Source organism: Pipra filicauda, unplaced genomic scaffold, assembly GCF_003945595.2.
Source record: "Pipra filicauda isolate LSUMZ 115617 unplaced genomic scaffold, ASM394559v2 scaffold219_size1829416_pilon, whole genome shotgun sequence".
NCBI lineage: Eukaryota > Metazoa > Chordata > Aves > Passeriformes > Pipridae > Pipra > Pipra filicauda.
Genome location: NW_024104331.1, coordinates 1,096,435 through 1,166,780, shown reverse-complemented (window position 1 = coordinate 1,166,780; position 70,346 = coordinate 1,096,435). Strand labels below are relative to the sequence as shown.

The window sequence follows — 70,346 nt, the reverse complement described above, 5'->3', positions numbered from 1 at the left end:
GGAATGTGCCCAGCACTGGACATGGATGGTGCCCTCCAGGGCCATTTTGTGGGGGACACAAGCTCTGTTTAGGACAGTGGGAAGGTCCTTGCCTTGCTGTCCCCTCTGGCAGAGGTTGCTGCTGATCCCTTTGCTCTGGCCCCAGCAGTGATTTGGGATACTGGGTTTTCCTCTCGGGCACGTAGGAAATTCCCGTGGTGAAGTTCAGGAGTTTCCCTGGAGCTGAGCACTTCGGGTGTTATCAAAGCAATAATCCTTCCCATTTCCCAGGGAGTCAAGCAGGGAGTGTGGATGCTGCTGGTGACACAGCAGATGCTCCTGGGCCCTGCTGCTCCCTGCCTGGGTAACTGTCCTCCCTGGTGCTCCCCACGCTCCGTCCCAGCCGGGAACACACGGGGAAGGTGGATTCCTGTTTTAGACGAGCTCATATTCTTTGCTATTAGCAGGTTTCTGTAGATGCCACAGAAAGCATGTTATTAAGCAGATGAAAGGCCAAGGAACGAGTTTGCTGTGCTTGTGCATGCCCACGGGCTGAGCTTTCTGCCCCTCCCCAGTTTTTTTGCTGTATCCATCCTGCATCAAAGTCCCTCCGAGGAGCCAGGGAGCTCCCAAGCAGGGCCTGTGATGGTGGGGATGGAGTGAAACCACAGAGTGTTTTACTGCCTGGCAAATGCCCAGCTGATGCCAGGCTGAGCCAAGTGACAGGTTCATGTTTTTCTTCCCTCAGCCTCTTGTTGTACCAAAAAAAAAGGGGCAGCTCCCTCCTTCTGGAGACTCCTCCACCTGCCCCGCTCCTTTGCTGACTTGTGCACTCTCCCTTCCATGTTTTATAAAGACTGATGGCCCCAGCTGGAGCTTGGTGGGACTGGGCAAGGAGTGACATCCCTGTGTTGATGTGGCTGCTTTGGGCTAAGGAATGATGGGGGTTTTGGGCTGGACCCCCCCCAGTCCATGTGAGGGCAAACTTCTGGAGCTCGGCTGCTCCTTGTCCTGGCACAAAGGGAAATGACCCCCTGGCAGGAGGGAGGGATTGCTCTTTGCAGGATCCACAGCTCCCTGCTGCTGCTGCAGATCCCAAGGTTTTGCTCTGGGGAACAGAAGGGCAGCCTGAGCTGGGGAACAGGGGTTGGAGCAGGTTTGGAGATGAAGGTGACTCTGCTCCCTGCCTCGGGAATGGGGAAGTGTTGCTGTGCCGTGGGGCAGCACTGGCTGATTTTGGGTGGCAGATAAAGCAGCATCTCTGTAGGACAGTGGGGGGCCATGGTGGGACCATGCTCAAGGGTCTCTGCTGTGCTGGGGGCTGGTTCTCTCTGCTGGTTTCCAGGGGCTCTGGAGGAGGCTCTGCCTCTGTGCTCGCTCAGCATCACTCCCAGAGCTCTTGGGCACCTCAGATCCTGCAGAGCTTTTGGCTCCATGCCCTCTCTCCAGACCCAAACCAACCTTAGGATCACACTGGATCTTCCTCCAGCTCCATCCATTAGGATCTCCAGCCCCGAAGAGAGGAATGTGGCTCCTGCCTTGTCCAGCTCATGGGTAAGGGAGTCTCTTCCCATGCCTTTCCCCAGCACAGGAAGAGGCTGGAGAGGCTTTGCCAGAGCTGCAGGAGGGCAGAGGTTTCCCCCAGGGTTCTCCTGCCTCGTGCTGTCCTGTGTGTCTGCCCTGAGAGGGGCAGTCAGGGCTGGAGGCCACAGGGTCAAACCTCAGAGGTGAGTGACTACTCCTGGAATTTCCTAGGAGAGAGGAGAGACTGGGAACCTGGAGCAGGACAAAGGAAAGGAGAGGGAGCATCATCTAGAGAAACAAGGCAAGGATCTCCGTGAGGGGAACTGCTGTCCAGGGAGAGGAAAACCAGAGGTGCAGATCCAGGCTGGATGTCAGGAAAAATCTCCAGCTGCCCCCAGGGGGGTGAGGGACGTGTCAGAGCTCTCAGACACCTCTGTCCCTGTAAACACCGGCCTGCCTGGGGCAAGGGAACAGGTTTGGTGACTCCCTGGGCTCCAGCCCCGGCTTTCTGGGATCTGTGTGCTCATCCTGGCTGGTGAGAGCCCTGTCCCCCCATAAACACCCTCCTGGGACCTGGAACAGAAGGATTATACAAATGAAGCTGTTGTAGGACTGTAATTTCAGAGGGTTTGTTTTGTTGGGGTTTTTTTTTCCCTTACCATTAGATATTTTTTTTTTCCTTTTCTTTCCCCTTTACTAAAAAAAAACCCCAAAACCCTTCTTTTGTGCACTTTGGACTGAGCTTGTCATATTTCTTAGAGTCTCCAGTGACTCCTTCATGCTACAGACTTTCTGGAGTCCTCCTTGTTAGACCCAGGACTACATGATTCATTGTGTGCTGGAGATTTAATACTGCACGTAAAACAGCCCCGGTTCAAATTTGTTTTCTTTCTTTCCCCCCCCCCTCCTCTCTCTTTTTTTTTTTTTTAATTTTTTTTTTTTATTTCTTGGCTTCTCACTTACATCCTGGAATTTCATTTTTTTCTTTTTCACGAGATATAAAATAAATACATTCCCAAATATGTCCAGGAGGGAATGATCCGGTTAGATTTTTCAGCTGCTGGTTTTTAAGGCCTTTTAAAACAATTTGGTGCCGTTCAGCTTTCTCAAGGGATGGGTTTGTGTGTTGGGAAGACCCTCTCCCACCTCTCCTGGGCCTCTGAAGATCCACATGGCTCCGTGAACAGCTGCATTTGGAGATGTGTCTTCCTGACTGGAGACTTTTGGGATTGCTTTCCCAATGGTGAGATGTAGATTTTTAATGCCAAAAGGGACCTTTTTGGTTATTCAACCTGCTGAATGCCATCCTTTAAGGTCACCAGCCCTGTGGTGACTTGTCCCATCCTGGTATTGATCAGCAGGTGGTTCACTGGGCCTGGTGTCACTCATGTACTCAGCAGTCACTCAAGAGCAGTGGCTGGGATTGGCATTTTCCGAGGATAAAGTGCTCTGAGGGGCAGTGCAGTGATGACCTGAACCCAGGAAGAATTATCTGAGCCCTTTAATTACAGGTTGCCCTCCTCCTGCCTGTGTGAGGTGCCTCTGTCCTGCCCGAGCTCCTCTTCATCTGCATTTGTTAAACACATGGTAATGAACTCCAGTCCCTCTTAGCCATGGCCTGAGAATCAGTTTTTTGAAGGAGCCCAAGGCTGGGTTTCCTGGGATTTGGTCCCGGTAACGAGCTCGGAGAGCAGCTCTTGGCCTTTCCCAAAGCACTCCAGGAGTTTGATTTCTAACAGGACCTCAGCACTGCAGCAGCAGGGTCAGCCTTGCTGCCCAAGGAGCCCATTCCCGGGATGCAGCATCCCTGGAGGAAGGTGGTGCTGCTCCCTGTGCTGCCTGAGGCCGTGCTGTGTCACAGCAGCTGGGCAGGGTTGGCTCCTGCAGCACATGGAGACACCCAGACTTCTTGCAGGCCGGGAAGTCTCCTTGTTTCCCAATGTCTTGCACTGCAGCTGAACCTCAGGATGCAAATCCTGTGACTCTCCTCGTTCACATGTGGATTTGGGCCCGTGGCAGAGCTGTTCTCTCTGTGCTCCAGTGACCTGAGCAGCTCCTGTGTGTGTGTGAAGATGTGCCAGGCAGTGTTCCTGCCCCCGTGCCCTGTGTAAACACCTCAGGGATCCAGTGCTATTCCTGGCTGCCATAATTCCTCTGCTCTGCTCAGGTAACTGCTTGGAAAGGGTGGGAGGGGGATAATGATATGGAGTTTGCTTTGCTGATGTGTGCTGGGCCAGGCTCAGCTTGGGAATGAGGGCTGTCCCAGCCAGCAGCTGGGTCATGGGAGATGCTGCTCTTTGTCCCACATCAGGCTCCATCCCTGGAGACTCCTGCAGCTGGCACCCAAAACCACCTTTGCAGAGTGGATGATTTTGGGAGCTCTGCTCCTGGCTCTCCCTTTCCAGGTGGCCCCAAACGAGGCCTTTGCAGCACCTCTGCCTCAGAGAAGCGGGTTTTCCATCCCTCTCTGAAGGACTTTAAGCCACCCTGTGTGATCCCTGACCACCCTCATGCTGGGAGCCCCAGCTCCTGGTCCCACACCAGGCTATGGACAACCAGAGAAGGGGGTTCCTGCCCCCAGTGCCACCCAAACCTGCAAAAGCTGGGGAAGGGAAGGTGGCGAGTGGGGATGTGGTTTGTACCAGCCCAGTGCTGGCCCAGAGGTTGTGGGTGCAGTTCCATTTCTTTTCCCTCGAGCTTTGCACAAGGTCTCAGCTTCTTGGCCGAGGAAAAAGCACTCTCAAGGCTGTGACCACCCTTTGGGTAGTCAAGAGGTCACCTCCAAGAGTGGTCCTTGTGCAGGTGCATCCACCACATCCCCCTCGGCCTCTCCCCTGCTCCTGCTCCTGCTCCCGCCGCCATCCCAATCATCCCCATCATCCCATTCATCCCCAATCATCCCAATCATCCAGCCATCGTGGCGGGGAGCCTGTGGATGCCGTGGCTGCCGGGCTGGCTCTGCACAGGCTCCCAGCCCTGCTTTCATTCCCAGCCTGTAAACACGGCGGCTCCGGCGTTGCTTCCATGTGGTTCAGCCATCGCGGCTGTGGGGGCTGCAGCTTCCCGGCCGGGGTGGGGCCGGCAGCTGGGGGCTGGAATTGCTTCAGCCACCCGGCTTTAATCCACCTCTGTGGGTGAGTCAGTGCCCCCGGGGGCTCAAGTTGAGAGCTTGGGCTCACTATATATAGTTGGTGGGGCTGCTCGGGAGCTGCCCCTCCCCGCCGGCTCCCCGGGTTCCACAGGCAGAGAGAAGTACCCCGAGATGGGGAGTTAAGCAAACCTGTTTTACCTAATGCTGGGCCCAGACAAGGAGCCCACCTGTGGTTGCCTGGTGCAGTTCATCCGTGGCTGAGGCAACTTCTCAAACCACTTGAATTCCCTCCTAAGACACGTCTGCCGGCGCTGTCTCGCGGCGCAGCCCTGGGAGCCAGAGTTCACCCTCCCACCCCACAGGGTCACCACACTCTGCTCCTAGTCTGGGGGGCTGCCTGTGTGTCCCCTGTGCCTGCAGCCAGGCGCTGCTTTGGGGGACCAGGTGTCCCCATCACCCCACAGCATCTCCCCCGGCATCGCGGCTGCTTTTCGTGGACCCGCTGCTCCCGCTTGCAGAGGGCAAATATTTGAGCTGCCCTGGCAGTTGTGCCTCAGGCAGAGCCATCCCTGCATGGGATGCAGGTGCCCTTTAGGGCTGAAGCTCCTGAGCATCAGCAGAGAGGACCCAAACCTCCCTGCCAGCGAGGTGATGGAGAAGATGACTTTAAATTTGGGCTCCCTTTGTGCCTGCTGAGCACACTTGGCTGGTGGCAGCGATGTAGCAACTCCCCAGCACACATGTTAGTGGTTTTGAGGGCTGAATTGGACCTTGAGAATTAGCAGCCTTGTAAGTCAATAACAACATGTCCTAATGAATGCAAGATGTCCCTAGGAAATGAAAGCTCCTCTGCTTGACTGGGAGCCTGTGACTGGGAGAGGACCAGTAAACAAGAAGGAATGTTTCGACTGGAGATGAGCAGGAGATACAAACTCGACGTCTAGAGATTACAAACACACCCCAAATGTGGGTGGTGGCGGCGGGGGGGAGCACGAGCCATTTGCAGTTGTGAAATGCAGTGGTGTCTGTCTCCTGGCCATCCCCTGAGTCTCCTGGCCATCCCCTGAGTCTCCTGGCCATCCCCTGGGTCTCCCTTTGGTGGGCTGGGCTCTGGAACACGGCTGGGAAACCCAGGAATGTCGCTCCTGCCCCTCACCATCACTGTGCAGGGTGGGATGACTCCAGCAGCCCCCTACCCCCTCCAGAGCCTGCCTTCCAAGATCCTGTGCCCACTGTCACCTGCAGCCTGGCTGCTTTCAGCCCCTTCCCACCCTCACTGCCAGTGCTGGTTTCACCATTTAACTTTTCCACATGGAAATTCCTCCCCTTCTCAGGCCTGCAGACATCCCAAGCATTAGCACTGCTCTGCATCTGGAGTTTTTATCCTCCCACTGCCTCAAAATGAGCAGTTTGATCATTCCCTAATTGCACCCGACACGGACACAGGGCTCTGCTGTGTCAGGAAGCATCAGGAGTGTCTGCCCAGGGCTCTGGGCCTTGAAGCCTTCGCTGGCTGCCACTGCCCCCCCCCCTCTAATGCCCCCCAAAGTGTCCTGTGCCATCCTGGCAGCCCAGTGATTGCTCCCAGGCAGGCAGCTCGCTCAGGTTAAACCCTGCAAACATGGGTGGTGCTCAGGGGTGACTCTGTGCCTCGAAGGAATGGGACTCTTCACCCCCCCACAGGGCAGCAGCAGTGGGATTTTGGGATGGGGGTGGCCCTGAGCTGCTCAGCATCACTGGGAGCACTGGAGTTCATGGTCTGCACGTGCAGCCGGGGCTGTGCTGCCTCTTTGCACATCACCCCGGGTCAACCACCCCGTCCTGCCCGGCCAGTTGGCGTGGTGGGGACGTGGGGCCCTGCTGGTAAAACCACTCCAGGACAAGATCTAGGAAAAGGCCAGCCTGGTTTCATGGCTGTCTCCTCCTCCTCGCTCTGAAGTCACTGCAGTTTCAGGTAAGTTTAACAGGTGATTTGTATTCACCACCATTAAGGGCAGTGCTCACCGCTCTGTCCTGCAGGCTGGCTGCACACCACAGGGAATTGCTCGTTGACCCCAAGCTTTCCTCTGCCCAATTATCCTGGTTAGCTTGCAGGCAGCCTCGGGAGCGGGGCAGGGAACAGGTCACACCGAGGGACTCGTCCTCCCGTGCCCCTGCCTGCCCTCAGGCTGGGGGTGCTGGGCAGGGGTGGCTCCTGGAGGGTGTCAGGTCACAGCAGCCTCAAAGCCAGTTGGGAAGAGGAAAGTTCCAGTCCTGGGACACCCCTTGAGCACCTGCTCTGGTGTGTGGCACACCCTGACCGGGCTGGTGCTGACCCAGAGCAGCTGGCACAGCCCTGATGTGGCTTGTGGAGCATCACCAGTGCCGTGTCCCCACAGGACGGGTGACATTCTCCTCACAGGACTTTCTCCTGTGGCCATTGGCACCCTGGGGTACCTGTGCTGAGTGGCCAGAGCAAGTGGCTGGACCTCAGGGTTGCCTCTGGCAGACGGGACCTCGTGGGTCTTGTCCCTCACACCAACTGTTTGCCCCAAACCTGCAGGAGCCCAACGCCTGCAAGACCTCAAGGGCCGGAGCTGTTCCAGTGCTGTGATTCCCATCCGGAAGCCCCAAAAGTGGACATGGGGGTGAAACTGGGAGACCTGAGACCCGCTGCCACCCACGAGCACGTGAGTCCTCGGCAGGAGCAGGGAGGGGGACATGGGAATGGCGGCGTTGCCCAATCCACGCGCATGGAAATGAACTGCTTTGTGCGCAAAAAAAGCCCTGGTCGTGCAGAGGCGCTGGGTGTGTGCTCGTGTGGGTGTTCAGACTCTGCAGGAGCGACCTGGGATGCCTGGAAAAAAAAAAAAAAATCTCCTTTGTGCATTTAATTAGCGGTAAACGCCATTTACATGCGAGATGCCTCTCGGTCTGAATCTGCTTGGTTGATTAGCAAACTGCAGCCCGGTTGTGTCGTGCACTTTGTTTGCCTCAGCCCGCAGCGGCGCTGCCCGAGCGCGGCAGAGCTCCCTGCCTTTGCATTTCAAAGCCGGGCAGGGGCCAGGGGTTGTTGCACAACCGGGACGGGTGCCCCGGGATTTTGGCCCCTGCTCCCTCTCATCCCCACTTTCCCTGTGAGTTGGGGGCAGTGCAGCCGCTCAGTGCGGGATCAGCTCCCGGCTCTGGCGGGAGGTGGGTCCGGCCAAGGAAAATGGGATTGTGCCAGGGCACGGACAGGGAGGGGACAGCTGGGGGACCGCGCTGCTCTCTGGCCGCTGTGCCAAGCAGACGTGGTGCTGCTCCAGCTCCCCCAGAACGCGCTGGTTTTGCTGCCAAACAAGGGGCTTCTCCAAGTGGAAAAAGTCCTGCAGAGTCTCGGTGAGGCAGAGAGGGGAGTAGGGGTGCTCCGTGGGCACCACTGGAACGGTGGTGCTGGGGTCGGTGCCTCCCTCCTGCCTTCCCACTGTGCATTTCCTTGGCAGTGCCACCCGTGCCACGTCCTCGGCCACGGCAGGGCTGTGACCCCACGGCTGTTGCCGTCCTGCCGGTGGCTGTGGCCCCGCAGAGTGGCCGGGACAGCTGCCCAGACCTGTGTGTTGCTTCCTGTGGTCACTGCAAACCATTCCCAGGAAACCAGGAGCGTGTGGGTTTTGGTTCAGGTCCCTTTTCAGCTCCTCTCTCCCCTCTGGTGCCTGGCTTCTCCCCATCCATGAGGGATGGGTGGTGGGATGGGTCCTGGGAGATGGGAAGGGGCAAAGCACGGTTGGTGCAGAGCAGGGTGCGAGTCCACAGGGTTGGGGCCCTAAAGGGAACTGTTCCTGCCCCCAGCTCCTTGTCCTGCTCCCTGACATGGCCAGAGAGGCTCTTCAACTGCTTCTCCACCCCTCAGAGATGGAGCGAGGAGGGGGACTGATGGGGAGAAAAGGAGCTCCCCTGTGTTGCCCAGATTTCCTCCCCCTGCTGCAGAGCCAGGGTTGAAATCAATTCTGCATTTCTACCCTCTTGGAGAGAAAACAGGGGCTTTGTGGGCATTCCCAGCGTGCAGAGAGTGGATGTGGAGTGTTGGGATGGTTGAGCCTGGAGGCTACTGTGTCAAGCTGGACTTGGAGCAGCTCAGCCTTGGCACAGGCCCCACGAGGCCCTGGGTGACAGCCCGTGCTCCCACTTGCCACCTAAACAAAGCAGGAGCCACGAGAGGAGCGTTTCACCCAGTTTTGCCAAGGCACAATGAGATGAAAGCAGTTGCCCGAGGTCATTCCATAAATCCAGGGCAGAGCTCAGATCCGAGGGAGCACCCTCCCTGTCCTCAGCCCAGCCCCACACAGCCCATCTGGGGCAGGTTTCTGTCTGCTCATCCTCTCCCTTTGTCTTGTCCATCACTTCCAAACGCTCTCAGGTGCTTTGATCTGCTCTCAGTGCCCAGGGCCAGCTTCTCCTCCGCTCCCAGGAGCTGGGCCGGCAGGCACGAGCCCTGCCCAGCCCCAAGGTCTCACCAGCTCCTTCCTAAGCTGAATCCCATGATGCTCTTCTGGCTTCTCCCACCCACTCCAAGTCCTTGTCCTCACAATTAAAGAGGTGCCTGAGGAGGGCAGGAGGCAGCCAAGGTCTTTTTGTTGAGCTGCAGAGGGACTGGGCTTGCTCTGGCCCTGATGCCCGGGTGCTTCAGGCCCTTTTTGAGGAAACAGGGGTGATCCAGGAGCCTTGTTTGGTTCCTGGCAATCACCTCTGCAGGGCTGGGGCAGGGCAAGGGTTCACTGGCAGCAGTGCCCCCTCTGCCCCAGCACGGAGGGGATGGGTGGGCACTGACAGGGAGATGTTGGATTCCCTGCATCCAGGCTCCCTGGGAAGGACCTGGCTTGGGCTCGTGCACGTGGCAAACCCTCTCCCTTCTCAGCAGAGCTCAGTTTGACAGCAGTGCTCCGCCAGCTCCCTCTGCATCTCCTCCTGCCTGACTCAGTGAGGTCCCAGCTGGCCTCTGAGAGGAAAAAATCTGTCCCTGGAGCCACAAACCCTGTGGAGATGAGTAATCCCCTCCCTCTCCAGCTGTCCTGGGGCTCTGCTCGCTGGGAAAGGGATTCCTTGTGTGGCTGCTGGCCCTGGAGTCACGGGGTCAAGGGGACCAGCAAAGCCACCGTGGTCCAGACAGGATCCCTGCTCCTGACCCTGCATCCCTGCCAGCTTCACTCACGCTCCTCTGGGAGGCCTGGATGCTCCTGCTCCCCTTGGAAGGCTGTTTGGAGCTCCATGACACGTCTGTCCCTCAGCAGTGTCCTGGCTGACAGATGCAGATGTCCAGGTCCTGTGGATGTTCCTGTCCCTGTGCTCAAGTGAGGCTGAGGCTCAGGGGAAAAAAAAAAAAAAAGGCAAAAAGGCTGGATGCAGCCCTGCCATCCCAGTGTGGATGTGTCCTTCCCACTCAGCCCAGCCTCTGCACAGCACATTTCTTACCAGTGACTTTCTGGGCACCTTTCAGCATCCTTCTGTGGTGGCAACTGGCATGGAGGGAGCTGGAATTTCCTCCTCCTGCTTGGTCCAGACCCAGAAGACCTCGCTGGAATTTTTAATTTGTTAAATTTTTTTTTTATTATGACTTTATTTGCATTCATTTGGCTTTCCAGACAGGCTTTGGCCAGTGAGGTCACTGGCATTTGTGGGAAATGAAGCTGGACTCCCCATGCCTGGGTTTTCCTGGCTGAACGTGGGCTCTGGCCAGTCCAGACTCACCCAGTGCCTCACCTGGGGCTTGGGGCTGTGGTTCCTTCCAGCCGCTCATTTTTCATCTCCAGGGCTGAACCTCTTAATACTTTTGTTGGCAAAAGCAGAAAAAAAAAAAAAAGAGGGAAAAAAATGAATCCAGTAAAAACAGCTGATTCAGATCCGCCGTATCTTGATGTGGCAGAAAGAAATTAGTCGTTGCACGTGGGCTGAGAGAGGTTGTTTGTCCAGGAGAACAGGAGAAGGGAACAGCTTCCTTTCCTTAATTCCTTTCTTTTTTTTTTTTTTTTTTTTTTTTTTTTTTTTTTTTTTAATTTTATTTAAATGAAATCTCTTTGCTTGCTGCATTTAGCAGCCAGAAATGCACTGGGACAATCGTGCCAGTGGCTCCTGCTCCCCCAAAGCATCATCTGCCCTAATTCCTCCCCTGCTCCATCCCCAGCAACCCTTGGGTGGGCTGGGGGGGTCCTCAACCCCTTCAGTCTGAGAGGGGACAGCAGCCAATAAAATCAACAGTTCCAGTGGTTTTGGAAGAGCTCTGGCAGCATCTGAGTGGTGGATGGAGAGGAAATAACTGGGAAATAATAGGATTATTTATAATATGTAAGATATTAATGCAGTGCAATGTAATATAATACAAATAATATAATATATACTACATACAATACATATAATATAACATAATATAATGTGTTATAATGTTTGAGCCTGACTTCCAGCTCTTTCCTTTAGGCCTAATTCCTATTTTCCTCCAAGCCCATCCCAAGTATCTCCCTGTGCTGCCAGAGCAGAGATTTGTTCTCCATCTGGGAATATTGGTGCCTTCTGGAGCAGCCCTGAACTCTCCATTAGACCAGTTGCTTTCTGATTCGGAGGGGAGCAAAGAGTTAAAATTTATTCCATCCACCTGTATATTTTCCCAAGCCTTCTGATAGCAATCAAGAATGCAGGAAATGGTGTATTTAAGGGGTCTGAATTTGCCAAAACTGTGCCACGAGTCAAACTTATAAAGCAAAGTTTATTTGTAAAGTTACAGAAGGCTGAAGTATCTCCTGTTGAAGGGGTAAGTCTCTTTAAACCTATCCCGGGATTTTTTTTTTCCACCTCTGCCTTTTAAAATGATTGGGCTTGGGAAGAGGGAGAGGATTCATGAAGAGGGGCTTGGTTTTAATCTAATAAGTGTTTTTTTCCCCTGTAGGCAAGTGCTGGAGCTCATCAAGGCACAGATCAGCCCTGCTGGGTTATAGAGGGACCTTTGACTGTTGACTGGGATCATTTCAGCTCGTTTGGAGCCCTGTGAGGGACCTGACAGGGCTCCCCAGCCCCAGGGGGCTCAGCACCACTGGAATTGGTGTCTATCTCTGCTGGATGGTGGGAGGCTGTGGCGGGGTGCTGGGATGTGCCCTCAGCCACACAAGGACCACGAGTTCTTGCCCATGAACCCAGCCCGCCCCTGTGTGCTGCTTCCCAGGGATCCTCGAATCCCTAAAGGCTCTGTGAGGATGTTTTATAAACTCTTCCCGTGCTGAAGTGGCAGCCACCTCGGTGGTCACTGCACCCCTAGTGCAAGGGCAGCACATCAAACTTCATTAGATATTAAAAAATTAATTGTGTTTGCATTCCTTGTGGGAGGTGGGAGCTGGTGTTTGGCTCCTTGTTGCTTGGGAGTCCCAGGGGTTTGGGAAGGGGCTCTCAGGACTCATGGCTTAAACCAGCCACATCTCCTGTTGGTGATGCCTTTGGCTCCTGGTCACTGCCCACCGTGCCAGGGGAATGTATCCCATCCTTTTCCACCCTGGAGAGGCAGCAGCACCTCCTGCCTACGTGAGCTCTGGCAGGCTCGTGCCAGAGCCTGCTCTTCCCAGCTCCTGCAGCTCTGGGACCTGGGGCAGGGAAATGGGATGGGCAGGGACTGTCACCTGCTGTGAGGGGCTGGGTGAGCCCAGGAACACCCTGGTGGGGGCAAGGCAAAGCCTTAACTCCATGTTGCTTCCCACCCCTTGGATACACTGCAGGCGGAATGGGCTCATCCCTGCCTGCGGAAGAGCCGGCAAGTGCAGCCCCGTGGCCAAGCTCCCATGGATGGAACCACATCCCACAGAACACCAGCCCCTTCAGGCCACTGCTGCTCGGACCCTGACACACGCAGGGACACCGGCTCGGGGAGTAGCTCCAAAACCAGCCAGTGGCTGCTCTTCCAAAGGCGCTGGGTCAGCACGGCAGGGCTGGAGCGACGGCAGCCGTGGGGTTTGGCTCCCCTTGTCTCTGTGCACAGCTCCCTTGGGTTAATCCAAATCCCTCTGGGAGGAATCGGTGATAAACCCAGGCTGGGAGCACTGCAGGTGCTGCCTTGGCACGGGGCAGGGGGGCCGGGCACCCACGGTGGCACCGGGCCACCACAGGCTGGGTGGCCCTTTCTTGGGTGGTGGCTAATGACTTGTAATTGAGATGAGGCTTTAACACCCAGCAGCAGGTGAGCTGGCACACTGGGGAGGGGGAGGGAGCCGAGATAGGGGCGAACACGGCGTGTCTGGGTGCCACGGGCACCGCTGAGCCGGCCCGACCGGTCCAACCAGCCCCTGCCGGGTCCGGATCCCGGCTGGGCTGACACCTCCTCCTGCCCGACACCCCACTGAGGTGCACAAAAGGGGGTTGGGGTGGTTTCTTTCCTGCCAGGAAAAAGCACAAAGCCACCCAAAACACCAGCTCGGCTGGGGTTTGCACGGGGAAGAAGAGCTGGCCCTCAGCAAGGCCTGGAGGGTGACACTGGGGTGTGACAGGGGCTGGCTTGGCCTCAGCTGGAAAGGCAGGAGAAGGAGGGAATAAAACTCTCTGCAGAGAACAGTGTGGATGGTCGGGTCCTGGAGACACCAGGCACGATGGGATGGGAGTGAACCCTGGCTCTGGAAGGGACACAGGGCTGTCCCAGACCATCACTGGAGCACCTCAAGGCTCCTTGGGCATTGCTGGCACCGAGCAGAGTTGGGTGCAGTGGGAAGGGGCATTTTCCCCCAGTTCTCTCTGTGTGAGTCCAGCCCTTTAAACATCACCTTCAAAAATGCAAAGGCCAGAAACCTGCTTTACACTCCCTAAAAAAATCAGATTAAAATACATTGAAAGGCGGATGCCATGTAAAAGGGGATTTAGAAAAGCACTCAGGAGCAGGGATGGAACACGGCAATAAAATCATCTCTTTGGGCAAAGACAGTGATCTCCACGAAGCCAGTGATGACTTAGAGGGTTGGCAATGCCTCTCAGCTCCCTGATAAAGGTACTCAGGGAGGTACGTGGGTGCCTGCATGTGCTGGGTGACCTGGCTTCCTCTCCATGGAATAAAATAAATCATTAAAAACCCCCTTTAAGAAAACTCCTGTAGCATTTTCCACACATTTCTTCCCCCCCCCCCCCCCCCCCCCCCGGGTTATCTCCTCTGGTTCCAAAGCCACAAGAAAATATCATCATATTTTTAAACCCAAACCTCAAGGTAAATAAAGGCAAGGGTTTGGATCTGCATCCAGCCCTCACCACTTCTATCAGGGAAAAAAACACCAGCACAGTTCTCCGCCGATATAAGACAGAAAGGTGGAGAACATTTTTTAAATGTTCTGAAAACATTCCATCATCTATAGCAATCAAAGCCCCATTGAAAGCTACAGAACCCCTCACATTCGAGGGTTTTAATGAAAACCAAATTTTTTTTTTTTTTTATTTTTTTTCAGGGCCTGTGTTTTTCTTTGCGAGGATTTCCAGGGGAATACAACCGGAGCGGGGGGCGGACACGGGGAGCTTGGCTGGAGTTCCTCCTGCCCCAGTAGGGCTTTCACTATGGGGGTTTTTAAAATGGTTTAAAGATAACGTGGCCTCGTAATTTTTGGGGCTTGCCAGAGTGCTCTCTCTTGCCCCGGATCAGCGCTGGGTCACTTTTCGCTGGGAGATGAAGGATGGGGCAGGAGCAGGAGGGGAGAGGGGGGGTCTTGGGTGCTTGCCATGAGGGGAGGGCTCCCAAGGTCGGGCTGCCAGGCTGAGGGCAGGAAAGCAAAAACCAAATTCGGGGCTTAACTTTTAACGGCGTGGAGCTGGGCAAAGTGCCTGCCTTCTGTACCAGGGGAAACATCCCACGTGCCACCAACTGCCCGGCCCTGGGAGCGGAAACCTCCACACACACCCTCCTCGGAAAGCAGCAGGGGTTATATCCCCCCCCCCCTAAAATACCCTGCATAAAACCCCCCAGTTTCTCTGGGTCAGCTGAAAGGCTGCTGTTAACAAATGTCTTTTAGGTTTGGTTCTCTTTTTCCCGGTTGCTTTTAGTCTAACTCCACATGGAAGTGAGTTGTCGCCGTGATGAGGACGCTGCTGAGGAGGGGTCGGCAGAGCTGTCCAGTGGCCCCATCCCACAGCAAGGACCTTCCCTCGGGTCTCTCCCTCAGCCATCAGTGCCTGAAATCCCCGGGAGCCACTCCCTGCCCAGCGGGGTCCCCCGTGGGGCACAGGGAAAGGGAGTGGGTGAAGTGCTGTTGCCCACCCACGCGGGGACGGTGGTGGCGTGGCCGGGGGCTGCGGGTGCTGGACCACACAGCTCCGAGGCAGCAGCAGGGAGGAGTTCAGGGAGCCCTAAAAGCACCCGGTGGCAGCAGGGGCAGCCTGGGGACCCCCAGGTTTCGCAGGAACATTTAATCCCCTCGTTAACGTCCCCCATTAGAACAATTCATTCTTTCACTCCGGCTTAAACACCCAACTTTACTTTACAGCTCATTTCATTTATGACTGAGAAATGAAATTACTGTATCGATTTCATGGCAGACAGTGAAAAAAACCTGGGTGTTCCTGGTCGTAATAAACCCACGGGCTGCAAAGACAAACAGCAAAACCTGCCAAGGGGGGGGGGGGAGGCTGGGCTGCAGCCACCGCAGGGACCCACTGGGAGCAGCACCGGGAGCAGCACCGGGACTGGCACCTCCGGGTCCTGCCTCTGGAGCCAAACCCAGATCTGCTGTGGTTGCTTTCCTCTCCGTCTTAAAAAATTCTCTGTATATGTTTGGAGGGACCTGGGGGCTTTGCAAATCGCTCAGATGGAAAGGAAATACGCTGCCTGGTAGCACTGGTGTGAAATATCCCTCCTGGAGCGCGGCCAGAGCCCGGGCGGGGGCTGGAGAAGGGGTTCACGGCATCACCGGAGGGGGATCCGCAGAGCGCTGTGCAGGGATGGAGAACCCGACCTGATCCCTGGCTGCCCACCCGATGGGCATGGCAGTGTGGGCAGAGCCAGGATTTGGGTGATCCAGCCCCAAAAGCTCGCTGGGGTTTCCTTGCCCTCCCGCTTTGCTGGCTGTGGCAGCGCCGTGCCAGGGGCAGGAGCTCAGGGCAGCGCCCTGGTGCTCCCACCACTCTCCCGACCACTTTGCTGCCCCGGTGCCATCCCAGGGATGGTTTGGTTGCCCAAAGAGACCCGCGGGATTTCCAGTGCAGTGTCGGGCTGGAGGTGCACGGCCTGCCAGGAGCCTGGATACCTCACCAAAAAAAGCAGCACCCGTATAAGCACCCTGCCTGACCCCCGGGGGCTGGAGCAGTGCGGGGGGAGGGGGGGACACTCCCAAACCGCTCCCGAGGCCAGATCCCTCCCCGCCAGGGCTGAGCATCCCCGGGGGAGCAGCGTGTCCCTGCGGGGACCCGGGAGGTGCCCGAGTGGGGTTGGCAGGAGGCGGTGGGTGCTGCCGGGTGCCTCCGGGTGACCCCGGGGACCGCGTCCCCCGCCACCCCGACGTGTCCCGTCACGCGTGAGCGCTGCCCACGCAGGCAGGTGCTCGCCCGGGGCGCTCACCTGGGGATGCGCCGAAACGGCACCGAGCGCGCACACACCACACACACACACACACGGGGGATGCACCCGCGTCTCCCCTGCCCGCCCCTCCCGCCCTAATTAAAGCCCGTTATCACCCCATCTCATGCAATTCCGAGGTTAATGAGGCCCCGCTCTCCGTCCCCCCCTGCCCCGGCCCTTTGAAGTGGAGCTGCTTTCCTGGCCCGGTGTCTGACAGCCCGGAGCGCGCCGGGATCCCGGCACCCTGTCGCTCGCATCATTTTTAGCCTCTGTGGGTTAGCCCAAGAATAAAGACTCACATGAGCCTATTTTAATTTAAACTCTTCTGATCTCCCGGCCCAACCCAACCTCTGTGCAAGAAAACACCTTCCCTGCATCCCAACCTGCTGCTGGCAGGAATTAACAGTTACACGGGGACACTTGGTCTGTGTGGATGAAGTAAAAATACTGCAGGTGATTAAACTGCAGAACGGCACATGAGGTGTTTCAGGGGCATTTTGAGCTGGAGTTCTCGGGGCAGCCAGCACTGGGGGTGTAGGTTTGGGTGCCACTGGGATGTGTGCCCAGAGACGTGGCCCCACTTGGGGGGTGGAGAGGGATTCAAGGAGGCTGAAGAGGGAACTCTGTTTAAATCTGGCACTGGGAAAGATTCCTGAGCTGGGCAAAAGTATTCGGGTGCCTAATTCCCACCAGCTTTTTTTGCCCGTTTTAACCCTAATCCCAAACTGGCTTGAAGGAGAGATTTCCAAGGTGGGCAGCTGGGATGGCATTGTAGAAGAGCCCCAAGCCACTAAAAATTAACCCAAATTGATCCAACTGGACCGTTGCCCACCCACGAGAGCCATGGTGCACCCCAAGGAAGGAATAAGCCCTTGGAGTCCTGGCTGCCCCCACAGCCTTGGCCTTGGTTGCCCCCTCCTCCCCAAAATCTGGTGTCCAAAGCCCAGGAAAGACATGCCTCACTCGTATGCCTGGGAAGGGGGTTGGGCTGGTCCAGCTGGGAACAAGCAGGCACCGGGGATGAGCTGAGCAGCAAGGATTTGTTTGTTGTTGGAATCCTATTTATGGGCAAACATAGCCTGATTTTTTTTAAATTTTTGAACTGGAGACAGTCCTCTGCAATACATGGAAGGATTTGGGGTTGATTTGAGCTGAAGGAGCCATGGCACAGGGCTGGATGGTGGTATTAGGGCAGGTTGAAGCTGGGGAGAAAACCCCAACATCCTGAACAAAACAGCTCCTGTGACCCTGGAATGTTGTTTTTATTGGGTTGGTTTTGTATTGCACCAAACTTGAGAAATTCTGAGTGATTAGGAATGAAGGATTGGCGTGTTTTTGGTTTTTTTTTACAGTTTGGGCACCGGACCAGCCCTCCACCCCTGCTCCTCTCCCAGCTCCCATCCTCGCCAAGCCTTTTGCCAGCCAGCACTGCAGGAACAGCCAGACAGGGATCCTGGCCAGCAGGTCCTGGATTGGTGGTGGATTTGCCCTTCACAGGCCTTGGGTTAAGAGCTCCTGCCTTTTCCAAAGGGTGGGAATGGCACTGGTGACCAGCATCAGGGGACAGAGCCCAGCGAGACCAGGTGAAAGGGGACAACAAGATTTGAAAAGCCTGTGAGAAGCAAAAGGTCTCCCTTTTGTTCCTGTCTGGGAATTAAATGGAGAGAAAAAAACCCCATGAAACTCCTATGTACAAAATATACATACAAATATATATAAATATATATCTCCCCCAAGGCGTGAGGTCCCGCTGAGCGAGTGGATGTGAATGACGTGTAACCAAACACTTTCCCAGACACCCTAATGAATTTTCCATGTTTTCCATCATTTAGCTTCTAAATAGGCAGCATTCACAAAAACACCCACCCCAACCCCAACAAACCCCCCATCCTTTCCAGCAGGAGGCCCTGCAGAAGGGTTAACCCCCCACAGATGCCCACGGAGATGATGCCAAAGTGGGAATCTCACGCTGGACCAGGAGATGGGTGTCCCTGTTTGTAAGTTTAGGGGGTCTCTGGGAGTGCAGGATGGGTGTTCTCCACCTCTCTTTGGCCCTATTTCAGAGGAACAGGATTGGGCCTTAGTGATGCTGATTGCTCATTTGTGCAGGGGTCGTTAAGGGCTTGATGAGGGCACGGGATGGTGTGGCCAAGGCAAGAGCCAGGATCCTTGTCCTGTATTCTGCGTAGCCTTCAAATCTTTGCAAGCTAAAAGATTACTTACTGAGGCAGTTTGGACACAACAGAGTCATTAAAATAGAGGCTGGGGTTTAGAGCTTGGTCTGGAATGAGAATGTAATAAGATTTTTGCTGAGATTTTGTTAGTTCTGATCTCAAAGGAAATAGTCTTCATTTTTCCTAGGAGATTTTTTTAGCCTGAACTCCAAGCAATTTAATATCTGAATGCTCAAAAAATAGTCTTCCAAGCTCCAGTGATTTTTTTTCCCCTCCTTTCAGTTTTCTGTTGCAAAAGAAAACCCAAACATTCCCGCTCTGGCTGCCCCAAGCTGTTGCTTCCAGTCCTGTTTTCCAGCATCCCCCTGGAACAGCAGGAGCTCTTGTGTACTCAGGAGCCTTTGGGAGAGGCTGGTGCACCCCACATCCCCACATTGCCATGCTGGGGTCCAGCTTTCCTATTTAAATTCATTAAATTGGTGCAAAACTTGTGTATAAGCAAGATGCAGTGGCAGCACGCTGGATGCTGTGCATGGTAGGTGGCCCACATAAAAATATCACCTATATAAAAACATCACCCATATAAAAACACCACCCATATAAAAATATCACCCATATAATAATAATAATAATAATGCCCATATAAAAAGAATGCCCATATAAAAATAATACCCATATAAAAATAACACCCATCTGGCTCTCAGGTGTTGGGTGTATTTAATACCATCACCTCCCTGGGCCTCCCAGCTGGATTTTAGCTGCTGCCATGTCCCCCCTTGCACTGCTTTGGTCCAGCATCTCCTGCTCCAACCACATCCTCACCCCCTCTGCCATCACCCCATGGGTACCAGCACCAAAACCACTTGGCAGAGGGCTGGCACCCCCTTGATTCCATGGATCCCATGGACGACCCAGTGCATATCACTACAACAAAGCCCTTGTTATTAATCCTCTTTTTCTTTTCCCTTTCCTTCCCTTTGCAGCTTTAAACGAGGCTGCAAGAAAAGCACAGCCCAACTTGGAACAGAAAGTTCCTGTAAATAACAGCTACACCTCGGGGTGTTTCCTCTCCCAGTAGCTGTGAAGAAAAAGGCAGCTATGTCTTGGGTTTGCCTTGGAACACATTTCCGCTGGCCAGGGCTGTGGAGCCAGGGCTGAGCATTTATTGTGGTTTGGTTTGGGCTTTTCCTAATTTCCACCCCCCCCCCCTTTTTTTTTTTTTTTTCCCCTTTTTCCATGCAAACACTGCTGAGGGCTTTGCCTACAGAGATGCTGCAAAGAGGAGGCAGAGCACTGGCTCCAGCACGTCCTCCCTGCTCTCGGGCACGGCGCTGGCATGGCCCCGGCGTTCCTTCCCCGGGATCATGAATAACTCTGGCGCTGAGTGACTCGGCTCCTCGGGAGCCCCAGCCTGCAGCGCCTTGGCATGGGATGCTATTGTAGGCTGGGATTCTTTCATTTTTGCCTTTTCAGTCATTTGGGTTCTGGAGGCGAGTGGTGAGTGCTAAAGGGTTTGGGCTTGGACCGCCTGGGAGTTTGGGTCCCGCCGAAGATTTGTGCTGGAGCTTTTGTGGCTCGGGAAGCGGCGCGGCGATGACAGGCGGAGGGCAGGGAGCGGGATGCTTGGCTGGGATGCAGGGATCACCTTGCCAGGTCTACCCCAGCGCAGGGTTAGTGGTCCAGACCCACCTTGGAGAAGCACAAAGGGGTTTTCTCAGAGCTTGGGTCCCCCCAGCCCATCACATCCCTGCCCGCCCTCCTCCCTGGGCACCCTTGCGATGCCTCCTTGGGCCAAACTGCGATTGAGACCAGCCATGAACCCCCCTCAAACACCACGTCTGGGCACCGTGGTGCTCAAAGAGGTGCCAAAATTAGACCCTGGACAAAAAGCAGCGTGAGGAACCTTCCTCTGCGGCGGGGCACAGACCTGCTCCCCGCAGCGAGAAGTGAGCAGGCGGAAGGCACCGGGGAGACTTGTAACCATACGTTTATTATTCCACATGGAAAGTCATTAACATGATTACATGGAGGCCTGGCTCTATAATCACGTACATTGGATAAGAACATCGACACCGTTACCAGAGAAGCAGAACTGACCACTGTGCCATGGCTTCGACCCCACGCCATCCCCACCCGCTCCCGACAGAGCCCGACTGTTCTCAGGGAAGTCACAGCTTCTTCCAGTGACTTCAACAGGAGCAGACCCTCCTCTTCCTCTCCCCTCCCACCCCCCCTCCCCAGTGACAAGTGCTACAGGTTAAAAAGTTGGGCTACATATTAAATATAGGGCATTACCTTCAAGTAGGGCTGGTATATTACACAAATAACCACATTTTTTGGTATCGCTAGCATTTTTTTTTTAATGTCCACTGTAAGACATCATTAAAAAAAACAAACAAAAACTTCAGCCTTTTTTATCTACAAAGATCTTTGTTCTCATCTCCTTAGTCTGGTGTTATTTTACCCTGCACGTACAAGTATTAGAAGCATTATTAAGAATCGTATCCTTCAACACACTTAAGAATTATATTATTATAACAAATAAGACCAAAAATTAGATTTTATAGTTAAATATTCTGTGAGCCAGACAAAGGGGTTTTACTGTACAAGCGATTGTGCATTTTTTTAAAAAAGCAAATTATAGTGCAAAGCAAAAAACATTGGCCTGTCTCGTGACCATTTGCATACAACAGAGGTGCATCTATTTACACCTTCACATGACAATATGTCATAAAAACAACATCGTTGCCATTCCTATTATTTTCTCTTTTAAAATTCATTACAAACAGTCTTAAATTAACCTAGTACTACGAATGCCTTGTTTCCTTTGTGCTTTCAGTCAGTGGATGAAAAACGTAAATGCATCAAACACAGGCTGCCGTGGTCCAGTTCCAGAGCCGGCGAGCGCCGGCGCGGTGCCTGCTGGCGCTAAGGCAAGTGAAGGTTGCAGTTTTGCTGGGGTAAGGCTTTTTATTTTTTATTATTATTATTATTATTATTATAATTATCATTATTATTATTATTATTTAAAGGAGTTGTTCTTCTTGTTGCTTACGGAACTCGTGAGTGGTCATCGCAGCTTTCCAACCAAGCCGGGATGTCTTGCTCCAGTCTCGACGTGGTAGTGCAATTACAACGCTCTGTGCCTCGACCGAGGGCTGACAAGCTGCCAGCTGAGATTTGGGGACAGGTGACGTGGCTGTGATGGTGTGACTGAGGCGGAGGGGCCCAGGGGGGCAGCTATGGGGTTTCAATTTTCTGATGTTCACGGTAAAAAAGTAAAAGGCAAAGGCTCGGCTACTGGTGGCGCTGGGGGCTGGGACTGTCCGTGTCCCCTCGCTGCAGGGGAGGCTCTGGAGGGCAGTGGGTACTGCAGTTACACATTCCCCAGGAACCCATCCACACACCCTCAGCCCTGCCAGGGCAGGGAATCATGAATCCAGTCCCAATTCCCATGCCAGCATAAAGCCCAGCTGGCTTGCAGGAGGTGACAAACCCTGCATTGTGCATCAGAGCCAAACCACTGACCCCGGCTTGGAGGAGCCCAGACAGCCCCTCCAGCTGCCTACGACCTCCCATCATGGCCCTGTTTGGTTGCAATGTCTTTGGTATCAGCTACGAGGGTGCCTGGGAGAGCTGGTTCCTCCAAATGCCACAAGATGCAACCGGTCATTGATGGGCCAATGGTACCTTTAGTGCCCCTTCTTCAGCTTATTCATCTACAGCATGATACCCATGCTCTGGGTCGCTTGAGGGGGAGGGAAGGAGGGTGAGGGGATGGAAAAGACTAGATAACATCACTTCACAATATTCCCAACCACCAAGTGTAAAAAGTGCTCCTTTCTCCAAATCTCAGTTAGAGCTTTCAGCATGAACCAAGTGTAAGTCAAAATAAAAAGTCATCGTGTCAATCCACTCTGAGTGAAAATGTGGGAAAGAATCATAACAGAATAATGATGCTTTGCCACCAGCTGCATGTGTTGCCACTCAGAGAGGAGGAAAGAAGACCCAGAGAGCAGTGGCAAGGTCATGCCAAAGGCCCCCGAGTCCCTTTTGCAGCTAACGCGCTTGGAAGTGCATCTCATCCGTCTTGGATTGTCCTGAATGCCACCTTCACTTCAGCCACCATCACTGAGATCTGCTAAGAGGAGCAAAGAACTGAGTGGTGAGGTCAGGACAGAAGAGCAAACAAAACAAAACAAAACACGTCGCGTAAAAAGTACATCTCGTGTGTAAACATAGAGAAAAGGGGCCGGTCAGGCAGGGGATCAGCCACGTTACTGTTTTAAAAGTGACGACAATGACAAAAAAAATGAACAATACAACCTCTGTCGCCAACAGCAAATAATAATAATAATAATAATAATAATAATAATAATAATAATAATAATAATCACATCACAGCTCCTGTTCACGTGGCTGACGCCGGCCCAGCCCCGCCGTGCCCGATCCCCGCGGTTGTGCTGTAAACCCGACTGCTCTGGCGTCGTTCCGGAGCTCTTTGGTGGTCAGGGACCCTACACCAGTGGGAAGGGAAGGAGAAGAGAAAATGGGATTTTTTTTTTTCCTTTTTTTTTTTCCCCCCTCCTTTTTTTTTTTTTTTCTCAGTTCAGTCCTCTTGCTCTGGCAGAGAGATGGTTTGGGCAACTCCCTGGTCTTTTCTCTTCTCTGAATCATTTTGCAGAGGAAGGGTGAAGCTTTTCTTCACTCTTTCTGAGGGGGAGAGGTGTGAGTGAGATGACTGAGAAGTGTTCTGTGAGTAACAAACATCTGATTCCACATGTCCTTTTTTTTTCCCCCCCCTATGTACAATCCACATACTTAAGACACACAAAGGGAACCACATCAAGCCTCGTGGATGTTCATCTTGAAATGTAACATAGGTCCTGGTCCGTCTTTGCTTGATGTTTGCCCGTGCTTGCATACAGAGGATCCTGGTTTGCTTTTGGTTTGGGAGACTTTGGTTTAGGCATCACTATGCTCTGGTCACTACCAAAAGGAGCAAAAGGTGGCTGATTGAGTTAAAAGACATTGGTGCACAGCTGAGTTCCTCCTAGTAGGGTCTCCAGACCGACTCATCCATCCTCCCAGTAGTCGTCATGGTCGTGGGTGAGTTACTGTGGCTCCCGTCCGCGTCCACCCCGTCGTTCTGATTGCCCAGGGTGGGATTCATTAGGTTGTTCCCTGCTGAGGCGCTTGTGCAGGACGAGAGCATCCGGGTGGGCGAGCGCTCGCCGCCCGCCACCATGGAGAACTGGTAGGAGCCCGAGGACGTGCCGTAGTACAAATGGTAGGGAGAGGGGTTGGCCTGGAAGGGTCCACTCTGGTTCTGCGTGGAGCCGGGGTAGGGGGGCGGCAGGTAGGTGTGGTGGAAGCGTGTCGTGGTGGGCATGCTGGTCATGCTGATGCCCCCGATGCCCGTGGCCGAGGGGGTGGCGGTGTAGGGGAAGGCAGCGGACATGGCGCCGGGATAATGCATCCGTGGGTCGGAGAACCTGGTCTCGGTGAGCGCCGGCAGCGTCGGGAAGGAGCGGTCGAACTGCCGGGGGTCAGAGAAGGGGCTCAGGTCTGACGTGCCTGTTGGGGCGGAGGAAGAAAGAGGGTGCTTAGAGCACTGTCCTTGAGAGTTTGTCCTACAGCCCCCCTGCCCTAGGAATTAAAGTCAGAAGGAAAAGCATCTCCTGGATCTGCCAGGGAAGAGAGCTGGGGGACTTAAATAAAAATAAAAAAAAAAAAATAAAATCCCCAAACCCGTTTGTTTAAGTTGTTCCCATTTCCTGTCCTCAGATTTGTTGTTTCCTATCCAAGAAGGGACACGACTAAGCTGAGCTTCTCTAAGGGGTCTATTCATCTCCGGCAGATTAAAAAAGCACACCCCGTAAACACAGAAAAAAAATGTTTAGCCATTACATCAGCTGTGTAGTAAATAAATGGATGCAGGCCCCAGACGGCCGGTCCCTGGGATCCTCCGTGGTGTATATACACACACACAGAGACAGGGAGGAAAAGCTGGAGCCCAGACCAGCCTGCTAAGCCTTCTTGTGGGTGGCCTGTTCGTGCTGATACCATCAGGGGATGGAGCTGATAAACACACAGCTGAAAACTCCCAAGCTAGGAGCCACAATATCCCTCTGCTTGAGTTCTCTGTGTATTTTTCTCCTTCCAAGAGGATAAAGAGAGTGAGAAATTCAGGCTTTCTTCTGCTGGGGGAAGGGAGACTCGGGGCAGCGCAGCGGGGACGTTACCCAGCTCCATTGGGTGCTGGAGCCCCCCACACCTTTTCTTGGGGGATCTATAAACACAGGGCATCACAGTCAGCTTGGAACTGGAGAGGGTTCTTGGATCCCATCCTCCTGTGGGGAGCCCAGGTTAGAGGTGGGAATCCAAACCAGCAGATCCTTTGAGGACCTCAAGGTGTTCCTGTGGTTCTCTCAGCTGTCCCAAGTCCGGTGCCATTCCTTTAAAAGTCCAGAAACCTCCAGCCTTGGTGCATCAAGACAGACAGAAATGAGTTTTGCTCTCCAAAGAGAGAAGCAAAACCTCTGTATTTGAGACCTCCACAGCCCAGGTCAAGCTCCAGCACTGGGTCTGCAGAGGGCATGTCTAGAAACACTGTGACTCCACCTTCCTCAGCCTTGTGACACTCCTTGTGAGAAGAAAATCTCTTGAAAGAGCAATTCTAACCCAAAGCTGATGCACTGAGCTCAAAGCCCTGCCCAGCTGGAGGTGGCTCTCCATCCTTTCTGATTACTCCCAAGACCCCTATTTTTCCCTTGTTAAAAGCAGGGCCTTTCTGCTTTGGTAGTGGAATCCAGCCCCAGTGACTTTTTTTGGTCATGTCAGCTGGATTTTGAATCACTCGGAGCAAGAGAAGGTGAGGTGAGTATGCTAAACATGCTTGTTGGGCTTGGATATGCATATACATACAAACTCACATTCACAGGGTTGGGTGTCTGCTCTGCATGCACAGGGATGTGTGTTTTATATATATATATTTATTACAATGAAGCACTTTTAACTTCTCAGGGTTGGAGTTCCAGGCCCTGAAGCATTTCCCCAGGAAAAAAACCACTTCAGTTAATCCCTTCCAGCTACCTGGTGACACGGGCACGCTCTGGAGGGGCAGGTAGGGAGGGGATTTGCTCTCAACCCTCTTTCTAATCCCGGGTGAGTCCTTCAGCCACCGGCCGCTGGAAGGAGGAGGGGAGAGGAGGTTCCTCCCTCCCCTGCAGCCCTTTTGCCTTCCCACGCAGGCTCCACGGAGGGGAAAGGCGGGGGAGCACCTGGTTTGTGAACGTGGCTGTGGCTTTGGTGCGAGATAAGAGAGGAGCAGCCCTAAGCTGTCACGAACCACACTGCTCTGCTGGAAAAGCCGACTGTGGAAGCGGCTGCCTGGCCACAGGGCTGTCCTTGCTCCACGCCATGAGCAGGGGTAGAGCGCTCGGGCTGGCTGGAAAAGCACGACGCTGTGAAAAGTGCTCACAACTGACCGAGCCGACCTGATTTCACATCCCAGCAGGACGCTCTGCCCCATCCCAAAGCCGGGCTGCTGCAACAGCAGCACCAAAATACTGTCAGGCACTGGGAGCCGAGGTTTGGAGACCAGCTCTGCAAGAAGCAGCTTGACCAGAGCCTGTAGCTTTAGCAATCCAGCAGCATCACAGCACACGGTGGGACCACAGGACAAAAATCCTGGCTGAACGTGGACTGGAAAGAAAAAGTGCTATTTTCTGAACAAAATGCCTCTCCTTACATGCAGCAGCTCTGCCACTGCTGGTTTGCCATACACTGCGAAAAAAGCAGCCTCCAAACCCCCCCAGTCCCCAGAAAACCCAGACTGGCGCTTGCTGCCTTCCCAGATGACAATCTCCAGCGCTCAGACCGTGCTCCTTCGTTACCTTTCACAGGCCCATAAATAATATTCCATAAAATGCAAATCGAAATCAAACCTAAGTGCTCAGGGCACATTTCCCTTTTCCTCTATAACACACTCAAAGGTTTGTGTTTGGGTTTTTTTTTTTTTTTAGAGGCTACATTTTATTGGCCTGAATTTGCACCGTTTGGCAACGGGTCCTTGCTACTAATTCAGACAGGAGTGTGTGAGAGTGTTCGTTACAGGCTGTGAGTGTGACAAGCACAGCACAGCGATGCCGTGGGGTCTGGAGGCACTCAGCTATCGCCCGAAAAACACGGGTGGGCAGCGAGGGAGCTCTGCCAGGGTCTGATCCTGGACAGAGGGCACTCTGCAGGCTTGGGATCCATGAATCTGGAGCGTGAATCCCTGAGAAAGCAAACCCCTCAGCGTAAACCCTGAGTGTGAATCCACATCCAGCAGAGCCACGGGGCACCCAGCCCGCCGTGACCAGCTCGCTTTCATCTCCGCCGGCCTTGGGCTCCAAAGTCTGGCCCAGAATAGAGCTCCAGCTCTCCCCGACCAGTCTGAGGCTAAAAATAAACCCCAAAACCACCTCAAAAACAAAACCCCACTTGTGTATTTCGCCGCTGTGTTATCTGGGTGTGTATGTGTGTGTGTGGGGGGGGGTGGTGGTTCAGCCTCGCAGACACCGGGCTGTGCCGCTCTATAACGCCGGTCTCTGTTCCACCACGGCCCCCCCGGTGGGGACGAGCTGCACACCGCGGCACCCCGGCGGGAGAGCGGTTCCCCCCGGGGGGGTTCCTGGTCCTCGGTGTCGGCCCCGGCCCGTGTCGGCCCCGGTGCCCCTCAGGGGCGGGCGGGCTCGGCGGTCCCGCCGCCAGCAGGGGGCGGCTGCGGGCGGGCGGGCGGCGGGAGGCGGGAGGGAGGGAGGGAGGCGGCCGCTAGAGGGGGTTCCGCCATCGCCGCTCCGCTGTCACCGCGCTAACGCCCCTCCATCTCGGGCACTTCACCGCAGGCTTTCCCCTCCGTCCCGTCTCCTTCACCTCACGACAGCCCCCTTCCATATGGAGGGTTTCACCCCTCCGTCCCGTCTCATTAGCCCCAGGGCTGCCCCTCCGTCTCGGCCGCTTCACCGCCGGCTCAGCGCTGTCACTTCACAACTGCCGCTTCCGTCTTGGTCCTCACCTCGGGGCTGCCCCTCCACCTCCGACCTCACCTCAAGGTTTCCCCTCTGTCTTGGTCCTTGCTCAAGGTTTCCCCTCTGTCTTGGTCCTTGCTCAAGGTTTTGCCTCCATCCTATCTTCTTCATCTCGGAGCTGCCCTTCCATCTTGGCTCCCTCACCTCAGTCCTCATCTCAGGGTTTCCCCTTCATCCCATCTCCTTCACTTCACAACTGCTCCTCCACCTCAGCACTGTCACCTCACAACTGTCCCTCCATCTTGGTCCTCACCACAGGGTTCCTCTTCCATCCCATCTCAGAGCTCCATCTCCATCTTGGTCCTCACCACAGGGTTCCTCTTCCATCCCATCTCAGAGCTCCATCTCCATCTTGGTCCTCACCACAGGGTTCCTCTTCCATCCCATCTCAGAGCTCCATCTCCATCTTGGCTCTCTCGTCTCAGGGCTGCCCCTCTAGCTCAACCCTTAGCTTAAGGTTTCCCCTCCACCCTGTCTTCTCCACCTCAGTGCCCTCACCTCAGAGCTGCCCCTATATCTTGGCCCTCGCCTCAGGGTTTCCCCTCCATCCCATCTCGTTCACCTCACAACCTCCCCTCCATCTGGGTTCCCTCTCCTCAGGGCTGCCACGGATCCACACAGATTGCAACCACACAGCCCCGTTCCCACTGCCCTGGCCAGGGGCATCATCCCTCCTGCCCTGCTTCCGAGGAGATCTCCACTGAAACAGCCCCAGCAAGGTCCAAGTAAAACATCGCCATTAACACACCCCCATAACCACCTAACTCAGCAGCGAGCAACCCTCTGGCACACTCAGCCAGAATCAAACAGCAACCTGGAGCGAGCAACATGCTGAGAAAATGTCGGAGAAGAAGGAGTGGGTGAAGCTGCACCCTTGGACTCCACATTCCCTTAGGAATCACAGCTGAAAATGGGCTTTAAAAGCCCCATCTCACTGTCCCCTTCCCCGCTGCATCTCACACACATCTGCTCCATAGTTCTGCCTCCGAGGATTTACTACAGTTTCCCTCTCTTACTCTCTGTCCAGCCCCCATTTGCTTTTTTGGACCCTGGCAATCTGAGCTTGAGTATTTCAGTTGTCCAGTTGCCAATCAAAATATTTGAAGGAAATGTTTATTTTCTTCTCGAAATCACACCAGCTGCTGCACTAACTGAATAAGCCCATTTAGCTGTAAGAATTTAACCATTGTAAGAGTGAATTGAGTCCCCCAACTACTCCAAAATCTGACCCAATCTATCAGCGGAAATGTCAATGTTTTGGATGGGAGTTTGGGGAAGTGTGGAATGTGTATTAAATAAAAGCCATGTAAAGGTCAAAGCCCTGATTAGTAATGCCACTGTGTCCTCCTTAGGGCTGAGCTGCCCAGGGGACCTCGGAGGCCAGGACACACCCTGTGATTTAATTGTGCAGCTGCAATTTGCACCTTTCAAGGACCCCCAAGTCCTCCTGCACGTGGAGCTGGATAGAAACAGGCTTTGAAAGCTGCTCAGCCCCTTTCCAGATAAAACAACAGCGCTCCAGTGACACAGCAGCTTTCTCTCCACCTCAGAGATAATACGGGTCTTTTCTTGGGTGGATGGCGAGGAGATAAATGTGAAGAGACGCCCCTGAGCCTGTGCGGCAATGGGGCCAAACCTCAGCTGGTTCATGGTGGTAAGGGCTGGTCACGAGCGTGGAGGTGGGGAAGCTGGTTCATGAGGCTGCCAACCACAGAGGTTTCTCTGGGTGTGTTCAGCCGCCTCCCTTAAGACCATGTGGGGTTTGGGAGCTGCTTTGGATGGAGTGGAACTGGTCCCTGTACCCCTGCTGGGTCAGGACTGGTAGATCTCCTCAGAGTTCCCTGGAGGCCTTTGAGGAGATGAGGCAAAAGGTTTTAGGGATGGATGTGCATCCTTCCCAGCAGAACAGTGGGTGCTTCCACTACCTCCTCCTCCAGGAAAAGCGATGTTCTGTGCGGAGAGAGGAAAGGGCCCCAAAAGCAACATCAGGACCTCTTCAGTGCTACAGCCTGGAAAGGGCTTTGAGTGACACCTAAACAACCAGCTCACCCAGGGCATGTGTCAGAGCACAGCGCTGGGCCTGAGGTACAGGAGGAGATTATCAGATCATCTGGGGCTGGGCAGCAACATGTGGAATCTGGGCAGCTCCACGGCACCCAAGATATCACTCTCTGGTCCCCATCTCAGAGATGTGGGGATATTCAGTGGCTGATGAATCCAGTCAGCAATAAACTTAACCCATTGTGTGTATATTACACAACACACACACATACTCATAGCGTGCGATACACACAGAGAATAAAGGAAATGCAAAGGGAACTTGGTAGTGTGGCTCTCTCCAAGTGGACAGAATATAAAATAACTTCAGCATGGTCATATATCACTGTTTCAATTCTACGCATATATGTGCCTTGCAAAATTGTCATGAAAAATCAACCCTGGGGGGGGAAAAAAACCCTTCCTTTCCTGTCTTATGCCACGATGATTGACAACCATGTAAACACTAATGATACCTTATGCTTCTGTATATAATAGCCTTGCACGTGTGAGACAGAGCGGGGACAGACGTTCTCGCTCTGTGTATACCCTTGGCTGTCTTTTCTCTGCAGATTTCTGTGATATTTGGACCTCCGGGTCATCTTTTAGCATTTTTCTGCCCTCTCTTCCTCTCTGCTTCCTTCCCCTGGTCACAACGGCTCCATCTGGGAGCACAGAGAGGCAGGTGGCCAGAGAAGGAGACAATCTGTACGGGAAGGTGCACGGGAGGCATTTGATGTGTGAAGCCCCAGCTCATCTCTAGAGAAGGCGCCGCTCTCCTCCCCACCCACGCATGCAGGCGCGCTCTCACGCCTCTGTCACGTATGTTAACAAGTTCACTTGTTTCCAAGCCAGAGCCAACTAAAAAAGAAAACGGCCCCTTCCTCCCACCCCACGTAAAATAGAGCAAAATATATTTTGGGGGAGGAGGGGAGGTGTTGAAAAAAAATGAGGGTGTGAACGGCATCCGTTGTTACACGCCCATGGAGCACTGTTCTGTATCTGATAGAACCAGCTCACGAACTGGGTGCAAGGACTTCCTTTGCAGAGTTTGAAAAAAAAAAAACAACAACAAAACCAAACCCCAAACCAAAACACAACAACACACACGGCCTTATCACAGCATCGCCAGGCACCACCTCAAGATTGCCAAGCACGTTTGCTGCTCAATTCTCCTCAAATGCCATGTGCTGCCGTGCAGACACACACGCGGCCCCCGGACCTACCCCACGAGCAGCACAAAGCTCTGCTCCTCTGTCCTCTCCCAGCACTTTCAATCAGATCCCAAATATGTTGGGCAGCAGCCTCCTGGTCTATGCAGGCAGGGCAGGGAAATTCCCAGGTATTCCCAGCCCGGTGAATCATGCACTGCATCTCAACCTCCTCTGCAAACCTTTCCAGGCCCACCGGGATGCTCCCAGCCATTTGCTGGACCCATCCTGCCCTGCTGGGGAGGACCCTGCTTCTGACTTCCAGTCTGGATTTATCCAGGGCCAATTCAACCCCATCTCCTGTGCCAGCACTGTCCTCCATAGCTTACATTAGCTCCTCTCCCTCCCCGATGTTTACCCCCTCGATGTATTTACACAGAGCAATCAGCTCCGCTCCCAGCCTGCCCTTTGCTAGACTAAACAAGCCCAGCTCTCCGTGCTTCCTCTCCCACCACAGCCTCTCTGTTCCTCTCACCATCCCAGAGCCCTCTGCCCGCGTCCCCCTGTCCTGCACCAGGCTCAGTTCCCGCCACTCCATCCCGCAGAGCTAATGAATAAGATAACGGTGCTAATTGGAGCGGGTGGGTGGGCTGAACGGGAAACGCTCCCGTGATCGCAGCCACTCCCTCTGGCCTGCCTGCGCTTTGCTCTTTACCTGTATTCAAAGGGTATTAAAAAAAAATTAACAAGCCCTGACTACATAAAAGGAAGCTGCTGAATTTACAACCCAGCCTGCAGCTAGACCACCTTGCCTGCCGAGCAGGTTTAGACCAGGCCAAGTCTGCCATGGGAAACCCACTGACAGGGAGGCTGAGGAGTGTTGGGAGAAGGGGATCCAGCCCTGTTTGTGCTGGGCTGCGCTGCAGCAACATCCCTGTAATGTGGGCACTGCCCTCCCGCAGCGGCACCCTGGGCTGGGGGCTCCCCTCCTGCGCTCTGCGGATCCCAGCAATCCGAAAATCCCGTGCCAGAGGCGGGATGGCACCCCTGGAGCCTGAGGCAAATGCAGCCGGGCTCCTGGTTAATCTCATCTGCTATTTTGTGGGAACTGCAGCACTTCAGCCCCCTGAGCTGTGGCTGGGAGACCGAGGCGGCTGCACGTCAGCGGCAAACGCAGCGGTCGCGGGTGCCTGAGCTCTCTCTCGGGGAAGCTCCCGTCCAGCACCGGTCTGTGGTTCATCTTTGACAGTTACACACCAAATTCGTATAAGGGACATCGCAAGCGTAAATGAAAGGAGCAGAAAAGCAGTTTAAAGATAGACACAGAAGCCTGAAAGCAGGCAGGAAACCCATCTTGAGCATGTTCCTTCCTTTGAGGCTGAAGCTGAATCCCACAATATGTTTTCTTCCCACTAATGCTTGCCTAGCTTCCTTTGGAAACAATTTAGTCTCTGCCCATGGTAGAATGTTTTTATCCATTAAGAAACGGATATTTTAAAGAAACCATAAGTCAATCTGGACAGGGATTAGGAAGCAGCAATTCAGTGTATTTGCTGGGCCCATAATTCAGGACTTAACCTCAGAGCAGCCACGTTGCATTTCGGAAACAATAGGGCACTCGCTGCCTATGCCAAGAGGCTTCTTAAAAGTAATGTAATACTTTAAAACTGTATATTTAAAAAGCAAAAGAGAGAGAGAGAGATTTTACTTTAAATGCATATGGTGAAGCATTCTGCTGATGACTGGCCCTAAGTAATGGACTGGGAGTGTGAAGCTGGTTAAAGCTGAGGAGTTTCCAGATCAGGAGAGCTGAAGCTCTTCACCAGCAAACACAATGTCTCCCGAAAACCATTGAGCAGAGACTAAAGCTGGGAGAGGCAGGACGGAGCTTGCAAAAGGGTCCAGAGTTTACTGTTCTCTCTGTGAAGCCAAGGGAGTTTGGTTTCGCTGGAGCAAGGGGACGTTAAGTGCGTTAATCAAAACAGCTCGCTCTGGTACCGAGTAGATCCAATTTAAAATCACTTTGCAATTGTCCTCGTGTACGCAAGGCCCCTACATGTTGCTGGACAATGCACACAATTGCTTTTGAGTGATTGAAGATGTTTCCACCACAGAGCGAGAACACAGGCCCGGCTGCGTGGGCGGTCCTGCTCTGCTGCGGTGGGAAGAAAATGGTTCAGCACGAACCGCTGTCGAAACGCGGGCAAGGGCGAAGCACCGCGCAGAGAACTGGGGGCTTCTCCCCTGGAGGATGTGTGTCTGTCACCATCCCGCCTCCCCAGAGCAAGGGGGCCCCGAGAAGCAGCTGAAGGCAGACAGAAGCAAGTTCCTTTAACATCTTGCTTCGCTTTTGGGAGCTACTTGATTTTTTTGAGCTAGAAGGTGAAACTCGGAGTAAAGCAAGCACGCAAGGCTCTGGCCTCTCATGCCCCGTAATAAGGAACCATTTCGAGCCATCCTAATGACAGCTTGGTGTCTCGCTGAGGAGATGACAGAGCTGGGATTTCAAAACCTCAGATTTTCCAGACCTCACTGGAGAAGCATTGGGCCAAATCCTCAGCAGAGGCAAATGGCTCTGCTCGGCTGAAGCCATGCTGGTGAGGGTCTGCCCAGCTACTGGGCCAGACTGTCATCACAGCCACACGGGTTTGAACCCAGAATTACCCTATTTACCCACCAAAGCAGTGCAAGTGGGAGTGAAATCTGGTGTGTGGAGGGTTGCAAATGTCAATCCTGTTGGGGACAAGCATAGGAAGGGATGGATTCTCTGCTCATCTGAGCGGGACAAGGCAAGGCTGAAGCCACTGAGATACCCTGACGCTGGGCATGGGGAACCAGCACAAGAGCAGGATGTGACCTGCTTGGCCACGGAGCTGCGCACGCTCTCCTCCCATGTTTCCTGGCATGTCCTTCAGAAACAATCAGTTTTCTCTTACCAGGAGGTTTTTGGTTTTGAGACCATTTAACCTCAGGACGATCATTTTACATGGGGGCTATTTATAACCTCCAGGGGCTGCTTTACTGAAAGCCTCTGCGAATGGCTGAGGGCCAGACTCTTCTCCCACTTACACCAGCGTCCTTGCCGTGATCTCCACTGGCCACGGCCCTCACTCGTGAGGAGGAAAGATTGGAAAGATTGGAAAGATTGGACCAGGCCAGAGCAAACACACCTCCAAAGAACCCCGGTTCCTCCCAAAGATAAACACTGTCTCCTACGTGCCTTTCTGCCTCAAAACCCAAGCTCCACGTGCTGTATTTCAGGGATTTGAGGTGCCAGAATCCCCCCTCAGCGGCCAAGGCTGTTTCTGAGCATCTCAGCTCCCAGCCTGGTTTTGCCAGAAGCGGATTAGGAAGCATTTGTGCAAACTGCTTGGTCAGCAGAACCGGGAGGCCAACCACCTCCAGCACATGAGCAGAGGGCTGCTGGGCACCGGTGGAGGGAAAACCTGCTCCTCTGGCCCCCTTTCAATCCCTGCACAGGGATGCTAAAAACATTATGGTTGGGAAGCACCCACAAGAAGGATAGCGGGGGCCGGATGAACTCCAGCCTGTCCCTCCTAACCGGTATCTCGTTATGCTTTTCACTAATTGGCTTCTCATGTGTGTTACCCAAGAACGTGCCAAGTCGTGAGAATTACAGGCCTGTTAACTCCTGTGTTATTCTTGGCACGGGCCGGGCTCCACTTGCTCGGGTAAAAATTATGATCTCTGTGAATAAGCCGTGTGTGTGTGCGAGAGAAAGAGGGTTGTTTTTGTTTTTTTTTTTTTTAAATTATGATTATGATTGGTTATAGCCAGCGTTGTGTCAAAAGGACAGGGCTGAGATTAAAAATACTGAGCTGATCCTGCTCCCAGCTACGCTGGTAAGAACCCACAGTCATTTTAAGACAGTTCCTCAACTTGGGAACAAGGGAGCCAAGAGCAGAGCGTGCACGAACCGCCTTTTGCAGCATTCCTGGTAGTTTGGATTCACTCCGCAGGAATGATTTTAGATGGCTAATTTTGTGTGTCTCCACTCCTGCTGTCACTTGACATTTGGGAATTTGGCACGGACGGCAGCTTGTGGCCAATTTCATTTTTTTTTCTCCTTGGATTTGTGTCATCACCTGATCCCTTGCTCCAAACGACGCTCTTTGGGTTTCTGGCACTGCATGGGGCTGTGCTAATTTAAAATACAAATCTTTTTTTCTTCCCCAAGAATCTCTTTCTTTATGACGCAGCCAATGGGATGAGCCTAGAAAACTCTTTCTCTCTCTCTCTCTCTTTTTTTAAACAAAAATCAAATTATAATCCTGCACAAAATGCCCGCGTTCTTCTCATAAATCATGCTAATATCAATGAAAATTCCAAGCATGGAGATTTGCATTTCAATGAGAAATAAATTAAATTTTCACTGCAATTTTGGGTTGGGAGAAGCGGGGCAGCTTTTACAGTTCAGGTAATGTTTTCAAACATGTTTTTGCACCCGAGACACCCTCTTTGCCAATGACACTGAGGTTTTCAAACATCTACATCACTTCTCAAAATGCAACACAAAGGCTTCTGGAACTTTTTATAGGAAACCTTCCAAGAAGGGCCACTTCTCATCAAAACTCAATACGCAGACAGCTTAAATACTATTCCTGAAGTCCCTGTTAGTATCTCTGCTGCTTTCCAAAGGAAAACACCACCGAGGCTAAAATCGCACGGAAAAGGAGCACGTCTCACATGCAGACAGGAGAATGGTCTCTCTTAATTCATTCTGGTGGCATCTGGCTGTGCTGAGACGTGCACAAAGACGGGAGCAGCAAGGCAGTCGGATAATTCCAACGGCAGCGCTTAACTGGGGGCTGAAATTCAGGTGTATGGGGATTAACAGACTGACCTCTCTTGGGTAACTCCAGTGGCAATTCCCACTGCTGTCCTGGCAGCAGTGTGGATTCCCGGGGAACGCCCAAGGACTCGGGGCGCTCCTTGCTGATGGCAAATATGGGAAGAGCAAAGCTCTCTGTGTGTGTGTGTGCACGCGTGCGCCCATGCAGGTGTGCATACGTGTGGGGAATTATGCTGCAGTTGGGTGATCACCAGGCTTGGCATAAACACAATGCAACAAGATAAGAAACCATTTGGATTAGCATGTAAAGTACAAAACACCCTTTCTAGTTGATGCATAACCATAACGTGGGTGCCTTCATGTCAAAGAAGCTGCTGGGTTCAAAGTGTGTTGCTCTGATCTCCCTCGCATTCCTGCTGAAGCTCCTCAGTTTTTCCTAAGAGCCCTGATCTGATGGTGCAAAGAGTGATTTCATGGGTGCAAAAAGGCTTCCAAGGCCAAGAAATCCAAGCAAACCTCCCCCTGGCATGTCCCCCCCCACGGCTCCTTACCCAGGGGAGAGCTGGACTCCAGCCCTACAAGGCCATCCAAAGGGAATCCCGTTCGGCCAGGGAGGCTCCGCTCCCTGCCCAGCTGTGTTGGGAGTGTGAGGCTTTGGGGTGTAACGCCGGGCTGGGGCACCCAGCCAGTTACCTTGTATTGGAGTCTGAGCCTGGGACCCGAAGTGGCTCGGGGTGCTGAGGGATCCACGAGGGTTGGGTGTTGTCGGGGTGACTCTCATGGACTGGCGCAGCCGTTCCAGCTCCCCGTAGCGGTCGGTGAAGGGTTTGGCTTGGTCTTCTAGTTTTTGTCTGTGCCCTGGAACATGATAAAAGAGTCTGATATCTGATCAGTTACCCTTTGGCTGCAGCACCTTGGTTACACACAGAGTCAGCGCAGCCTCTGTCTCCGCGGTTTGCTGATGTTCACGTGGGGAGCAGCCCCGGCAGAAATCAGCTACTGGGGGGCTGCACAGCACACACACAGGGGAAGACCTCATGGTTCAGGAAAATGAAGCCCACCAAAGATGGGACACGGACTGACCCATGTGGGAGGCCCCAGATCATCCCGCAAATCATCCAGCAAGTCAGCCTTTGATCAAGGAGCCTGGATCAGGATGCCCTGCGCCGTGCCTGAGTGACCAGCCTCCACCAGCCCTCACTCTCTCTGAACACAGAGGGGAGACACGTGCAAGGCAGGAAAAACCCCATCTCCTGGCAAAGGGGTGAATGGGGAACCAGCAAAGGAAACACTGAATTTTAAGTATTTTCTGCAGCATTTGCTCAGCGCACAAAGAATAAACTCTCGTCTACTCCCCCTCCCAGCTCTGCTCACCCATTGGGGTCAGAGCCAAGTGGAGCTGGAGAAGGCACAGGAGGAGGGATGGGAGCAGCCGTGGCACCACACCTTGGCCACCTCACTTTGCTTCTTTCTGTTCCTCTTTTCCTACCCATAAAACGGGGAGACTAATCACCCACCTCCCCCAGGCAGGGCAGCAGCTAATGAGCGTTTGTAAAGCACTCCCAGCTCCTTAGGTAGCAGCTGCTGGCACAGGGCAATAATTATTAAATTTATGCTAATTGTCCCGAGGCAAGAGGCGCATGAAATACACTTGATACATAACTTTCGCATTTTACTATATTAATCATCACCAAACGGCTTCACTCTCTCTGGGCCCGATTCCAGTCTCAGTTACACCCGCACAAAGCTGGAGGGGCTCCAGGGAAGCCGGAGCTGCCTCGGTTTTACATCAGTGCCGGGGTTCAGACCTTGGATTCTCCTTGCTCTTTACCTGCCGCAGCCAGACAGCCCTGCAACACCCCCAGCTCTTTGCACCTGCCAGGAAAGGACCTTCCCAAGGTGGCAGCCGCCTCATCCCGGCGTAATCCGAGCGCAGGGCTCGGGGGCACTGGAGGTGTGCGGGCACGCCGGGGAGATGGGAGAGGAGCTGGGAAGAAACCTTCTGCAGTGCTTCAGAGAGCTGGGCCTTATCAGATCCTACAGACCGACATCCACTGAGTCAGTGGCTCAGTTCTTGGTGGCTTTTAAGAAGTGACGCGTTTCAGAGGTGATAAACGCAGCCACCTCTTGCTCACACCCTCCTTCCCTCCCCCCTCACATCTGCGTGGCCTGAGCCCCATCGTCAGTTTGTAGCAAAGTCACAGAAAGTCCCCGGACTTCCCCCTCTTTAATAATGTCTTGCATCTCCTGATCTCCAGAGGGGTTCTCACACTCCCAGCTGAGCTGCCTGCCATGGCATTGCTCCATGGATGTCCCAACAGCAAACCACCCCTTGTCACAGTTTCTGAAGGCCTTTGACCCTCCTCTGTGAGCTCCACATCCAGGTGAGCCCCACCATCCCCTCCAAACTCCATGATCCCCAGGCTTCCGGGTGTGTAAAAGTCCAAACTGATGGAAAACGGGCTGACAACAGAGAGCAAAACTTGTTGAGGACAAACCCCAGCAGAAAGCAAAACACCCAGCAGTGTTTTGAAAATGTCTTTTCCCTGCTATGTGAAATAAACCAAGGAAACCTCACAGCAACACTGTAAATGATCTCTTCTAATCTCTGTGTGTCCCCAGACCTCAGGCACCTCTGCATTATCCGAGGCCTTTGGAGCCATGAGCAGCATCTGTCACGTGGCATTTGTGCTTTCCCCAGGGGAAAAGTGTGTGCAGTGAGGTGTCCTGTTTTGGTCCACATTGTATGACTTCAGTATACATTTAAGCACAGAAAAAGAAAAGTAGGGTTATGTTTCACCTTTAACTGCTTTCCTTGGGCAGAGCGTGGCAGAGGAGCCAAAAGGACTTCAAGTTCCCCAGAAATCTAATGGAAATCAAATTCCCTGCCTCCATCTCAGCACAAACCCTATCCTGCGGTGGTATCTGGCATGTGACGGAGAAAATCCTGAAAAATATATCAAGTGATCTCCGTGCTGATAAATGTTTTTAAAGATTATTCAGCCGTACAACTTGACTGAGGGCTTCATGTGGCTGTGTCATGCTGCACTGGGGTTTCTCTGGTCCCCACATGGTCTGAACATGGACACAGCCCCGTGGGGGTTTTAAGCCTCAAGTAAACAGCAGCACTGTACTTACACCCTCGAGGAGGAGCTGGTTTGTGGGGAGACCCAGCAATTACCGGCGAAACCCCCAAAACCTTAAACCTATCCTAAAAAAAGAAAGTGGAAAACTTGATGCCAGTGTAAGTCGAGGCAAACACAGGGGCTCACTTAGGATGAGCCCTCACCAGAGGATGCTGTGGTGGGATCAGGACCATTCCCAGCTCTCCTAGGCCCTCTCTGGTCTGTATCCTGCCCTGTCTCCATGTGTGGGACGTGGCAGCACCAAACCATATGAAACAAGGCACTGAACGAGTTAAAAACCACCAGCTTGGACTGCCAACCCTCTTTAGCTCAGGCTTTCTCCCCAGGACTTCCTGCCGCTTGTCACTTTAGAGCTGGGGACGTCAGACTTTGTCACGCAAGAGAGAATCGCTATTAATGGGTTTCTTTCATCAGAACAACCTGAGCTTTTTAATTTCTGCAGCGGTTGGCTCCATTAAAAGCCCTTCCCCATCTGCCCACAGCTGTCACGGAGAGGAAACCAGTGCCGTCAAGTGAACAATAGCTCATACCTTAGAGAAGAGGAAGGTGGTTTCTAGCTTAACCCAAGGACTGACTCAAAGCCTCCTGAAGCCAGTGGGCGGGTTTTCACTCAACTTCAAGCAGCTCCAGACACCTCATCCCAAGAAATCTGCCTGAGAAGTCTTCATCACCCCGACCCGTGAATTTTGGGGCACGAAACCTGCCGTTTGGGGTTGGAGACTTAGCCCTGCACTTCCAGCTGGGCTAGCACTGGCTTGCAGGTCAATATTTATGGAAACAACAGAGCTTAGAACGATCAAATGATGGCAGCTACTGACCTCGGGCACCTCTTGTCAACAGCACAAGGGTTTTAACGCTGGATCGGGTTTCTGAATCAGTTAACTCCGATATTGAACATGACATGATGTAAACATTGACAGATCACCTATGATCCTGATGTAATAACAAGATCTGTATCAGCATATCAAACAAACGATCCCATTGAACACTTCCCAGCTGGAAGAGCCGATGTGAATTTGACACTTTGGGCCAGTAATAAGAAGCACACTGGAAGTTTTGGGTGTTTCCTTGGAATGCAGACAGCGAAACAGTGTGTGCCACACTGCAGCCCAGGCGCTCAAAGCTCTGATTTAAAGACATGCCTTCTGCATTAAAACATTACAAAGACCTAACAGACCCTGCTCTTCCTTCTAGGAGTGTGCAACCTGATGTGGTTTCCCAAGCTGGGACCTGGATGGGGTTTCCAGGCAGTGCAGGAGGGAGTTCCACAGTTCACCAAAAGCAGCTTATTTCCCCCAGATTACTGAGATGCAGAATATAAAGTTGATCAAAGGTAGAAAGGGGCTTCAGGAACCTGAGTGGTGTCAAAATCTTAGAGAGAAATTTGATTTGAAAAAACACTCTCCGGGGTGCCTGAGGGTCATGGTACCCTGATTTATCTGTGGTTAGTTGTTCAGTCATGAGACACAAGGAGCTGCACATCCTCCTCTCCACCCCTGGGGGGGTTCAGATTTGGGTGTCACATTTGTCCCCATCCCCTGGCACAGCCCTTTGCTACCAAAGGATGGGAGAGCAGATGGTGGGAAGTGGCTTGGCCCTCCCCAGGAGTCTTGCTGCGAAATGCTGGCGGCAAGATGGAGAGAAGGAAACACAGAGCTTTTCAGCTCTGGGGGATGTTCATTAACACACACATTTGCAGATAATTTCCTTAGCTCCAGTGAGGAAGAGACAAGAACCAGGAGATGGCAACATGGGCTGGGACATCAGCTCGAGCCATCAGCAGCCACAGAAGCCCCCACTCATCCACCTCCAAAGCAAGGTTCCAAACATCCCACCAGCATGATCCCACCATCCTCCACCCAAGGCTCTGCTCAAATATTCACAGTCAAACTCCAGGGCTCAGCCAAGCAGGAGCTCACCAGGAGCAGTCCCTGCACACAACCCCGTGGCTTAGTCTCTACATGTCCGTGAGAATGGACCACAAGAAAGCAATCAGCAGTGGATAAAACTCCGTCTCAATGTGCAAAACACCTTTCAAATCCCTCTTATAGCCCTCAAAATAGGTACTTCAGAGAGACACGCCAATCCTCTACAGAGGGTTGAATTTTTTCCCAGTCTGAGTCTCGACTAGACTATCAAGTCCCAGCATGTGCTCCAGAAAGAAGCCACATGTGAAACGCCTGTGTTATGGGAACAGCAGGCCTGTCCCTTACTGCACATGTTGGGGTGGTTTCATCTTCGCACACCTATAACACGAGGCATGAACACCCCTCAGGTTTTCCCTGGAATCCCACCTCCTGCTCTAGACTCACCACGGGAAGCTCCCGGCCAAGAAGAATTTGGTGGAGCCCCCACGGCCAGCGAAGGAGGGAGGGGGAGGACGGTGTGGAGATGGGAACCAGGTTGCCCGCAGTGCCAGGAGCTGGGAGGGACTCACACATGACGTCTCCACGGAGGATGACGGAGATGCCCTCCGAGCTCCGGTGAGCGGCGGCAGCCTGGAGAGTGCCAACCCTGCTTCAGCCCGCTTCTAGAAGCCGAAGCCCTGGAGTTCACAGGAGGGAGCAGGGGGCAAATGTTAGAAGGAACCGTCTCTTCTGGTGCCGAACAAAGTCAAGCACAGATAACTCATTATTCACATGTTTGAAGTTGGCCTGCTTACGCCATTTGGAAAGAGAATCAGTCACGGCCGGGCTTTGCTTTGGTTTCCTCTGGCTTTCGTGAGACACTACAGCTACTGTCTTTCTCCAGCTTGGAGAGAAAGGGGAGTGTGTCGCAATGCGCCTCGGCTCGCATGTCCTGGCAGAGGATTTACACCAACTTGAACAACGAAAGGAAAATAATATTTAAGGGGGCGGGAAGGGGGGGGGGGGGGGGGAGAAGGGAAAGAGAATTAGGGGAAAAAAAAAAAAAAAGGCGGTTCCTAATTTATAAAGCTTTTTTAGCTGGTGGTGGTCTGAGATGAATTGGCTGCTTCTAAAAGGATGAAAATAAATATCCCTCTTTTTGAAGGAAATAGGCTGGCTCCGGGCCAGCTGGCAGGAAGCACAGAGATATGTTGCACTTACAGTAGGTTTTTTAGTGTCTGAAGCTCCAGCAGTGGGAGAGATGTTCGTTCTAGGCAGGCTGGTATTGATTAGAGGCTTTGCGAGCCCCTGATCTCCTCTCACTCATGGGTTAAGTCCCTCTGCCTCTCTCCCTGCCCACCCTGTGATGGGAGCCCTGGCAAGTGGGACAGCACCTGATAAATCCTGTCGAGGCCACTTATTACACTGGGAGACTCCAAAACTAAGCCCTCTGGAAGGAAAAAAAAAGCAGGGCATTAATTCAGATATTTAAACAGAAATCTAGGGTAGCGCTTTTAAAAGCTCTGGGGATGTGGCCCGTGTTCAAATCAAAGGGAACATCTCACCCAAATTTCCACACAACTTCGGCTCAAATGCCTGAAGGACACTGGCTCCCCATTCCCAGGGTTTCAGTATAGAGATAGAGTCTTTCTGGATTTGTAAAGGTTTTTAAAGCACTTCACAGCACAGGGCAAGCTGGGGGCATTCTCAGCAATTGGCAAAATTCATCAGGTTTAAGCATTTATCCCACTCGTGCCTTGCTGAAAATCCCCACCAGTGTTTTCCTGCGTTTTTCCATCCTTAAAGACCTCTGAAAAATCTCCCTCTGAGACTGCAGAGTGAACTAGGTGGGGCTTCAAAAGTTGTGATTTACAGATCTGAGAATTTCAGCCCGTGTGTCACAAAGCAGCAGGTGGGTGCACATCTGCAGGAACCCGGGCAGCTTTCACAGCAGGGTGCAAAAACCACCAGCCCCCCCCCCCCCATGGCTTCTCTGCAGTTGCTCCCACTTCCAGGAAGGCAGAATTCATTCCCGGGCTGTGATCTGGTTCTCATGGAACTAGGCAAAACCCCTGATTCAAAGATTTCCAGGCTGGGTGCTGGGGAGGAAGCAGACATCTCAAGGACATCCAGCTGGTGTTGCCTCAGCCACGTCTGAGATCAGATTTTCAGAAGCCGTCGCTCCGTAGATCAGTGGAGAGGTGCCAGTTGGAGCGAGTTAATGCTGCTATCTAACAACTTGGGCTGCGTGCTACCGGTATAGCTGGTTTTTCCCAGTTCATAACCTGTTCCATTAGGGCAAGCACATCAAATTCCTTTGGGTGACACTGGTTGAGGATACTCTGCCCAGGATGGGGAGGACCAGCTGCTGGGTTCAGACCTGTGCAAGGAATGTGCCGTGGTTCAGCTGATGGAGATGAGATGAGCCTGACGCTGCAGGGCCTCACAGCAGCCGACTGGAGGGAGCAGTGTTTTGTCAGCCAGTCCTGCACCCTTGGTAACAGCACAACCCCGATCAGACCCAAACTTTCCCAAGGTTTGAGGATGCTGAGCGCTGCTTTTCCCCTTTGCCCTAGGACAGAGCTGGAGCCAAGCCCTGACATTTGAATACTAATATCCCCCAATCCCAGGATTGAGCTCCAAGCTCCATCTCCAGAGACTGGCTGGTATGTTGGATAATTACAGCTCCTGACGAGCTTTGCCAGCACGGGCAGCGCAGAGCTGTGAGGAGGAGCCCCAGAGCAACACTACCTGCACAGCACCTTCATCCCCCCTGCAGTGCTGCTCTTCCAAGCCAAAGGAGCAGAGCTCAGCACAGGCTAAGCACGGGCGAGGGGGCTGCCTGCTCCCACAGCTGTTTTTGGGATGGGGAGGTTCCCATCCCGCTGCCATCGTCCTCAGATGCTGAGAAGGGCACTGGGGATGTCTCTGCTCGCTCGGTCCCTCTTCTTCCTCCCCTCCCTCCCCCTCTCCTGCTATGGATTGTAGAGTCACTGGAAAGAGTAAGAGAAAATAATGCAAAATCATGTCTAAGCACCTTCCGCTGCAGGATATGATTTATCTGTGGCTGAGTGCAGAACAGGTGACTGGTCTCCGGCAGCGGAAGAGAAGGGTCTTAGGAACTAAATTTCATCTCACTCTGAGTCAAATCCTCTTCCTCCCTCTGCCACATCATTAAGGTGATTGGTTGCACTGATAAGCCCTTTCAGGAGGGAGGAACGAGATGTGTCCTGCCCTCACATCTGATGTGATCTTGTGGTTTTGTTTGATAGTTCTGGTCCTTTAGCTGTTATCTCCCCTGAAACGAACTGGCCTTTTAGCACTGACAATTTTTTTTCCTCTCTCTTTTCCAATCCGTGATCTTTCATTCCGTCCTCCTGAGCTCCCAAATCCTGCCTGAGGGAAGCAGGGCCACATTGTATTAATAACCCTGCAATGTGCAGTCCCTGCTCCTGCAGGACAAATCCTCACCAACAACCTCCTGTGCAGCACCTGCTGCCCACCAGGAATCAGATCTGCTTTATAAACTGAGGCACGGGGCAAAATGCTGCTCCTTTGTGAAGGAGCAACGCTCACCAGTGTCCTTGCTGCAACACTCACAAATATTCCTTTTTAGTGCCACTGAATCCTGTCACCTGCATCCCATCCCAACGCACTCCCTTTGGACCCAGAGGGAATTTTTTTTGCTGTTTATTTGAACAGCACCTGGCACAACCCAGCACAGAACACACCAACACCCTCCTGGGAAGAAACCCTCAATGAAACTTCATTCTCCAAATATCCCCCGTCCACCAGACAATCCTTTTGCCCGATTTAATCTCTTCCAAACACATTATCAATGCCCACTTCTCCGACTTTGGTTTATTTCCAAAGCCAGGACCAGGCATGGCTCTTCCACCCCAGCCGAGAATCGTGCCCTGGGGTTTTCCCGAAGCTTTCAAAAGCAGGAGGTGTTGCAACCAATCCCAACAAAGATTCCTTTGTAGAACGCAAGCAAAAATAATTTCCCTGTCCTGACTCCCAATATTGCTTCACTTAGAAAATATTGGTCATTTTTTAAGCAAAATTATTTTGAAGTTATTACGCACCAGGCGATTATAAAGGAGAGGAGGAATTTACTATACATGGCAAATAAAATAATTAGGGGAGTGAATTTACCAGAGCCCATATAATTTTGGTTGCTCTGTTATTTCTTTTGAGGCAGGATTACAGCCCCGAGCTGTAGCACCAAAGGCACTGGCAATGCAAACCCATTGCTTGGAGGGCAGTCGGGCAACCTTTGTGCCTGCTCTGCTCTCCCCAGGGAATGCTCCACAGGTCCCTGGCACCTGGGTGTCCCTCGGGACATCCCCATGACCTGCTGAGGAGCAAGTGCATCCCCCAGGGGGCTGAGGGTCTTGCACAGCCCGACCCACAGAACCCAGTGCTGGGCTGTTTTTCTCCCTGAGGGATTTTTATCCGCCCTCCAGGAGCTGAGCCCCGATTCCCCCTCTCTGTGTCCTGGCAGGATTGGCCCCTGAAGGGGTTAACTGGATAGCAGTGCCTATAAGGAATGAGAGGAGGAGGTATTTTAACATAATTGCCTTCCATGCGTGTACCAACAGCGGCCGAACTGCCTCGGCAGAACGCGGTGCCCCGGACGGCCTCGGCAGATACCAAAGGGTGCAAATTTCCCCACCGGGATCAAAACACATTAGTGATGGGAATACAAACAGAGAAACCCTCCTGTGCAGCAAGTACCGATCTGCAAAGGCTCCTGCATGAGCTGGGGAGCCCCGAGCCTCGCCGGCGTCTCCTCGGCACTCCCACCCCAGGGTCGGCTGCTGCCCCACCGCCTTGGGCATCCTCCACACGCCAGGGGATGCGGGTTCTACCCCCTCCTTTGCCTCCTGCCTGCCCACTCACTGCAGAGGCCCCAGTTTTTGGGGTGTTTTGGGGGTTTTAAGGGATCTGGGAGATGAAGGATGAGATCAAGCGGTGTGTCGTGCCCCACGCGAGCTGCCCGGTGGAACGTCCATTGATGGCACCAATGCTGTGCCACCTCGATCCAGCCAGCATTTGCTTTCCTTTGTCACCACCCAAAGAGCAAGTGGGATCGGGGAAGGGTGGGATGGAGCTGAACAGTCTCTGTGCAGAAGGCACAGGGTGGCTTCAGCTCTCAGACACCATCCATGCAAGTTGCCCATCCCGGGCACCAATAGCAGCTAGAGGGACGGCAGAGAAAACACCACTAAAGCTAAAATATTACAATACCTTGCATTCCCACTGAGGATCTTCCATGCCTGCCTTGTTTCAGGACATGTCAAAGAGCCTAGACTCATCCAAAGTTCTTTTTCTCCTTCAAGGAGGGCCCTTGGCAGGGCTGGATCAGCGCAGGGAGAAGCAGAGACCCCTGAGACCCAAACAGGCTCCCTCCGGCAAAATCTGGAGCACGGCTGGAATTAGCCTGATGTCTCCAAGAGCACCGCCCCAAGGACCACCACGGGGAAGCACCAGGGCAGGTCCCTCACCAGCAGGAGCAATGCTGAAGCTCCCAGGTGGGCGTACAGAGCCCGTGGAGTCCCTTCAAATCTCCGTCTCAAAGGGCCACAGCGCATCCAGAGCAGAGTTAATAGGGAAGCGAGAAAGTGCCACTCAGGATTTCCTCCTCTTCCTCCCCAGGGAAGGGGACAGGTCTCGAGAAGTGGGAAATCAGCGTATTTCAAGCACCGAGTATTAAATTAGAAGAGATTATAGCAATTTTGCATCGACAAATAACTGTCCAGGAAGTGGGAGGTCATTTATTTATTTAAATGATCTTTGATTGATTTTGTTGCTTTTTTTTTTTTTCCCCTTATTTTTTCCTTTTTCTTTGCCATTTCCCTTTTATTTTTTTTCTAATTCCCGGACAATCTGGGAACTGTCTGTGTATTTATTTCTAGCTAAGGACAAGCAAGGGAATAAAACAAAAGACCAGAATAATACCCAAAACTATCACCCCACGGGAGCACTTCAGCACCGAGGCTGCTTTTAATTACAGAAACATCTCAAGCTCAAGTTTTACACAGCCCCACGAGGAGCCTTTTTGCCAAGATAAAGATCTGAAATTGTACAATACTGGCACGACGCAGCCCCATCCTGAGTCTCCATTCGAGCTTCTGAGAAGCACAAGACCCTCCAATAATTTATTCTCTCTTCTCCAAGCACTTGCCAAAGCCATATCAAACCTCTGAGGGTGAAAGGCACAGAAAATACAGGGTGTCTCTGCCTCGAGGTCCCAAAATTGCCCGTAGGAATATAGGAACAGGGGATCATTTTGCCCTTGCTCCTCTTTGGCTCCTGTCCCATAATGCCACCACACTGCCCTACTCTCTCTTCCTCATCCTCAGCTATTTTAGCCACTGGGTAGATCCCGATTTCCCTGTGTCCCAGGAATGGCAGAGCTGCAGATTTTGTTTCCCCCTCTCCAGATTCATGGAGCTGGTGTCCCAGAGGGCCACGGTGCATCATCCCAAGTGCTCCCGAGCCCTGCAGAGCTCTTCCAACTCTCTGTCTCCTCTCAAAATTGCTTGAAATCAACAAAACCATGAGACAACCTTTTTTTTTTTTTTCCCCCTTTGAGGAGAAAGCACAGTGTGGATTTAACACAAATCCTCCCCAGAGCACAGGTCCACGGGACAAAACATCCTGAAATGGGACAGCCACAATCCCCACTGGGCTGGGGAGCAGCTTTGCCAGGGGGTTCCCAGCCCTGCCAGAGCGTGGTGGGTGAATTCATGGATCAGTCACTTTTCTGAAAGGTAGCAGGAATGTTTCTGTTTCATATTTTTCTCCTTTTTTCCCCTCAAAATGGTACAAATCAGGGAAGCCCTCAGCATTACAAGCAATTCCCAAGGAGTCAGAAATCCCTCCAGAGATCACCACTGCTTTTAGGACATCACAACCCAAAACTTAGCACAGAAATAACCAACTCTGCGAAACATTAAACACAGCATTTAGTAGTTTTGATGGCACTTAAGCCATTAAAGCATGAAAATGGGATGGTATTAAAGGAACTGAGTTTGCCCAGGGCTGCTGTATCCCAGGAAAAACAAACAGGAGCCTGGAAGGCTGCACCACAGGGAAGCCCCTGCCACCAAAAACCCCAAATCTGAGCCCTGCTCGAGTGTGGAGGGGCTGACTCAGCTCTTCGCCCTCGGCTCTGGGCAAAGCTGCTGTTGCCTGCAAATAAACATCCCCAGCATGCTGGGGCTGCAGGGAGTGGGTCTGGGTTGGGGGTCCAGCCTGGCAACAAGCAGAGATGGTGGTGGCTCACAATGGGGGGACACACAGACCACCTCCATGCGTGCAACAGAGATCCCAAAATTAAAGCACTGAACCCTCCCAGAGCAGCCTGGAAAACCTGCCTGCTCAGCCTCACACCCTCTGCCCAAATCTGCAGGTCAACTTGGAGGCCGGAATTAGGGAGCACCCTCTTGTAGGGGATGCCTGGGATGTCTAGTTGTCAGCATCACATTGGGGTCTCTGTGGAGCTGATTTGGATTAACAGGGTGCAATATTGCACCTCTTTTTCCTTCCCTGAATAAAGCAGGGTTTCAGTTTTGATATTTCTGGGTAGTAAATCTCAGACTCATCTGCAGCCATGAGGGACAGGGAGGGTGCAGGGGGGGTCACTTGCCTTGCTAGCACGGTGCTGTCCTTCCTTTTTCTCTCTGGCCTCAGACTGGAGCATCCACTAAGAATAAAGGGGAAAAAAAGACACCTTCTAGTTGAAGGTGTCCCTGCCCATGGCAGGGGGTTGGAACTACGTGATTTTTAGGGTGCCTTCCAACCCGAACCATCCTGTGATTCTATGACAAAACCTCAGGGCACAGAGTCCTCTGAACCCGAGAGAGATGGATTGAGATGAACCTCAAATAAATAAATAAATAAATAAATAAATAAATAAATAAAGTGAGAAAGGTGGTTTGCAGACACACCACGACTCGGGGAGCCGGGGCTGGTGCTGGGCGTGGGATGAGAACAGAGATGGAGGTGGTGAGATACGGGGTGTGGGCAGTGGGGTCGAGGTGTGCCCGGGTTGGATGGGGCGGTTTGGGGCCCTGCTTTTGTCACCACGGCTTCCAGATGGGCAGAGGAGCCCCAGCCAGGTCTGTGTCATCCCATGAAGTGCTGATACAACCCTTTCTCCTCCCGGGCTCCCAATCAGCCAACACTGCTGGAAGAGATGTCCCAGCACAGGGCTGGGGGCACCCAGGGCCACAGGCACCTTCCTCCCACAGTCACCCCGGCACACTGCCATTAACAGAGGCCAAGCCCTCTCCAGGCTGGATTTACAGACAAGAATTTTCCCTTTCCAGTCAATCTTTCTCCCAGTTTTTTGCTTTTTTTTTTTTACATGCTTGAGGCCAAGAGTGCCCAGTGCATGGGGTGCTTAAGGGAAACCAGCACCCAAGACACGGCCTTGTGCCCACCGACTGCCAGCACCCCGGGGACACAGATGCCACAAACACCTCACACAAGGGGCTTTCCACCCTCTGCACGTCCCAAACTCTTCATTTCCCAGCTCAGAGCGTGGGGCCAGGCTGGGGCTCGGGGGTGACGTCTCTCGTGGGAGGCAGGGAGGGAAACCCTCACCCAGCTGAGGCTCTCAGAAGTATGAAAGCCAAAAAAAAAAAAAAAAAAAAAAAAAGGCTGTTCCTGGAAACAACTCATTGGTGTGGGAGGTGAGAAGCCTTTCCACCCCCTGGCTACGTGCCGTGCGAGGGGACGGCGGGAGCTCGGGGACAGCCGGAGCCTTTTGGGGCAAGAAGCCTTTGGGGAGGGAAAAGCGACCCCAGAGGGTCAGGATGGGGCCCAGCCAGAAAATCCCTGCAGGGACAACGTGGTGGGAGAGGGGATATGAAGTGCTCTCGCCACAAGCTCCCTTCTCCTGGTCCAAGCCAGCAGATGCTGCAGGATGGGGACACGTTCCTGTCACTTTTTGTGGTGGCACCAAGCGGGGACGTGACTGAAAGCACCAAATCTCTGACGCACACACCAAAAATGAACAGGGCAGGAGACACCAAGAACCTGCTGCTGTGCTGCTGTGGCTGAGCAGGCAACAAGGAGGGACACAGGGATCCTGTGGGGGATCAAATCCTCTTGGTCTCCCTCTGCTCCTCAACACGGTGACCAGGACAGCAGGGATGGGGTGGAAACCAGAAAGAAGGGGTTAAGGGCAAAGGAGATTTAGGAAAGGGGGAGAGAGGTTAAAGAACACTGAATGGCAGCAGGAAAAAAAAAAAATCAAAGGGGGGAAAAAGCATTTAGAGGGGAAAAAAGACTTTGCACAAGAGTTCTCAGGAGATGGGCAGAAAAGGGGCTGGAGCTGCAAGGGATAGCTGGGAAGAGCAGAGGATAAGTGACAGCAGAGGAGGTGAGAGCAGTGGGAAGGAAAGCAAGGAAAAGGGAAGGGAAAGGGAAGGCAGCCAGCAGGTGGGTGTGATGGGGGAGGCCCTGGAGATGCTCCCGTTTACCCAGGAACAGACTAAACATCCCTGTATAGCTTCCAGCTATTCATTTTTCCATGTTCTGCCTGTTGTGGATTATTTTGCAAGCAGCTGTGGATGCGACAGGGCTTTGCACCAGGGCTGTAGCTCTCCAGAGCCGGGCTCTTGCTAAACACAGAGCTGCAGGGGGGGGGGGGGAAAGAAGGAAATTCCACAGGAAGTTCAAATATTTTATTACTTCCTGTTTGTACAAAGTATGTCAACACTTGGCACCCGCTGTGCTATTTGTTTAGAGCTAAGGTGCCAACTTGACAGAATGTCCTTTTTTCCCCTCCAGATCTAACCCAGAAAGAGCCTGAGCGCAGGGAAGAAAGATCTCAGAGCGAGCAGGGCACTCGGAAGGAGACTGTGGGAGACCTTGGAGGGGATGCTCAGCCAAAGCCACCACTGTTATCAGCTCCACACTGGCTGTGGAACCCTCAAAGGAGCATCTTCAACTCCAGGGTCCAGCTCTCCTAGTCCCTCCATCCCAGCTTCACCCCCGGCCCCGTGCTGGGCCCTGCCTGTCACCCGCTCCCCTGCTGTTTCTCACCCATCTCAACCCCATTCCAAACTCCTCAGAAGTTTTTCTGGGCACGGCTTGAGTTAAAAGACTCGCTCAAGGGCTGAGATGAAGCGATGGGACAGGGGTGGAAGATGAATGGGATGCTCGGAGCTGGGGCGTGGAGCTCAGCCGCGTTCCTGGCCCAGAAAACCCCACGAGAACGTTTGCTGGAGGAATTTCACTGCATCTGAGGAGATGATGCCCAGGGCTTTCCCAGGATACCAAGACAAATGGCCAATTCTTTCCACATTAAGGGTGCTTTTTTGCCTGCCCCACCAGCCCCACATCCAGCCTCCAGCCCCGGCCAGCGCTGATCCTGCACGACAGGAGCCAACACACACCACGTCCCACTTGCTTGCAGCCAAGAAAGGGAGAAAAACCCGACTTTTTTTTGCACACACACGCATATAAAAATATATCTACGCACGTATGTATGTTACAAAGTGTATGTATAATATATACACACACATAAAGTTTGCAATTCCTTCTGCCAGCTCTCTCCTCGCAGAGACAAACAAGGGAGAGAGCGGCACAAGCCATGGTGTTTGGCCAAAGGTGGGGATTACCAGGGCTGTACCACCTCCAAATGCCACCTGGGGAGCCAGGTGGGTGCTGGCACACAGGGGTGCTGTGCCAGAGAGCCACCCAGTGGCAGGTGAACCAGGAAAACCACGCTGGCTTTCCAGGAGTGAGCCTGGATCATTTCACAGAGCTGGTAATTTCCACAGCAAGGGTTCCTGCACAGGACTGCAGGGAGGGAAGGGCAAGGGGCATTATTTAAATATTTTTTTTTTTTTAAATTTCGTGTTCATCAGAAACTGCAAACCGAAGGTTGGTCAAAAAAAAAAAAAAAAAAAAAGAGATTTTTATTATTATTTTTTATTCCAGTGCAAGACACTGGATTTTCATCAATGATGAATTTAAGCCCCAGGTCAAACTGGGAGTCAAAATATGACCTTTACTGGCAACAAATCTATGATCATCTGAAACAAATTCCAAAAAAACCACAGTTTGAGTCTAAACTTCTTCAATCAGCAATTTATGGGCTGGGAGGGTGGTGCAGGGATGGGGGAGAGATCAACCTTTGGGGTCCACACAAGGCAAGGGCATAAGCAGCAAATAAACACCACGCAGATCTCCTCAAGGAGCCGGCACTGCCAGCACGTTTTGAGGTCCACAAGTCATTTTAAATAAATAAATAAATAAATAAATAAAAAGCAAAAAACTGCTGACCTTGCACCCGGGCCGGGTCCCAGGGAAGGCATCCCTCGGGCACACCGAGCCAGAGCCAGGACAAGCCGCTCCATCCTCGGCTTTTGCCTAATTCTGCCAGACAAAGGCACGGCCCCAGGACAAAGAAGCACAGGGTGAATGTGCCGTCGGCTCGGCCCCCCCCAGCTCCCTGCCCGGCCACGGAGCCTCCCCCTCCATATCAGAAAATTTAAATTAAAGCTGGGGAGCTCTGGGGAGGGATGTTGAAATCCAGGAGGAGCGGGTGTGATTCACAGGGGTTTGGCGAGCGCTGGCTATCGGTGAAGTCAAACCAAACGCTAAGAGTAGTAACTATCTCACCTTGTATTATTATTTATGTATTCCTGATGATGATTATTATTATTATTAGAAAGGCGATCTGATGCAGCTGATAAGGGGCTGAGCCAGGAGTCAGGAGACCTGGTTTCTATTCCTGACCTGGAATAGTTGTGAAATTCCCTGCCCAGCCCCTGCCTGCTTTCCCCTCCCAGCCCCGGGCTGAGCCCAGGCTCAACCCACCACGACCCACGGGTGCTGATGGCTGCAAACCCACACCAGGGACCTGCCTTGTGTTTCTGGCTTAAAAAAAAACAAACCCACAACTGAATTCCAGCTTGGTAAATCCAGCCAGCAGCTCGACAGGCTCCCATAAAGCCACTCACGCTCCGAAATAAAAATGAAGGGGGAAGAAAACCCAACAAACCCCGATGCAAATCAAACCCCCTCGCCGAGGTAACAGCCTCCACCTGGCCTGACATCAAGGGGCACTGATGGCCCAACGACAGCATCAACAGAAAATATTTTCTGAGGCATATTTAGAAGGATCAAACCGTTTCCCTTCAATGTGGGCACTGACAGCTTCACACGCAAAGGGAACAAACTCAGCTTTATAGTCCCTGGGGTGGTGCTGAGCCAGCAGGAAGGCAAAGCCAGAGCCTAAAGCCAGAGATGAAGCCCCCAGGGACAAGATCCCACCACGCAGGGGGTCCCACAGAGCAAATAATACTCATGGCAAGAGGAAACTCCTCCAGCCAACAGCTCCAGAGCGTTTCCCCGCACTCCTGGGATCGCTGGAAAGGCCAAGGTGAGCTCAAACCAGCCCGACGCCGAAAACCAACCCAGCGAGGGCGACTCACAGAGCCTCCCTCAACCACGAGGCACCATCCTGCACCCGGGAGAGCCTCCTCCACCAGAACACAGACGCTTCTGCGGTCGCACCGTGCCTTTGGTTTTCTCCAGCAGCTCAGCCCCCGGCCGCCGGCGCTGCCAGCCCCAGCCTTTGACGGCCCGAAAGCGAAACCACCACCAACCAAAGGGGAAGGTGCTCTCCGACAGACAGGCAAATACGAGCTCAGCACGGAGGGAACCTGCGACCATTTTTAGTTTAAAAAGCAGCAATCAGCCAATGAAGCCGAGCAAGGCACCTCTGGCTCCACAACCGCCCCCCAGCACACCCTGGGCGGCGCCAGGTCGGAGCCTTTTGTGTTTTTGCCGTCGGAGCTCAGAGCATTTCCCCAACATCCCAACCTGGGGCTGTAAAACTATCCCTCCGAATGGGTTATGGAGCACAGTGAGGAGCTGTAAAACCATCCCTCCCAGATGGGATATGGAGGGCAGAGAGAGCGAGAGGCAGGGAAGGACACACACCACGCTCTGCGGTGCCGAGAAAGTCCAAGGAGCCAAGCCGTGCCCGCTGCTTTGGGCTGCCTTGGCCACACCAACCCTCTCCTTGGCTACATGTGCTGCCCCAGCTGGCTCTGTGTCCTGCATCCTTTGGCCACGGAGCGCTCGGCCCCCTGCATCCCCCCTCCCCACGCTCCTCAGTGCTGCCAAACAAAACACATCACTTACTTCGTGGCTCCCGGGGTCCATCTACGGTCACTTTGATGGCTCGGTGATAGGTGGCGACTTGGGTGGGGTTGGTGAACACGGTGATGGTCAGGGTGAAGCTTTTTCCTAAGGAGGGTAGCGGGGAGGAAAAAAAAACAAAACAAAACAACAGGAGAAATGAGGATATTCACATGGGTGGGTTCAGCTCAGGGGGGAAAGAAAGGCTCCTGCCAGAGCAGGCTCAGATACAAATATCCACATCCACGGAACTCCAACACACACATCATTTAATTTTATGAGACGTTATTGCCGAGGCACAAAGCTCGGCCGGCTCCCACTGGGGCTCAGCTGGCTGCAGCAGGGAGAGGCTTGGACCCGGTTCAGAGCGGGAGCCAGGACCTTCCTGGATGGAAAAGTCACTTGTCCCCACCTCCCCTGCCCTGTCCCCATATCGACCCCTCCACCCACAGCAGCTTCCTGGTGCTTTCCCGCTCAGATGCTTCCCCTTTTCCTGTGGGAATCTGGCCCTGAAATGCAGCACTGGATGTAGGATCCCCTCCGTGAAGGGATCCTGGTATCCATGGGGTGCTCCTGCCAGAACAAGCTGGTGAGGTGGCATCAGTCTGCAGGTCTGCAGGGGAATCCACGGCCTTGGCCCTGTGGATGTACCTCTGCAGGGAGGTTTGGAGGGGAGCTGAGCTAGACCTCGGCCATATGGACACCCGTGGCCCGAAAATGGCCCAAAAATAGGAAACTGCAAAATGAGAACTGAATCTGGCCAGCTTTGGCCACCAGCTTTGGCCACTAGACAGGCAGCCCTGCTGGCTGTGGGGACTGTCCTCCTCTCCCAGCAGGAACCTGAGTGAAAAGCTCCTGGGAGCCAAGAAAACAAGTGCCCCCCTTGCCCCAGCAGAACAAGGTTCCATCCACAGCCTGAAAACACCTTTAGCATCAGGGAGGGTGTTATCACACCTGCACCCTGGGCCCACCCTGACCCCAAACCCTTCATCTCCCACAGCTTTGGCATCCTCATCCCAGCCCCTCTGTCCTCTCCTTGCCTGACTGTGGTGCTGTCTCCCACTCCATATCCAGCCCGTGGGGAGGCTGTGGGAGAGCAGAGTTCTCTGCAGGAAGGGCCTCTGCTCTCCTGCAACCTCCCCAGATTCAGGAATCACTGGGGTAAAGCAGGGAGGCTGCACAAACGACTCTAAACAACACCCCAAGAGCAATCCCTGTGGCATTTCAAAAGTATCAGGTATTTTAGAAGCCTAAACCCCAGCAGGGTATAAGACATAAACCTCCATGCAATGGATTTCTGCTCCTCCAGCCTTCATTCCACAAATAAATACAGTAGGAAGCCATCTCCTTTCCCTTTTCCCCTAAAAGGATCAGGGGTTTTCAGATCCTGACCATCGCCTATCTACAGAGCTGAACCCAAGAATACCCCTAACCAAACAAAACAGCATTTATACAGCTAGAAGGAAAAAAGGAAAAAAAAGGAGTAAACTGAAAAAATGCAGTTATCTCCCCTGGAGAACATCCTGCAATTCTCCCAGGTGGGAGAGCTCCTCTATGGGAGCATGGAAGTGGAGGGAATGCCGGCTTAAAAGCCGACAGCAAGCACGAATCCACACCTCACCTCGGCTTTCAAACCAGCACTAAACAACGCACAAACCTTCAGCTCATTTTCTGCACCAAAAGAAGCATTTGGGAGGGTTAAAAAAAAAAATAAAAATTAAAAAAAAAATACGTATAATGATATAATTTTAATCCCCAGGGATACAGTCGTGCTGCCAACCTGCGCGGACGAGCCGAGCCGCCGCAGCCTGCGGAGCTCGGAGCCTCCCGGCGCCTGCACGGCCACGGCAAAAACAACCAGCACCGGGGGATTTCTCGGCAAAGCATCTGCAGAACCAGAGTGCAGGATGAGGAGCACCAGGAGGAATCATTTGGGAAATTCTGCGGGAGGACAGGGAAGGGTTTGCAGGCAGCGTGTGGGCAAATCCAGCCGGTGAGACGCGAAACACCCCAGAGCTGAGCCCGGCAGCTCTGTGCCCAGCTCCCTACCACAGCTGGCTTATTTTATTTATTATTATTATTATTATAATTTCAAATTTTTTTATTCTCCATGTGAAATAACCTCCCTGCCTTTCAGGGAGGAAGGAGCACGGAGCCAGCCAGAGCCAGTCTCGCATCTCTTCACCAGCTCTCAAAAATCCGCCCGTGAATCGAAAACGACAATTATTACTTAGCATCATTTTTACTCATTTCCCGCCTTCTCAGGAAGCCGGGCTGAGGTTGCTCGTTCCCACCGTGCCCCTGCTTTGTTGGCTAAGGCTGGATCCCAGCTCCTGGGTGGGTTTGGGAGCACTCACAGCTCCGTGGGATGCTCCGGGGGGATATTCCAGCAGGGAGAGCAGGCGCAGGGTGCACAGGGCTCGCAGCACCACGCCGGCCTCAGCTTTCATTTTATACAGTCTGAGCAGAAAAGGGCTGATTTACTTTTTTTAGAGCAAAGCATAAAATCTGGTAAACTGGTCATTCTCCCCACTTTGTCATGGAGATGGGAATTTGGGTTTTTCTGGAGGGGTTAGGACTGGCTCTTCCCAGCTCACAGCATCGGGGAATAATCCCAGACACGTTAACACTAAAAATACCCAATTCTGAACCATTTCAAGCTATGTTTTCAAAACAAGAGCTTGGCTGCTGCTGGTTTTCCAGGCTCCTGCAGCTCAGGCACACGGACAGGCTGGATGGGGGGTGTTTATGGGTGCACACGTCCTCCCTTTGGATTTCCACAAACGTTTGTACACACACGCAGCCCCGCTGCAGCAAAATATTCTGTGGTGAATCCAGATTTCTGCCAGAATAAAGGAAACCAGCACCGGGCTGTCAGAGGCTGAGCCGAGCAAGGGAAGGAGAGTGTGACACCCGGAATAAAAATTCAGTAGGAACGATTTTTCCACACTAAGTTGGTTTGAGAGAGCCCCGTGCCGGGAAAGCACGGCTGGACACGGGGAACTAAATCCATGCTCCACGCTGGGAGAAAACCCCACTGTGCCGCCTTCACACCAGCCCCAGGGAGCCCTGATGGGATTGTTTCTCTGTGAATATTACAAAGCCTCATCCCACAAGAATATGTAAAAACAAAACAACAAAAAAAATTAAAATAATAAGCACTTGAGTTCCACCCGTTAGAGGCAGCGGAGGTGTTTCCACTGCTGTAATGAGCGTTTGTCAGGACTCTGCCCGAGGAAGGAGATTATTCACCCAAGGGCTTTCTGAGACTAAACTACTGTTAATTCAGAGCTTGGGAGTGCAGAGGAAGCAAGTTAATAATGAATTCAAGAGTCAAGCTGAGATTGGGTTGCATTCAGTTTGGAAATTTGTGCAGGGATGAAAAAAAAAAAAAACCAACCAGAAAGAAAAGAGCCTAAGAGAATAATTGATTACAGAAATGAAAGCTTAATTCATAAAAGAAAAACATTTTCCATCCATCAACCTGCAACCAGTTAAGTGGAGAGTTTTAAAGAAACTGCAACATGGAGAAGGAGCCAACAGGAAAAAGGAAATGTATGAAAGAATGTAAACTATTCAAGTTTCATAAAGAGGAACAAGTAAACAGCTATTACATGCAAATAATTCCTAACATCACTGCTTTTAATTAATGCAAAGAAGTCAAAATATATCTGACACTGTGTGTATACATTTGAAGCCTTTGAGAAAATGCTGCCATATGGCCATTAAAATATAGTGTTCTTATTTTGGTTTAAATGAAGAATTAAGTGCCTCAGTCTGCAGCATTTATTGGTGATGAAATGCTGAAATTCTATTTACACCCTCTGAAATTCAGGTACAGGGAGGGATGCACGGAAGGAGGGCTCTGTGTTTAATATTTCCAGGGGATTTATTTCCCTCTGCTGCAGTGGCACAGCCTGATTCGTTTTGAAAAACCCAGAAAGCTAAATTCCTGTCTCGCTTTTCCACGCGAGGAGCGCAGAGAAAGTGTGCAAAAAAACCCCCCCAGAGCAACCCCAGCTCCCCGCGGAGCAGAGCCTGCTGTACCCTCACCCGCTGCCAGCCCGGCAGGCCGAGCTCTGGGTTATTTTTAAACACTTGATTTTCACTATTTAAAAACGAGCCGCCAGGTGGGTTTTGCCCCTGAGCACATTTCGCTGTGGAGGGGAGGCACCGAGCACACAGCGCTGCCTCCTGCACCCTGCTGATGAGAGAAACCGGGGAGGATTTGGGCTCGGGCTGCCTTGGTTCTATTTATGTATTTATTTACTAATATTTATGTATATTTAGATGTGTATTTAAAATTTTTTTCGCCCTCGCATCGCCCATAGCCGACCCCGGGGAGGAGTGAAGCAGAACTGCCGGCGGGGCTGGGGCTGCTCCCGCATCCCTCCCTCATCCTTCCTGCATCCCTCCCATCGCTCGGGAACCACTCTGGGGCTGAGGGGATTCTCCTGCCTGGCCCGCGCCAACGAAACCACCGTTAAAACCAAACTAGAATACAGAATAAAATGAAATCATAAAATAAACGTATAAAATAAAAACTTAAAATAAAATAAAAATAATAAAATAAAATAGCAAAAAAAAAAAAAAAAGGCAACATTTTTTCTTTTTTCTTTTTTTTTTTTTTCCCCTCTGAAAAGCCAAATAAAAAGGCCAACCATTTCCTGGCCGGTACCTACCCCTGCCGCTTCTCCCAACAAATCTGAGGTCGTTAAATCTTGCTACTTGGTTTTTCATCACGGCGGAGGCGTTGCGCAGCTCCGCCGAGTAATTTTCGTCGTTCCCCGCCATCACCGTGACCACGGTCCCATCGGGAACATCTCCGAGGGCTACGACCTAGGGCAGGGCCAGAGGATTTTAAGCTAAAATTAACCTAGATCGAACCCAACCTGCCCTACGCCCCCGCCCCCCCCAAATCCCCACAAAAAAACCCCCAAAGCAAAACCAAAACCAATCCTAGCCCCCGAGGAAGGCTGAAAAATCGGAGGGGGAAGGGGGAAATGAGCTAAAAAAAGGGTTAAAAGCAGAAAGGGGTTCCGCGGGGAAGGGGCAAAGGGGGGGTCAGGCCCCGTCTGAGGGGTTCGTGGTTTTATTTTGTTGGATTCGGGGAAAAAGAAAATAAAGCGCCGCCGAGCGCGGGGCTGCCCCGACCGAGGCCCCGGAGCTCCGCGCCCGGCCCGGGGAGGCGCCGGGAGCCGGCCCGGCTGGCGGAGAAGGGCCCCCCCTGTTCGGGGAGCAGCGGTCGGAGCTCCCGGTGCCGGGATGGCCGGGGGGAAACCCGGTTTAGACCCCCCCTCACCCCTGCCGGGCACCCCGGGACTCCGCTGCCGTCCTGCCCGGTTCCCCTCGCCGCTCCTCCGGCAGGTTTTCGGCTCCCCCGCCAGCCCCGTTCCCCCGCGGGTGCAGCGGGGGATGCCCGGCCCGGGCGTGCCCCATCGGGTCGCCCCGTCCCGCGAACGGGGGAGCCCGGGCAGCGCAACCCGGTGCCGGGGCTTCGGCTCTTCGCTTGACTTTTTTTTTTTTTTGGTAGATTAGATCTCCCTTTCCTGCCTCGCTCTCCCTCTCCCAGGAAAGTAATTAACCTCCGTCTCATTAAACTTCAAAGTTGCCTGAGAGCTCCTAACTGTACGGAATATCTAAGATGCTGTGACCGCGGGGCAATGCGGAGACTTGATTAAAAATAATAAACCGGGCTATTTGATTAAAAATAATAACCCGCGCTCCCTCGGCGGTGATGTCAGGAGCGATTTTTAAGCGAAAGGGAGCGGGAGGGAAAAGGGGCGAGCGGGTCGCGAGCCGTCGGAGCCCCCCGACTCACCTTGAAGGCGACGGGCAGCGTCTTGTTGCACCTCCAGTGGGACGGCAGGACGGAGCACAAGAAGTTGGGGCTGTCGGTGCGCACCAGCTCTCCGGCGTGGTCGGCCAGTACATCCACGACGGAGCGGACCTCGGGCCGAGCGCGGGCGCCCGGCGCGGGGGCCCCCAGCGCCCCGCTGTTCTCTCCCATCTTGCCGCAGGGGAAGGCCGTGGAGGGGGGTGTGAAGCGCCTGCTGGTGCTCGGGTCTACGGGAATACGCATCACAACGGCGGGCGTCAGGGAGCCGCCGCGGCCCGGGGGGGACGACGAGGAGGAGTCCGGCTGCGGCGGGGCAGCGGCGGGGGCAGCGGCGGCAGAGCCCCGCGTTGCCTCGCTCCGTGCCGGCACACCGCCGTCCTCGGCGGAGGGGGAGAGCGGTGCGGGCTCTGTCGGCTCCCGCGCGGCGCCGGGGCTCGTCCCCGGTGGGTTGGTTGCGGTGGGTCCCGCCCGGAGCCCCGGCACAGCCTCGTCCCGCACCCCGCTCCCAAGTTGCCGCCGCGCCGCCCGGTACCGTATTTACTGCCGGCGCCGCGGGAGGGCGGGACGCGCCCTGATTGACGGGGCGGCCCGCCAATGGGGAGCCGGCGGGAGACCCCTGGCCCCGCCCATCGCAAAACTCCCGCGGGGATAGGGGCGTGGTCACCACGAAAGGGGAGTGGTTAATACTGAAAGGAGGCGTGGCCTCCATGAAAAGAGGCGTGGGCTCGGGGAGGACACACCCCCGCACGTCGGGGCCCCGGTGGGGTCTGGCGGCCGCCGGGGCAGGTTTTGGGGTGCGGTGGGGCCGGTTTGGGGCCGCAGCCGCGGCAGCGCAGAGCGGCTGCAGATCGAGCACGTCCCCCGGCCCCCCAGCGCTCCCGCGGCCCCCGCGTGGGCTCGGCCGTGGCGGGACGGGGGGAGCCGCCGGGGACCGCCGGGGACCACCGCCGGAGGAGGTTCACCCCATGGCCTGCTCTGAAAACCGCGGCTGCCCGACCTCCGCCCGTCGTACTCCCCAAAATTGAGAGCCGCCTCGATCCCCGGCAGTCCCGCGGCGCCCGCAGCGCCCGCGGCGGCTCCCCCGGGGCTGCGGCTGCGGGCAGGGCCGGCGGCTCCGGCCGGAATCGTTGGCGAGAAAATTCGCGGCGAAGCCACCGGTGCTGCGGGAACACAACGAAGGCGGCTGCCCGAACCACCGGGGCGGAGGTGGAGGTTCCTCTGCCCGTCCTGCCCGGCTGTTCCCCGGGGTTGAGCTCAGCCTGATGCTGTTTGGGCACCGGGACGGCCCGTCGAGAGCGGAGCCGGCCGGGCCGCAGCGTTCCCGGCTCCGCGCTGCACGGTGCAAAACGCAAATCTCCTTAAAAACAAACCAAAATAAACCCCAACACCAAAAAACACCCTCTTTTTCCAGAACTCCCTCCACGAAGTAATGAACCGTTTTCCCCCGCAAGCCGCGGTGCCCGGAGGAGCGAGCCCAGACCGGGCTGCGCAAGACCCAGAAAAAACCGGTGTTTCTCCAAAAGAAGAAGAAGAAAAAAAAATATAATATGTATATATATATTTTTTTTTTCATTATGAGGAGAGGCGGTTCCCGCGTCTCAGCGCCCCGTTACACCGGGACACCCCCGCGATCCGCGCCGGGCGAACCGGGGCCGTCGAACCGCCGCCGGGCACAGCTCCGAGCCCAGCCAGCCCCGCGTGTCGGGCCGTCCCCCGCCGTTACCGGCGCTCCAAGTCTGCCCTTTTTAGGTGAAAGTTTAGTTCTATTTTTCGCCCCCCGTTCAGCAGCGCGGGGTGACCCGCAGAAACCCGGGAGCGGGGGGCAGAGCTGCGGGCGGGGCCGGGGTTTGCCGGGGCTCGGGCACGTCCCATCCCGGTGCCCCCTCTGTGCCCCCGATGTGGGGGGTACGGAGGGATGAGCGGGTCGGGGGGGCACAGGGAGCGTGCGGGGCAGCGCTGCAGTGCGGCGGCGGGGCCGCTGGTTGGCGCCGGGGCTCCGCGACGGGGCGGGACGGGGAGGGACGGGACGGGATGGGATGGGATGGGGCAGGATGCTGACAGCCCCCGGTCCGCTGACACCCCCACACCGGCCCGGAATGCTGACCCCTCCGGGGTGCTGACACCCTCCGCGGTGCTGACACTCTCCATCCCGCCCCGCACAGCTCTGGGTTCTGACACCCCCGCACCGGTGCCTCTCCTGCCCCTTCCCGCTGCTAAACAGACCCCGCAGTTCCTCAACCTCTGCTCTGCACAGCCCTGGGGGTGTTACCTGTCACCGCCCAGTCCCGGGAGCTGCGGGGGGTGGGTGTCACCTCACGGTCCCCGAAGAGCCGTGGAGTGATTTTAGGCTGGGCCCCTGCAGGACTGAGCTGCCTCCCTGGAGCAGGATGCTCGTCATTCCCTGCCTTCACTGTTTTATCCAGTGGCTGTATCACAGCCCTGCCATCCAAAAATTTGTCTAATCCCTTTTTATACTGGGAGCAACCTGTTGGAGGGGCCACTGAATAAAAGACCTTGATTCCTCAAAGCACTATCCAAATGACCCTGAGTCACTCACAGATGTAATCACAGGTGTTCTGAGTACCATGTCTTGCTCCTTCCCCAAAATCCACTTTCTACACCACCCTCTGACCTCCCACCCTGACTTGTTCTTGACTTCAGGGTGGTGGGATGCAGAGTCACCCCCATACCCCACAGCACGGCCCTGCACATAGGTACAAAGCCAGCTGCTGACTTGCAGCAATATGAGACCCAAACCACAGAGTAGTGACAACCCAGGCTCCCCACAACCCCAAACTGCCTGGAGACCTCTGGAGATGCAAAGCCCAGCAAAGCAACCCAGTGGCTACTTCTGCAGGAGATGTTCATGCAAGAGAAGCCATCCCAGAGCTCCAGGGACCCACAGCACCGTGCCTGAACAGGAATGAGTTTTCATTTGAATTATCCTTTTCCAGCACAGCAGGATTCAGAGTCTCAAACAGGCAGCAAAACTCCCATTGCTCTGGCCCTCCACAAACCAGGAGGTGTCGACACGTGGGGATTATTCCTCTACCACCCTCCCTGCACTCCTGAGGAGGTTTAACAGAATATCAGACCCGGGATTTGCACGGGCCTCTTTACAAATACTTAAAAGCTACTGTTCACATCGCAGGGAGGTCAGCGGCTCTTTAAATCATTACTCGCTGGGATTACTCCCCTTACAGGCTCCTCTGTAGTTTTTAATTCATTTGAGCTGCTCTTTAGCAGCAGAGCCACTCGTTTCGACAGCAGAGCAGCGAGTGCAGAGGCTTATAGGAAGCTTTCTATTAAAAATTCATCGCAAACTCTCAGGAGCTCGGCACTCAGTAGGGCCATGCGGGTGTCTGGATCTATTTTGTAGCTCAGGGAAGGGGATCTGAGAGCAGCATGCAGGGAGGGAGCGTGCTATTCATTCATAAATCAAACAACAGATGCTGGGGCCAATGGGGTGCACGATGGTGACAATTTTTAACCCCTGAGTGCCGCTGCCAAAACGGGCTCCCACGGGGCAATTGTGGGCGCTGGAGGCAGAGGTTCCTGCGGGAGGAAGCTGCGGGGCCCAGGGGAAGAAATTAGGGGAAAGTGGGGGGGAGAAAAGGCAGCGGCTGCCCCAGACATAAATCAGGAGAAGCTTTTGCTTGGGCAAGGGACCAGCTGCCAGAGCGGCCCGATGACGACTCCAGCAGGGCTGCACTGGGCTCTGCTCGGAGGCTGCTGTGCCCCAGGGTCGGGCAATACCTGCAGTGGGGGGCCCTGCTCAGCACCCACTTCCAAGGGCACAGCTGCAGCTTGAGACTGGATCCTGAGCTGGGACACCCATTAAACCCATGGGAGCTGTGGTTACCCACCTTACTGTCTGTGTATGCAGCCCTGGCGCCCAAGATCCTTGCTTGGGGCAGCAAGAGGAGGAGGAAGAGGAGGAGGACGAGGAGGGCTTTAGCAAGAGTTTCAGATCCTGGCATGAAATGCTGTGAGCAGGGAAAATCAGTTGGAGATTCCCACCTGGTTGCCTGGGGCCAGGTTTTATTCGTCATTTGAATGCCTAGAAAAGGCTATGGCTGCAGAAGTCACCGTTGGCACTCCATACAGCCTTGGGGCTCACCTGTCCTCCCAGTTGTCCCCATTTTATATATATCAGTACGTTTTGTTGCCAGCCCTCACACCAACCAGCATCCCCAGGGAGACACTCCACACGTGTGCACGCCCACACCTGCATCCTTGGCCACTCACGGACCAGAGAGAGCCAAGTGCACACACCCCGTGGAGCATCAGGAGTGATGCTGCTGCCATTAGGGGATTTATGGTTTCCCAGGGGGATCCAGGACCCCCCCATTCCCCAGCACCAGCCCCTGACGGGCGCCCTGTGCTCGGGATGCAGCACCAATAACCGCGGCAGCGGCGGGACCAGCCGGGGCTTTCAAAAGCTGCAAAGTGACTTAGAGGAGCACGAGTGCCACTGACGTGAATCCTGCGGTTGTGGAGTCACGAAAGTGCCGTTCTTCGTCGGCCGGGACCGCGATCCTCCTCTCCCCACAACAGCCCCGACAACGAGGAGCATGTTCAGGGCTCACATCCTCCCTGCTATTGATAGCACGGCCGCGCTTTTCGGAGCGTGGGTCCCATCTGCCACTTCCACTCCCTTTTAAAAGATCCTAATGACTGTCAGATCCTTTTAGTCCTTAATTAATTTCAGAGTTCAACTGCAAATAGGAAACAAGGCAGCTTTTGCCCTTACGCATATGAATATTACTGTTCCATTTAATGTGGTTATGGGTGGAATGCTGTTATTCATTCCTGCCTGCAATAAAAGCCACATGTTTTTAAAACTTCGCACTTGAAAAAACTTTTAGGAAAGAAATCAAGTATGTTTTGTATGCATGGCATGAGATAAAAACTAGTCATAAATATTCAAAGAACAGTTAGAGCTTTATGCTTGATTTAAACAAGTGAACAGAGAAGTCCGACGGTTGGAGTAAGTGGAGAATGAAAGCCCAACGCTCCTTTAAGAATGTGCTTATGCAGAGAAAAGGAACTATTCATGTAAAGGTTATGGAGCACCTAAGGACATCCCATCTCCTCCAAAAATACCCAAAGGTGGATAGCACAACTGGAAACACTGGGCTTTGTTCAGAGCTGTTGGAGTTCATGGGAGTTTCTCTTTGGGGGTTTCGGAGGAGTTTTAGGGAGGTGTGATGCCGCCTGCCAGATCCTATGGGGATCGAGGACTCTTTTAGCTGGAGACATCTCCCGTGTGTCCATTCCCCACGATGGAAGGCAGGTGGGTGAAGTCGTGGCAGGTGTTTCATGGGGCTCCTGGGACCCCCTGGATGGCCCTTCCCTAGAGCCCAGCGCAGCCAAAACCACGCAGGGAGGGGTGGAGCGCCAGGGCCCTGGGTAGTGCCTGTCCCACGGTTGTGCCGCCGGATCCCGGGGCGGTACCGAACCTCCAAACCCCAAAACGAGACAGGGGGAGAAATAAAAAAAAAAAATTCCAAAGGAAAGAAAAAGGGGAAACGTCTGGATGGCAAAAAGAGGAACCGAAAGGCACATGACGACGAGAAAAGCACAACGGACGCAGAAAAACACGTTATGATTTCTACTTGCGAGGAGAGGCGCTTGGAGCAGTTCTGTCACGGAAGGGCTCCTGGGCAGAGCTCCAAGGCGCAGGGAAATCCTCCTGCACGTGCTGAGCAAAGCACTATTGCAACAGGCAAACGCTGCAGAAAGAGGTTTCTTGCCTTGGAAAATCGTCGCGCATCGGCAAAACCGGACCCATCGCTTGTCGCCACCCCAATGGGATGGGAAACCCAATCTCCTGTCCTCATACATTGGCTGAACGTGCAGTGGTGTTTCCCAAAAAGCATTTTTCAGTGCAGGTCCCTACAGCCAAAATGTTGGGATGACGCTGGGTGTCAAGCAGACGCTCAGTGCTCCTGGGCTGCGCTGAGGTTTGTGGGGCAGCAGGAGCCTGCAGGACCCTCGGGAAGGGTCTTGCATCCACACAGGGAAACAGTGGCCAGGGCAAGTGCTTAAGCCCCTACGGGGTAGAGCGAGGCTGTACTGGGCTCTGCTGCCGAGTGATCCCCTTGGGGAAGTCGAAATGTGAAGAGAGAAAGTGAACCTTGGGCAGCTCAATCCCACACGCGTGCTCACCCCCATCCCCGCCGAGGGCAGCTCTTGGCAAACCTCGGCCAAAGGTTTCCCTGCTCCAGGGCTGCAGTGTCTGTCCCTCTCGGATGTGGGGACAGAAGCGGGTGCTCACTCCCCCCAGGAGGCAGGAGGGGACTGGCAGCTGCCTGCGACGGGCGCTGGCGTCAGACAGGGAACTCCAGTTTCCCTTTTGGCTCAGGTCTGACAGAGGTCACGTCTCGGCAAAAGCAGCTTCACAGGCAAGTGCAAACACACCATTTCTGTTTAACTTCTCTGTGGGGCATCATCAGCATCCCAAAGGGAACCCAGCCTGGTCACCCTGGGGGCACCCACTGATCCCAGAGCCCCCCGACACCCCTTTGGCCTGCACAGATGTGCAGTGGCCTTGAGCATCATTTGCATCCTGCTCTGAAGGGGATAATGGGGTTGTGCTGTCTCACAGAGGCTGACCACAGGCCAGTGGAGATACCTCTTTGCTAAATATTCAAAGCCTTTCCTGAAATATCCTCTTCTGGAGGTGGAGAGTTTCCCCCTCTCCCAAACCTCAGCCTACAACATCTCAGCAGGAGAGCTGCTGTCATGCTGAGGTGGCTGGTGGTGACACCAGCACGGGCATCTCCTCCCCTCCTGCCTCAGCCCTCATGCTTTCCCCATCATCCCCCCGAGCTGGTCATCCCATTTCTCTTGCCTGGCTTGGGATGAGCCCTGACAGAGGCAGAGACGGGAGGGAGGCAGATCACAGGACCTGCTTTGTAAGTGTGTGGTTTTACAAACGTGCCTCATCCAGCAACTTTCATCCACACAAGGGTTCTCCCCACCTGTCTGCAGGCAGAGGAGCTTTGCAGAGCAGTGCCTGTGCGGGGTGGCTGGGAGTTGTTCTCCAGCAAGAGAACAGTCTGGAGAAAACCCTAAAACTGAGGGATTTAAAGGGAGGGGACAGGAATGGGAAGAGCAGGACTGGTTGAAGCAACAGAGCCCAGCGAAACAGTGAGGTCTGCACGAAGCAGCATCTCATACTGCTGGAGAAAGGCAAACAGGAGGCTGGCAGACAGTTCCTCCAGCCCACTGTGATGGTGCTTGGTGTGGAGCATGATCCTGCAGGTAGATCCTGCATCTCCACATTCAGTCGTCTCCCCAGGGTCACCTGGGGTTGCTCCTCAGGCAGCTTGTCCATGAAATCACCGGCACACGCAGCTCCTTGGCTCTGCCTCAGAGCTCATGGCCAAAGGTGCAGCTGAGTCCGGCCTGGTCGGGATCACACCCCAAGCACTTCTGCCCATGCAACACATGGGCCCTTTTTCACAAAAAGCAAGGTCCTGGGTGATGGCCAGCTCTTCCCACGTGAGGTGTTTATCATCCCTATACATCAGTCCCTGATTTCTGTCATCTCCACCAGGACACCCACAGGGGAAACAGTGAAACTCCTCCAGCAGCAACACGGAGCCGCCTCAAACTCCACTGTCAACTGCTCGCCTACAGCAAAGTAATTCTGAGAGCACCAACCTTTTGTTCCAGCTATGGATTGCCCCACAGGGCTGCACCACTTTTTCCAGGTTCATCTGCTTTTTGCCATTATTCACCACTTTCACTCTAAGAATAACCCCGGGCGATGTGACTTTGCCGTTGGGCTGCTCTGACTGGTTGGGCTCCGGGTTGTGTTGCTTCTGCAACCCTTGTTTTTTTCCGGTACAAACATTTTCTCTCACATCTGCCCTCCTGTAAAGACTCTCATCGATGTGAGTTCCCCCGACATCCCCCACCGGTAAGTCTGGGGGTTGTAGAGCAGCTCCAAAAACCAGCCCCCCGAGAGGGCTCAGCCTGCGAATTCACCCGACAGTCACACATCCCTTTAGGCACAGAGCAGATCCCCAGCTCGGGGGAATTAGTCACAGGCTAAAAACGAGGCAGAAGGTACTTTTCTGGTTTCTGGCTACGAACTCAGACAACTCAAACGTGGTGTTATTTAGGGACCGCTGTTAAGTCACTGTTTGCTCCTCATCCATCCCCGGCAGCTTGGAAAGGGAACTGTGCCCGCTCGCCTCCATCGAACCCCGGCCCCGTGTTCACCAGCATGAGCTCATTTTGTTCCTTTGCAGAAGTTTCTTATGGAAGTTCCTACGCAAGCAGGAGGTGCCCGTCTGCCGGGGTCAGCTGGCCCACACCACGAGCGGGCTCCTCACCCGGCCCAGACGGCAGCCAGGGAAGTTGGGGTGGCTCAGCAGCAGGTTGGGGCTGGAGAACAGAGAAATGGAGAACTTGCCCAGACAAAGTGACAGCGGTTTTCTGTCTCACAGGAGCAGCCAGTTCTGTGGCGAGAGAGGGGATCTCTGATCCACAGAATGCAACCTTGGTGTGTCCCGGGGGTCTGAGCCACCCCCTGACCCTCCAAAACTGGTGGTTTGGAGAGTGTTTGTGTGTTTTCTCCTCCAGCTGAGCACAGGCCCTTGCTGGCAGGAAGGCTGAGCTCAGAGAAGGCATTGGCAGGGCAGGCAAGATCACAGAATCACGGAATGGTTTGGGTTGGAAGGGACTTAAACCTTCATCTCATTCTACCCCCATGCCATGGGTAGGGACACCTTCCACTGCACCAGGTAGCTCCAAGCCTTGTCCAACCCGGCCTTGAACACTTCCAGAAGATGTCTGGGTTCAATCCACAGCTCTGCCTCAGCTTCCCCCAGGACCCTGGATGTGCCACATGGGGGTCGCCCAGCAAGTGCTTTGGTTCCCCCGTCTCTCACCCCTTGGCAACCGTCCAGTGCCCTGATCCTGTGGGAGGGGATGAGGGTATTTCACCTGCTCTGATAGGGGTTGGGATATTCATACCCCTACCCCCGTGGGAACAGGGTTGAGACACCAGTGGTGTCCCCCCAGACTGCTCAGGGACGAGGAGTCAGGACTGAGGCTGTTCCTCCCAGCCTGGCAGTCTTGCTGAGCTTTATGGAAAAAAAGTGGTAGGCTTGCTCAGTCGGCGAGATTTTCCAAACTGACCCTGGGCTAATAAAAGAAAGGTGTTTAATTACAGGGTTCAAGGTAATTGGGCACAAAAGTGGCCAGTAAAATGCAGCGCGGTGCAATGGGGCTGCAGAACAAGGGCTGAATTTTGGAACAGCACATCTGATTTAGTCTTTGGCTTCCCTGGCTGGCACTTTCTCCCTCCTAATGAGGGGAAACAGCACAGCCTCTCCCAAATCCCCCCCTGAGTAGTTCACTCCTGACTTGAAGTCGCTGAAATGATCACGCTCTGTCCTCAAATTATCTCCAAGCACATGCTTCCAGTTTAAAGGGAAATGGTGCAGCCCACGTCTGGCATTTAATCCCTGCCAGCCTGTGAAGAAACAGCCTCCCTGGCTTTTCCATGCACCCATGGATGCATGCCCCAGCTCCCAGCTGGAGCATCTCCTTGCCTCTCGCCGAGCGTGGGATGCAGGGAGCAATATTCCTTTGAATGTTCCGTAAGCCACGCAAAGAGGATGGAAACGGGCGATTTTCGCGGGAGTTTTTAGCGTTTGTGATTGAGTGCAGCTTCCTCCCCGGCTTTTTGGCTTCTCACTGCGAGAGAAACAGAGCCACAGCTGGGATGTTCCTGTAACAGCCCCGCCAGCGGCTGGACGGGAGGCGTGTGCCGGTTGGGGAACGTGCTGCTCCCGGGAATAACCCACGTGCTCGCTCCGGAGATCAGAAACCAACCGCTCCGGCTGCTGGCCGAGGTTTTCCTCCAGGAAAACTCCCCCCAGCTGCAGGAGAAGCACGATTTAACCACCACCCCGACACACACCCGGACCCTGAGCCGGCGGCTCCATCCCGGGATGCTGCTGCTGCCCCCGGAGCCGCACAGGAAACATCCTGAAACTCCCCGAACCAGGTTCATTAACACAAGAAGTATTTTCAAGGACCAGCTCACCCCGTCAGTGACGCGCTCTCCATCGGCACACGGAGTGCTTGCGACACCCTTTGTCTGTCTGTCTGTCTGTCCCCGTGCCAGGCTGAGCCCTGGCCGGGACTCAGGAGACCCAGAGGGTGTGAGAAGCCAGGGCAGACTTTGGGCCAGGGTTGTGCCTCTAACACCATTCCTGCCATTTTGTTTGGATTTGGTTTTTTTCAGAGTTATTTTAACAAAAACCACGCTGCCTCGTGAAGTCACATCCCAATATAGCTGCCATAAACACACACACACACAGCGAGTGGGGCAAGAAAAGCAGCCCTGGAGCCCTAAATCCCATCATTACCAGGAGAAAAGAGCCCTAGAAGGTGTCTCCTCCCAGCTGGGGCGCAAATCCCTCACGGGATGTGAAACCCTCGTGGGATGTGAGTCCCTTGTGGGATGTGAATCCTTTGTGGGATGCTCCTTGCTGGAATGATGGGACCCCCAGGGTGGCAGGAGGTCCTTCCCAGAGTCACAGGGAGCACCACACCTCCCCAGGTGGAAATACAAACCCTGGAGCCTCTTGTCCCTCCATTCAGAATTCCACAATCCCAGACTTCTTTACAGGACTCTCCTGCACAACAGAGATTATTGAGAAAAAGCCCATTTTTCAGTGTCTTCCTTCCCAACCAAAGCTTTTTTTTCTTTTTAATCTCTTCCTTCTCCTCCTATTTTGGTTGTTTTGATATTTTATTTTACAATAGCCTGAGTAATACGTTCCTCATGTTCCAAACGCACTCGCGGCTTCCAGTGGGAATGGAAAATTGTTTGGGTTTTTATTTTCCCTTTTCTTTTTCTTTTTGATATGTTTATGTTGTGGAAAATACCCCCAGACTGCAGACACGTTGGCTGTCCCACTCTCTTGAAAATACTACTACTAATAATAATAAAAA

The 70,346-nt window shown here is 53.7% G+C and overlaps 1 protein-coding gene across 1 annotated transcript; it reads right to left on the bottom strand.

The window, feature by feature from the left end:
• Positions 1-22,901: 22,901 nt before the first annotated feature.
• Positions 22,902-59,606, bottom strand: RUNX3 (RUNX family transcription factor 3). Its single transcript, XM_027740361.2, has 5 exons — positions 59,346-59,606; positions 58,207-58,363; positions 53,528-53,632; positions 36,052-36,216; positions 22,902-23,860 (listed from the first exon to the last, which is right to left on the bottom strand). The coding sequence occupies exons 1-5, from the start codon at positions 59,604-59,606 to the stop codon at positions 23,337-23,339; spliced, it is 1,212 nt and encodes a 403-aa protein (XP_027596162.1). The 3' UTR covers positions 22,902-23,336.
• Between the last annotated feature and the right edge of the window lie 10,740 nt (positions 59,607-70,346).

Bases quoted from the DNA above. Each gene is read 5' to 3' on its own strand.
- RUNX3 (XM_027740361.2), bottom strand. From the start codon at position 59,606: ATGCGTATTCCCGTAGACCCGAGCACCAGCAGGCGCTTCACACCCCCC. The intron at 53,633-58,206 runs GTAGGTACCGGC...TACCCTCCTTAG, and splicing joins TGTTGGGAGAAGCGGCAGGG to GAAAAAGCTTCACCCTGACC. The intron at 23,861-36,051 runs GTAACTGGCTGG...CCGCCCCAACAG, and splicing joins GGCTCAGACTCCAATACAAG to GCACGTCAGACCTGAGCCCC.